This window comes from Dicentrarchus labrax, unplaced genomic scaffold, assembly GCF_905237075.1.
Source record: "Dicentrarchus labrax unplaced genomic scaffold, dlabrax2021, whole genome shotgun sequence".
NCBI lineage: Eukaryota > Metazoa > Chordata > Actinopteri > Moronidae > Dicentrarchus > Dicentrarchus labrax.
The window spans coordinates 14,779,701-14,851,789 of record NW_026136703.1 but is presented as its reverse complement, the minus strand read 5'-3'; the positions used below and the strand labels follow the sequence as shown (position 1 = coordinate 14,851,789).

The 72,089-nt window shown below is 38.8% G+C and overlaps 2 protein-coding genes and 2 long non-coding RNA genes across 6 annotated transcripts; 1 reads left to right on the top strand and 3 right to left on the bottom strand.

Moving 5' to 3' along the window:
• Nucleotides 1-28,862: 28,862 nt before the first annotated feature.
• LOC127357539 (uncharacterized) lies at nt 28,863-46,541 on the top strand. Of its 2 annotated transcripts, none has more exons than XR_007882276.1 (3): nt 28,863-29,262; nt 31,412-31,519; nt 45,604-46,541. It is a non-coding gene; the product is annotated as an uncharacterized LOC127357539 (long non-coding RNA). The 2 variants fall into 2 exon arrangements; XR_007882277.1 differs by lacking the exon at nt 45,604-46,541 and adding an exon at nt 35,254-35,419.
• On the bottom strand, nt 30,786-31,481 carry LOC127357545 (uncharacterized). Its single transcript, XR_007882278.1, has 3 exons — nt 31,368-31,481; nt 31,176-31,238; nt 30,786-31,084 (listed from the first exon to the last, which is right to left on the bottom strand). It is a non-coding gene; the product is annotated as an uncharacterized LOC127357545 (long non-coding RNA).
• On the bottom strand, nt 36,871-52,459 carry ppp2r5ca (protein phosphatase 2, regulatory subunit B', gamma a). 2 transcript variants are annotated; one of them, XM_051389761.1, is made up of 14 exons: nt 52,269-52,459; nt 46,539-46,738; nt 44,702-44,812; nt 44,362-44,454; nt 44,127-44,257; nt 43,942-44,001; nt 43,684-43,792; nt 43,351-43,404; nt 42,986-43,156; nt 42,753-42,880; nt 42,107-42,208; nt 41,859-41,931; nt 40,590-40,706; nt 36,871-39,574 (listed from the first exon to the last, which is right to left on the bottom strand). In XM_051389761.1, exons 1-14 carry the CDS (start codon nt 52,360-52,362, stop codon nt 39,440-39,442), a joined length of 1,578 nt encoding a protein of 525 aa, XP_051245721.1. In that variant the 5' UTR covers nt 52,363-52,459; the 3' UTR covers nt 36,871-39,439. The 2 variants fall into 2 exon arrangements, with proteins under 2 accessions (XP_051245721.1, XP_051245731.1); XM_051389771.1 differs by lacking the exon at nt 40,590-40,706.
• A 3,896-nt stretch (nt 52,460-56,355) lies between these two features.
• On the bottom strand, nt 56,356-58,957 carry LOC127357531 (serine/threonine-protein phosphatase 2A 56 kDa regulatory subunit delta isoform-like). Its single transcript, XM_051389784.1, has 4 exons — nt 58,820-58,957; nt 58,655-58,720; nt 57,311-57,461; nt 56,356-56,525 (listed from the first exon to the last, which is right to left on the bottom strand). Exons 1-4 carry the CDS (start codon nt 58,844-58,846, stop codon nt 56,488-56,490), a joined length of 282 nt encoding a protein of 93 aa, XP_051245744.1. The 5' UTR covers nt 58,847-58,957; the 3' UTR covers nt 56,356-56,487.
• Nucleotides 58,958-72,089: the final 13,132 nt, after the last annotated feature.

Genomic DNA, 72,089 nt, shown 5'->3' with positions numbered 1-72,089 from the left:
CTGTTTCACCAGTGCCATAAATTATTTTATGGTGCCCCCTTCATACATGTCTCCCATTACCAAAATACCTTTCTCCACCCACTGCTTGCAAAGGAATGTTTTTTGTCTATTTTTAACATGGAGCTTAACCAGATACCTGCTGCCAAATTTAAGTGGGGATTAAACTTCATCATGAGTGGGATTCTCTTCCAGTTCCACAGATCCATTGCATATTCAGTGGGAGTGGGTCTTAGCCTCTTTGGAGAGAACCACTACAACTTTCAGCTGGGGCCTCAGTGGGCAAGGTGCCTCATGCCAAAAACGTGGTGGTATAAAAACGTTGTGGTATAGTAATAGACTGGGGATGCCTAGCCCACCTTTGTCCACATGCCTCTTTGGTTTTTTGTAAGCCTGGGGAGATTGACCTTCCAGAAAAATCTGATCTGTTCTTTAACTGGAAGTGCCTGAAGAAGATGGTTGAACATGTAATTTACAAAACATTGGCTTTCCCTTATAGAAACAGAAGGAGAATGGAGCATCTTTCAGTATCCGCTTTAAATTGACTACAAACAGGTTCGAAGATGGCATTTAATACCATTATGAGGCCAGCAGAAGTTTCCTAATAATGTAATGTTGAATCTAGGCAAATAACTGTTTAAGGTTTATGGGCTAGCACAAAGAAATCCGGGGAGAGGCGGTCCCGTCCTTATTGTCTCTGCTGGGTTTAAAACAGGGCAGAAGAAATCCATGGGGATGGGTACATAAAGGCCATATCCAGCTAATGAATTTATCAATGAAACCAAATGATTGTGGGAAGCAAATAGTGCCACTCTCCCCTATCAAATGCCTTTCCTGCATCTAGGGAGGTGTCAGCTAAACTATAATTCTGAGTGGACCATATGATGGACAGGCAGAAATGTGACTACCAAAATCTGAGCGTAGCAGAGGAAAAAGTTAGCAGTAAGTTGTCAATCTGGCAGTACAGTGTACAGTATACACCAATCAACCATAACACCTGGGCTTCCCTGGTGGTAATAATGTTCTACAGCCCCACACACAACAAACTGTGATGCACTGTGTGCTCTTGACACTTTTCTATCAGAACCAGCCTGAACTTTTTCAGCAATTGTTCAAAATGTTCACTTGCTGCCTAACATATCCCACCCACTGACAGGTACCATGATAATGAAATAATAAGTGTTATTCACTTCTCCTGTCAGTGGTCATAATGTTATGGCTGATCGGTGTAGATCAGCAGCTCACTTTGAATGAAACACAGTATAGAGAGGCTCCATCTTCATCTGCACTGAAGGATATCATAAAACTTAAAACATGAATACAACAGTATTCTCACTAAGCAAGTCAGCACTTTGCTTGTGAAAGCGAAGCATAAACAGTTTGAATTGGGAGAGGGACCTGGCCCCCTGCTTGCACAACAGCTGAGAGGTGCACAAGCCAGCAGAGCTATTCATAAGATCAAACCTCCTTCCAGCTCTATAGTTACAGACCATGTTACAATAAATGACTGCTTCAGGACATTTTTCCAAAGAATTATACACCTCCCAAAGCCCTACAAACAAAGCAGATATCTTTCAATTTGTGCACTCTCTTCCACTCCCTAAATTAGACCTAAATGCACAAAATGAGCTTAATGCAGCAATATCACTCTAGGAAGACCTTACAGCAATAAAAGATTTCCCAAATGACAAGGCAGTTGGCCCTGATGGCATCGGTATAGAGTTATACAAGGCATTTGCTGATGATGTGGCCCCTTTACTGTTGAGAATGTTAAAAGAGTCAACCAATAACCAAAAAGTACTACAGTCATTTTACACTGCAAATATTTCCTTAATTCTGAAAAAAAAAGATAAAAAAGAAACTGACCTGTCATCATTTTGACCTATAGCCCTTCTTGGCAGCGTCTTAAAGGCCTTAACTAAAATCTTAGTCAATAGATCAATTAAACCATATATCAGCCATAATACACCCAGATCAGGTGGGTTTTTATTATCAGAAGATTCTCCTTTTTTGTAGACTATTGAATATTGTATACAGTAAGCATAGAACCACTGGCTATCTGCTTTAAAAAAGAAATAAGAAATAAATTACGCCTTAGGAAAAAAGGACCATGAAATAGCTCTGTATGCCGATGACATTGTTTTGTTCTTTTCACAGCCGGAGAAATCTGTTCCACCACTACTGGACCTAAAAGTTATGAGGGAATACCATAAACTGGCAGAATTGTGAATTCATGCCTTTAAGTGATGATCTAGACCCTAAGTTTCTCATCAATCTCCCAGTTAAAGTCACTGATCACATAAAGTGCCTGGGAGTTGCTGTCCCAAAACAGTCAGACCTGCTTTACAAATTATGATTAATAAACTAAAGACAAAAACAGTAGCATTGAATATTTGTATATAATCATTTCCTTTTTGATATTTATGTCTACAGATACATATCAAGTGCTGTAAATTAAATCAATTAAGATACAAAAGGCAAACATGAATAATCTAAAATGATTCTCAGGCAATTTTAACGGGGTTTTTCCTATCATTATAAGCCTTAGGCATAGGACCTAAGCCAAATGAATGCAAACTCAATGTGGAGAGCAGTAAAATGAACTAAACTACCTTTCCCAGATCTATTAGTTGTCCCCAGTGGGCTTCTCTAGAATGTTTGGTCTTTAAGCTTTTTGGGTGTTATTTATTTGTTATTTGCGCTAGCTTTTCCAACTTTTTTTCACAGATATGGTAATAATAATTGTCCAAAATGATGTGAAATTGCATATTTTGTATTGACAAATGTAAAATGTTCTTGCTTTCTTTCATCCCACCAACTATGTGCACCTAATTTTTTTTCAAACCTAGGGAAAATGTGGTAATTTTAGTCTATTGCAACATGTGTGAATACGGGCCAGCACCACTGCTGAAAACAATTCTAGGGGAAACAATATACAGAACAATATGAGCATATTCCAATTCTGGAAACGACAAAAGTGCAATGAGGTGGGGAATAGTATGTGTAGTCCCTAGAGGATGGATTACGGAGACACTGCCAGACACTTTTGAAAACACTTTAGAAAGTGCTGCACTCACCAGGGAGCCAGAGGACAACATACAAAACACTGGTGAGAATCCACCCACAGAAATAAACAACTTCACAAGCTACATGTGTAACAAGGCCACTAACTAATTTCCACAGGAAAAGCTAAGAAGGGGGATAAAAGCTTCTTCTCACAGCAAGATGTAAGGACATCTTTCACACATTCAGTTTCCTGTACACTTCAGCACAAAAAGCATATCAGAAAGCAGTCATACTGGGTTAGTATATAAGCTGTCCTATACCAAGTAAGACACTAGATAAAGATAAGACATAAACGATAACAGAAAACAAGCACTTAACATGGATACAATGAAGATACAATATTCTGAAAGTTTAAAAATGAGAAGTGAATAACAGGAGATTAAGATGAATCTGTTGGAACCGCCTGACTAAAGATAACAGATGTATTGCTCATGTTACCTCTCTTGCTCAGGTCCTGTCGAGTCCAATCCAAATCTTGCACGGATGAAAGACTCGTAATTCAAATCAGGACAAATCCCAAACTGAGGTGGACTAGAAAGTTTATTTGAGTCAAACATTTTTCAGGAGTTTAAGTTTGAATAAGAAGAAGATATACTTTATATATAAATGTAGCTTTTGTAGACACGGTCGGCTGCTCCTCCTTAAATGTTACACTGGTGGTAATGTTGATTCAAGTCAGTCAGGTGTCCTCTGCCTTAGTGATGACGTCTCAGTCTATAAGCAATTTCATCTCTCATGTTTTTTGCTGCTGCTTTTTGCTCCATAAAACATTCCAACATGTGTTCTGGTAAACTCTGTTTTTTTGTCACTTTACTTCTTCTGCAATGCAAAATTGTGCAAAGCAATCTAGGAATGAAACTCACTGACGCTTATATCATGAAGGCTGGACTTTTTGTCAGTAACTACCATCTATCATGCAAAATGTATGTACTGTATGTATTGTGACCAGTCTCCCTTAAAATTCTTCTATTCATCAAAATATTTCTTCAAGGTTTCCTGAGGCCAGTTGGGTGTGCAACAACGCAGGCACTGGGTAGGTGTGTGTGTGTGTGTGTGTGTGTGTGTGTGTGTGAGAGGTTCATCGTATTGTGTATTTTCAAGTATCTCTAATTACATGGATATGTCACACTTTTGACTATGTTAACTTCATAAAGCTGAAAATTATGCTATCAATACTTCTATTACTGCTGCCACTGTGAGTAATATTCATATTACAGCTACTAATGCTGACATTACTACTAATACTAATACAACTACTGCTGAGACTGAAATGTGTGGTCAGCACTGATCAGGCCAACATTATTAAACCGTTTTTTTAATGTGTGAAATTATTTAATCTGTGGGTTTTTATTATTTTCAGTATAGATGACATCCAGTGGAATTTCATTATTATACAATAGAAACAATAGAAACATTATCTGTGGTCTCTCACAAAGTTTAAAAATGATTCTGATGTGTACTTTTCACCTTAGAGAGAATAACGATAAAATTAAACAACCGAATCTAGAAAAAATAAGTTGAGTTGCTTTTTTAACCCCTCTGATACTGCAATGATAACACAGCTATATATTATATGAGAATGTCAATACATATGGAGCACATATATCCTATTCACATACCTGTCCACCCAGAGATTAATGTTAATGAGTCAGTAACTATGTTAACATAATATTCCAATTACAATCGGTTTAAAACCCCAAAGAAAAAATCTCCATATAAACACCAATCAGAATAAACAGGCCCAAACCAATTGAAATTTCTTTCGTCTGCAGTTTTCAGAGCCAGACATCGCAGTTGCTCTCCACCAACTGCAAGACTCAGGGCATGAAAATGAACGCCTGGCGGTTGCCCGATCAAAGAGCCGAAACACCATCTTTTGTGCGATATTTAACGCTAGATTGCCGGCTATTATTGTTCAATTAAGTTAAATGTGTTCATCTCGAACAAGCCTAATGCATGGGGAAGTATGTTTCTCCACTTCCAAACAATTGTCAGTTTCCAAGCTGAACTGAAGCTCTGTGGAGAGTTTGTTTTTGGTACAAGCCCTTAAAGTACGGAACATTATTAGATGTCTAAAAATAATGCTCTATGATCTAAAAAATGAACGCAGCTAGGATAAAGTGTTAGATTGAAATCACATGTCACACAGCTGTTCTGATTAAATTCCCCAGCACATGTAAACAACAGGGCATATTAGGTCACATCCCATGTAAACAGTTGAACAAAAATTTAACTACAGCTAGGGTCTTATGAGGGTGTTCTGTTCAGCGTCTGTCTATGCTCCACAGGGATTCAACATCTGGACACACACATTAGCCATTACTGGCCAACTGCCATTCACCGGTCTGGTGTGCTTATTCAACAAAAGCATTCCAGGTCTAGCGAGCACATGGTATATTGGTTAAGCCCTAATCTCCTGTTACAGTAAATCCATGTCATATTTGACTGCAGGGTGGCCATAAACCAGATATGAGGAGAGATGTCATTTGTCTGAGGCCCACAGTCGTGGTGAGGACTCAGACAACAGCTGACGGGGAGCTGAATAGTAAATTGATATCGAAGTTTGTCTCGGCTTATCAACTAATCTATTTCCTATAACACCATATATGGTAGTGATCATATAATCTGAAAGAAGCATATATGATTTTGTCAACAATGCTCAAACTATCATCAGTTTTTCTATTGTGCTGTATTGCTCTGACCTTCCTCTTTGTTTTTTTATGTGCATCTTTTGTAACGCTGCATTTCTTTTCTTTGAGATTAATCTAAATAAAGCCTTTTAAGTACGTCATCTTGTGGTGCCTCCAGTTGTTTTCACGATTAACCTCCTAAAACTCCTAAGGTTTGGTTGTGCATTGATTTGCATTTTCAGGATTCCTTTCTGTATCATAAGCTTTATTAAGAATTATTGCTGAAACCCTTAGCCAAATTATCAAGAAAAGTTTTTGACATCTATATTGAAACAGCCACTTGGTAAATCTTTTAATTAATTTATCAAGCAAAATGCAAAACATTTGAGATTGCTGTATTTCTCTGTTTTATATCATTGTTAGTTAAATACCTTTGGGTTTTAAAATTGTAGGTCAGACAAAAGCAATTTCAAGATGTCAACTTATGTTCTGGGAAATTGTTTCGAACTTTTTATGGACCAAACAATTAACTGATAAATCCCCATTAACATTATCATCAGTGGTAATTGTGTTATTGCCATTAATTAGGAACTTACAAATCAAATATTGTTCACGCGTATGCACACAGCAGTCTCTGACCAGCCTCAATATCAACATAATGTTTGACACAAGATAAATGGGGACCCTTGCTAATGCGTCTGGTGTGCTACACTATTGCTACATATGACAGACTGCTTCTTTATGAGGGCAGCTCATTTAGAGAGCAGAGGGATGACTGTTGTAGCTGTAATGAGTTCAACAGCTGACTCATCATTCCTCATTCTGCCGTTCTCTTTGTTGGTCGACATTTTAACGAATCTGTCGTCTTTTTGTCCTTCAGCTCTTTCACTTTGAGGCAGTTATTTCCCCCTCCATCCTCCCCCCTCCTTTTTTTTGCCCGCATTGAAACTGTATTAACACTCTATTATCTGAACCCTCTTTACTTTCTCACAGCAAGAAAACAGAAGTGTTTTCATGAAAAAAAGGCTCTCCTGCTGTGCCTAAATTTGCTTTGAGGAATTACTCTTTTGTTGTTGCGCCTGAAAACCAGAGATGTATTCTAACCTGCTTACTTTTACCTCCAATAAACTTTGCTGGATTTTTGGCAGCGACTCCAGGTTCATCTGAGGACAATGCAGATCTGGGAAAACAGCCCTTTTTCTGCTGCTTACTTATTGAGATGGCAGAGTTCCAGAAACCACAACTGATGGAATATCATAAAGACTAACCCACTAAACAGATTTATGATAAGTTTCAATGCTGGCTCCTTCTCTTTCAAGTCACTGATATCTCTCTCCTTGCACTGAATAGAATAGAGGATAAAAATCTACCTCTTCCCCATCCTCCGCTTCACCTTCCACGACCCCGTCTAAATCAAAGAACGCTAGTGTTCACGCTCAACTTGAATGAACTGCCGTTGCCTGCCCTGTGGGCTGTTTGTATCTCAGCAACTGGCGAGCCAATGAGGAGTGGACTAACATGTTATAATAATCTGTTTCATCTTGCTAGTCACATCGCTCACGTGACGATTCAAAGTAGCATCGTAATTTGGACATTTCTTTCACTGACAATCCAACAAGCACATCCTATTAAGTATGTGAGGCAGTTCAACCGACCAAATCACCATTTCTACAGAATTTATAAAGAATTGTTTGTAAAAAGAGTATTTTGAAAGAGAGTGAAGGATTTAAAAAAATATATATAAACATTGTCATAAAACCACCTTTGCAGTCTTAAGGAACAAGAAAAGCTCTATGTTTATGAAACTGTCATCTTCCGTATGTCACAGATACTGTAACATTATACCATTTGTGACTTTGATGGCATGGTGATGTTTCTGCAGTGTAGCTTTACGGTCCATGGTAGTGTTACAAATATAAAACCTTGGGAAGTTTAGATGACCAGGTATTAACAAAACAACAACTATCTGAGCCAAATCTCAAGAAAACACTGACACCTAATCTGTTGCAGGTACGACAGAGGTCAGTATTTTGTCTTGTAAACAATTTCTTGAAAAACAGTTTTTCAAGTAGCAAATGATATTAAATATGTAATTGTTTTTGCAGATTTACAATGTAAAAATGTTTTAGACGTGGCATGTTCGCAGAGTCAAGGGAAAGACACTAACAAATACAAAATTGCTCTACAGTAGGTGGTGTGTAAATTAGACACATTCCTGTGATTTGAAATTTTCTTGCAGCTTTGTGCTCATCTCTGGGCTTTAGAAACCTTTCTCATAAACGTACAGAGACAAAGCAAAAAGGAGAGAGACTGGAGGAAAATAACAGAAAGTAGAGTTCCTTGTGAGTTCAGAGACCTGCCAGAGTCTGGGGTGTACACAAACACACGTTTGTTTGTTTGTTAGCTACAGCTAGTTCTGTACAGCCAGTAAATTGGCTGTTTGCGGCGAATAAACACAAAATTCACAAAACACCCAGCTTCAAGTTGAGCACACATCCATAACCCCCTCCCCCACACCTCCTCAACACTCATGGCTTGCAGGTGGCACAAGTGTTAAAACTGCAGGATCTATTAATTTCCTTACCTGTAGGTGACACACATCTGCAACTTTTTCTTGCCAATAGGTATTCAATAGGTTTTCAAGTAGAAGGCACTTTGATTTGTCAATGATGATAATGTTGTGCATGCTGAGTCACTGTCGCACTGTCATGGATTACAGGGAACACCTGTGCTTTTTCTGTTACGACGAATCAAAATGTAAATAAATACATAAATACATAATAAAAAAGTAAAAACTGCCAGTGTGAAACTACCGATGCTTAAGGCTGAAGACAGATATTTTAGATCGGCCTAGATTAAGTGTCTCATTATTTATTTGTGGTCCCTTTATCTTACACTGTTGTTCAAGGCGTTCATACGTTTTTGTTCTCATCTTTTAAACAATATCCAACAGCATGTTTCCTTAGATGTATTACAGTCGTGTTCAGTTCTACTGGATGAAAAAAAAAACTTTTTGAGAGCAAAAGAGAAAGAAAGAGAGAAATGGACCTTTCGATTAACCAACATGCCATTTATCTGTGACTACGCCTCACTTTTAACCCGTTGTGCAATTATTTTTTTTCAACTTCATAAAAACCTTGTCCAATTCTCAGAGATATTCTCTACGGAGTTTGGGGGTTCCTGGCAAGTCTTCACACGAGTTAGCGTCTCCAGTTGTCTCTGCCCTTATTTGCACTCCCCGAGTAATGATGATGGTGTGCATGTCGGCGGATGTCCTCATGTGGCTTCTTTCACTGCTGCCTGTTTGAGCTTATTAGTGAGTGCCCGTCTGTACACTCATTGATGCCAGTCCTCAGGACAGATGGTGGCAAGACACGGCGAGTGAGAAAACCTCTGACACACACACACACACACACACCTCTCTTTCTTTCCCTGACACTATGTCTCTCGCCCTCTGAAGCATCCACAGCTACAGAGAACAATTGTTTTTATTGATCTTACTGTACGATTTTTGTCTATTTGTGAGTAGTGACTTTGTTGGACGGATGTTTACGGTTTTGTTAAATTTAACTGCAGATATTATAGAGCCTTAACTATGTGATAATTCTGATATTCTGCTTGCTTTTTTTTTCTGTGTGTACATGTTTGAAGAGGAGAAAAGGTTAATGTGAGGTTTATGTGTTTACCAAAAACCAAATCCCCAGGAGGAGAATCAAAGCACTGCTGTCCTCATAAGGTCATTGTGCACTCAACAGTGTTTAATAGGATGTGTTTTCTGCCCTGAGTTGTCTCTGCGGGATACCGCTAAAGCAGTGGGACAAACATCAACTGGCAGCATTTGTGATGCTGGACAGGAAGGTGAAGCACAACACTGATGGCTGAGATCTTCAGGCGAGACGAGGTCAGAGTAGGTTAATAAACTGAGGGACAACATTAACTAAGATGATGACGTGATTAGTTGGTGTAGGTTTTTTTTTTAAATCAGCAGGTTAAAAGACTATTGCTAATTTTGCAATATTTTGGAAATAATCAATGCTGAAAATTGCTGATTAAATTAAGTACAGTCGAAGATTTGTGTTTTTAAATGTCTTTGATTGTGGTTAGTAGGGCTGACACTATTTTCATTTTCAGTTAAACGGATGATTATTGAATTGATTAATAGAATGTAGAATTTCAGAAAATAGTGACACATTTCCATTAACTTGTAGTACACTCACACATTCTTCAAATGTCTTGTTTTGACCGAGAGATATTGAATTTACAATGACAGCTAATCCTCACATCTGAGAAGCTGCAATCAGTGAAAGTGTAGGGACATACGTGTGTATATGTATACAAGAGATCAGTGTTTTAAGGTAGGCAGACCGATCCTTTCATATATTCCCTATAGTTGGTTTTGTATAATTCATATAGCAGGCTATTTTTTTTCTAGCTTACTGTGGAATCAGCCTGAAAAAATTAAGGTTTTAACTGTCCAAAAGTCTAATTTTAATGTAAGCAAGCAGGAGATAGTAACGTTTCAAGTCAACCAGAAATAAGACTTGCTACACCATGACTGTGTGTGGGCAAAGGGATTAAAAAAGGTATGTCATAAATGTTTAAAAGGTGAGTCAGTTGCTAACATTTAGATACCTTTCCATAGATTTTCTGATGTTCAGTACATCAAAATAGGTGTGTTTTACAACCCAGCACAAATTGAGCTGATTCACAGTGAGCTGTTTAATTAAAATTTACTTACAAAGTGGAGTGAGAGAAGTCATTTCCTTCACAGTTATTTCAGAAATTTTCATAATATTTTCTCTGTAATATAAAGCCAGGCATAAAAGGATTTTCACATTAGACCATTGCGCATTACATTGTTTACCGTCATCCACAGTTGCAAGTGGTGGCTTTTATTTTTTCGCCCTCTCCCTCCTATCCGTCTCGTTTTCCTTATTTTCCCCTCTCTCTCACCAATATGCAACTACACACCTCCTCCCTCCCCCATAACCCTCCTCTCCTCTTCATTATTGCCTTGGCTTTGTAAGACCCCCTGGTGAATCCTGGCATCACACTCCTATTTCAAAGGAATGAAAATGCAGCACTAGTCTGTGCCATCAGTTTACTCTCCCCCTTTCATCTGCCTGGGCATATTAAGACAAGAAATGCGAAGCTCTGCAGCAGCTCCCACATGAATCAGTCTAAGCCCCCCAGTGGGAACGTGTGCTGGTCATTTCAGGTCCCGTTTCTGACGAGAGAGCGCGAGCGAGGGGGAGAGAGAGAGAGATTAAGTTAGAGCAAGTACGAGAGGCAAAAAATAGTGACAGAGAGACAACTTTAAGAGAGGCGGAAAGAGAGAGAGGGCATGTGGCCCACTCTGTGAGGACACGGCATGTGTTGCTTCGGTGTCCTTGTTTTCTAAGGACACTGTGTGCCATAATTAGGAGTCTGTGATCTACTGACCACTCAAGTGAAGGCAGGGGGCATCCAAGCATAAGGCAATAGTAACACAGAGAACGGCATTATAGATGTATTGCAAATTTGTGACCTAGAATAAATGTGTAAAGTATTAATGTGTTTTCCTAATTATGCTGTGGTGACAAATATAATGTCTGCCTGGGTTATGCTCACAGAGAATGTTATTTCTGTATGAAGCACAACATTCATATACCCCATACAAGTCATAGGGAGGAGGTTGGGATTGATGGTGCGTGCAGAACTTTGTCACCAGGGTATGTATTCTGAGTCCGCCCTGTGGTTAGGTTTAGGCGACACATACATCATGGTCAAGGTTAGGGAAAGATTGTAGCTTGGGTTAAATGTTAATAAACACGTTGAGACTCGTGCTTCAGGTCACTGCAGATATTTTTTCTGACTTAAAAAATGATTCATGATCACTCCCTTAACCAAGTGCTGCGAGTGCCTAAAGGTAACAATAAGTTGGTTTATGATGTAAAAGTTTAATAATGCGTCAGTTGCTTCAAGCACGTATTATTTTACAAAATCAAATATTATACTCCGTCAACAACATTTCCTTACGTTAAGAGAAAATATTATTTGGGTGGCATTTTGTTCCCATCAAACCTTATTTGCTGTTGCAAACTAGTTGCATTTAAACATAACTTCTATGAGGCAGGGTTGTATAATAAGATGCATGGCGGAAAACAGAAGTTTAAAAGAATATCTATCCATCCTTGACAGATGAAACATTTTACATGTGTTATCTATGTTGTCAATTAGCAACCAGTAAAGGTAATATCAAAGGCTATAAAATACCATACATGTAACTAACTAAGCTAATATAAAACTACTGGGTTATTGAGCCCTAGTCCTCTAACATGTATGAGCATGGGGCCCTAAGCCAGTTAATAAGCTTATAGCCCCCTTCGAGGTGAACGTCCAGAATGAACGGGACCGAGTCCTGATTAATTCAAAAGAAAAAAACAATTAGAGCAATATGGTTTAAGATCCTTGGAAACAGTGGGGCACATTTTTGTATTGTAAATGCCAGTAAAGGGGCGAGGTGTTTTGGATAAGGGCCATGGAGCAATAAAAAGGAGGTTAAGAGGACCCGTGTTTAACTGAGGCTTTGAATGCAGAGATAACTGGGAAAGAAACAAGCAAAGAGTCTACAAATAGATGCTTGTAAGGGCAAAGGGAAAGGAAGCCAACAGTGCTCACAAAAGCCAGAAAAATTAGCACAGGACTCTTAAGGACTAAACGTATAAAGTATCACTATATACGTTTAATCAGGGCTATGCCTTGTTTAGAATTACTGTACACACACAGGAAAAGAAATAGCTATTAAACATGAGCTCATATGGAACGTTAACAAGGTGAGACACTATGTCTTCATAGCAGGTTGTGAAGAAAGATGGGCTTTTTTTTTAATACGATAAATGTTCACGTTAATATATTTTTTTTGGGATGGAGGTCCATTTTAATTGAGATTTTGCATGAATAATGGCATCAACCAATCACATTCTGCAAACAGACGTCATGTCACAACTCATGGTGGGCATGCTGTTTGTTTGTGTTTATTATATGACAAAGGATACAAAACTTATCAAGACAATGTCATAACAGTGAGTTGGAATGTCGATTTTTCCCAGACTGACAGACTGCTATGTGGGATTTACCGAGAGGGAAGTTAAGCCGTTATATCCGTCTTTGCTCTCTTTAAAGCCCAAGAAAACTAATTTGGAGTCGCTGCCTCGATTAGTTTGCTTGTGTGACTATGGTGTTTTAACATATTAATACATATTTATGGACCAGACTGGAGCCCCGGGACAGGAAGCTGGGATGAATCCATGAGCTGTTCCGTGCTGCAGTTTGACCCCCAAGACCCCCGGGAGCTCTGCAAGCTGCTGTGACTGTACAAACGATGAGGCAAAACAGGTGATTGACTCTAAGGCCTACAGTTTTTTTTATGTGCAGTTTAGACCAAAGAATATGTAGTATTTCTCCAAAAGACTTAATTCCACAGTATGTCTTACAAGAGAGAGAGAGAAAAAAAACTCCAAACATGAGTTTCAGTCTGGCAAAAGCTGTTGTCGATGCCCTCTGCCTCCTACACAGTACCAAGAAACTTTTTGTTCAAAATCATCACATCCTGACAGTCTGGTTACATAAGGAGTCAACACAAGTCCACTTTCAATTTGTGATTCCATATTTAATGTGTTTGTGGGGGAGGTGAGAGGTTTTTTCAGGAGTAAACACCTACCTACGTACCAGCCAATGTGTTAGAGCTGTCTGAAAGGAAAAAAAGAGAGAGCCATAAGGAAAGATGCAAACTCAGAAATTTGAGCTGCAGACTACTGAACAATTTTGTCTTAGTGAGAGCATATTGAGAGACACTCAGTTCTCTTTTGTTCTCTCTTTCTGTCAAAAACTCATTAAGGCTACTTTGTTCAGATGTGAGAAAATTAAGATTTTCCTTTTTGTGGCAGTTTTAAGTTTTAAGCAACCTCAAAAATCCCAAATCCCTGAAGAAAAAGTAGTTTTGTGGTAATAAGTGGTGATATTCACCGTTAGGGAAATTCTCAAAAAATTGCAATTAACAGGATCATTCTAAATATTTACATTAACCATATAGATCATTTGAAGTTGCCTATGTGATCACTATCTTAAGAGGATATGTGTGGGCAGGTGTTGTATTGAATGTGTCGGGAAGTTATTAGTTCAGTGGTGGGAAGAGGGTTAAGTTCGTTTGAGTGCAATTGTGGATCGAGTTTACCTTTAATTTTGAGTAGTCAGTATGCTGAAAATTATTTAAATGAATGTATTCTGCATACATATATTGTAAATTTCTACAGTTGACTGGGAGTTGTTTATGTGTTCCTTTTTATTACTTTTCACCATTTAAAAACACAGCCATTATACGTGTTTTGCCCCAAGCGCACTGACTATTTATGTCTCACAAGAAACATAACCGTAAAACAAAACAGACAGGCTGAGTTAAAGCCGCAGATGAGAAGAAGAAAATAGGAAAACCTGGCTTGACCACATTTACACCTGGTATTTATGTGCTTTTTAAATCAAAATCTAAAGAGTGATCAGAATGTGATAAGGCCTGCCAGACTTCCAGAGGTGGTCTGGCTCACACTGTGATCACATCTCGGCCAGAGTCTGCCAGGTGTAACTTAATGCGGTCCATACAATGTGTTTCTTACATCTGTAACAAAGTAAGTAGATGTGTCATAAATTATACGTTTCTAAATCCACTCAAACCTTACATTTCTGTGGCAACAAATTACTTTTCATGGTTTCTGTTGCTTTCTGCAAAAGAGTCATAAAAATTTAGCCTGTCTGTCTCACAGGCTCTACAGTATCATGTTTAATCACTCCCCAAGTTTCCCAGGTAGACAGCAGAATCAGGTTGACTGTGGCTGAGTATCGGCATACCCTTCTGTATGCTGGCACCCAAATGTTCTCTGGCCATATTTCAAGTTTTCTAAAAACGTGGATGCTTCACACACATCTTCAACCTGGCAGCATGTAAGATATATAAAAACACCACAGTTTTAGATTGGGCACCCAAGATTAGTATCACCAATTCAGTATCTGGCCAAATGTGAAATATGGCCACAATCGTCCCTTGTTATGTTGCTGAATAATGCCCAGAAAGGGGTTTTTGCAGAACATTATGACGTTGCAGTCAAATTACGAAGGTATTTGTGAGAAATTGGCAGTTTCTCAGAGTTACGGCCGAAAAAGTGTTTTTGAGGTCACAGTGACTTTTCAAATCAGTTCATCCTTGAGTTCAAGTGGACGTTTATGCCAGATGTAATGAAATTCCTTCCAGGCGTTACTTAGATATCGTGTTAACAAGAATGGGACATACAATTGTAATTCAGTGTCTTACAATGACACAACACAGTCGTTTACGTAGAAATCTAATTACAAATGAGTATTCAAAAAAATCAGATTAGTAAAACAGCACTGACTGTCTCCTGACTATTGGCCAACATGATGCTTGTCATAAGGCGGTAATAAATGAGCGGTTATAAATTAGAGAGATACTCAAGTATGTAGCAGACAACTATCCTGTAGATACACAGCAATAATAATAAAACAAAACACCACAAATCAAGATCAATTTACAACATAACAGTGCCAGTTACCTCACATGACTATACACAGATAGACATAGATATAATATAATACAGGCAGTTATTACCCTGACTTTTATTGATATATGTAGCACCTCTTTGATCAAACTCTGCTTAATGGACAGATGGTGCGAAAACACCCTCCTCGTCGCACATAAAGAACATCTGGAACTCAAAATCAGTTTGTTCCTCAAGATTTGCACAGCGAAGGCTACAAATCGCTGATGAGAACCATCAACATACTGTGCTTTAATGTGTGACTGTGGCCTTTTGCACTAGTGGGTGGGGGGTTGATCAGAATATTTTAATGTTGCTGGTGGCTTATGAAGCTGCAGGCGGAATCACTTTTTTGGCTCGTCAGTGTAGTCATCATCGTTTTGGACTTCATTCAAGGAATAGTGTGAAGACATAACGTAGCTGTGGTCATGCAAACACAAGTGACTGGGATTTATCGCTATGACGCAATGCAGTATTTTTGGTTTTCCTGCCCCTTCCGTTGCACTGGTTGCCACGGAAATAAAGCCCCTTTTTTACATCCATGTCATCAGTGCACTTTTCATTAGGAGTGAGATGACCGGATAACTTTGCCTACTGTTTATACAACGTTGATGTGCGTCAGTGTGTGTGTGTGTGTGTGTGTGTGTGTGTGTGTGCGTGTGCATCTGTATGCATGTGTGTCTCTTGATTGACTGCATCCCTCTGTGACTCCGTCTGCAGCACTGCCTCTCCTACCTCTGCTGTGAATTCCAAATGATATTTCTCTCACATATTTAGACCTGATATGAGTCCAACTTGACACAGTCGTATCTCAGATCTTATTTGTTGACACGCTGTGAGCAGGCAGGAGGCAATGGAGCAAAGCAAGCTAATACTGAGCAGAGAGAGACAGAGAGAGGGAGAGGGAGAGAGGCTACGCAGCGGCAGCGGACTCAGCTGTGTATTTGCATCCATCCAAAGTTCAGACGAGGACAGACTTGCACACTCGCTGCCTTGAGATTAGCCACAGTCTTTTGGAAGGCAGCAGACAGGAGAGAAGTGAAAATCAGCCATACAAAATGCATCCCATCTTTAATATGAAACCAATTTTGCTGTTTTTACGCGACAATACACAAGTCAAAAATCCAATCTTGATATTTTCTGACAAATTCCTTTCTGTAACATATTTAAGGTTTACAATGAATATGCAGGAACCATAGGGGGACCTTTAAGGCTCATCTAGCCTTAGAGAAGGACCACATATGGAGAAACACATCAGAGCAGAACAAAAGTCTAAAGAAGGAGAAAACGTCCATCCGTGGCAATGCGGTTGACACATAAATGGCTAAAAGGCTATAGGCCTGGGGGAAGGATGTGCTGAACATAATGAAAAGCATGTAAGTAAGCATAATGAGAAGCAGAACGTATGTGGAGGGCTCCTACGTGCTCTGCATGTGTGAGGACCATAACATTTGTTAACTGGCTTATGTTAGACCTTGCTCTCTTCCTAAAGATTAATGTCTCTGGCCACATTTTAATCAATGTCCTTTCATACGTTGATGTTTAATGCAGATTGACAGAAAAGATTGCCCTTCTGCGCTCCAGCCTACGCTCTCTGTTATGTCTCTTGCATTCACTGTGAACTGTTCCCTGAAGTTTCCATAAACTATGCAGTGAGGCCCTCTTTCTATAGTCTACAGTATGGACCTCTCCAAGAATCTGGGGGGCTAATCTAAAACAGCTTTCCCTTGCCAAAAAAAGAACTTTTGAATGTCAGCTCAACAGTTTGCCCTTGAAATAACCAGTAACACACACATACACACACACACACAAACACACACATTGGTCTTTCAGCCAAAAATGTTCAGGTTTTCATTTGTGAGGTGAGTTTTGAAAGCAACAACATTGCCAAATGTATACTGCTGCTATTACTTCACAATCATGGTTTGAAACTTTTCTATTAGGAGTTAGATGCTGTCAAATGAGAGGAACAACAAATAAAGAAGTATGCAAATTCATTTGCAACAGCCAGTGTAAGCCAAGAATACGCTGGCCTACTTGATAGAAAAGTTTACAGAGACATTAGCAATCATTTGTTTCTAAAAAAGAAAAAAAAGAAGCTGAATGGGCGTCTTTCTTTCATATTTAAAGTTCACTTGGGTGACACCGATCTCCCTAAGCTATACTTTATGAATTACTTACAAACAATTTCACATAAAAAACAAAGTCATGACTAATCTTTTTTACTGTCTGTGGAAAGTAGTCAGGATTTCTCAGAACACGGGGAGGTTTGCTTGAAAAGGGACATGCTTTTGTGATTTGTTGTTGCATCAGCCATGTCTCAACTTACATTGTAGAAGAAGTGATGAATTTCCAGTTGAGGCTTTGGACTAGTCAATATACTTACTGGAAGAATCAAAGAATGGTGACTCACTAAAGTTCAGCTGAAATAACACTGGTCCTGGTATAATGCACTAGTTGTTTCACAGCCAAGTCTGCACAACAATAAAGGGGCAAGTAAAAATGCCACTTCAGGCAAATAGCAACTCACTTGCCTGATCGGGCAAGTGAGTTAAAAAGTAAAAAGGAATGAAACACATAGTTTTGTCCAGTTTTTGACTCCCAAAAATACAACAAAAAAACATTAATGTGCACAATGAAATGTATTGTTTATTTATTTTGCCAGGAGTAGCTTTTTATTCCAGAAGACAGGTAGAAAAGGTTGAGAGAACTAATGTGTATCTAACAATGTACCAGACTTCAAGTGCTTACCTACTTGTGAATGAGTGAAAAGCAGTCTACCGATATTGATGTCTGGACCATGTTTAATATTTTGGATGGGATTAATGTTAAGAAGGGTCATGTCTGGGTAGGGGTCAGGGTTAAGATTACATAATTAACAAAAGTGTGGTGAATATCTGACAGTCAGCTAAGAGACGTGCCCACATCACCCCTGTTTCAGCCCCATTATGTTTTAAGATTGAATATAAGATCTTACTGATTATATTTAAGGCTCTTTGTGACCTCTGTCCTAGCTATAGCTCCTGGCTATATTTACAACCTGTTAGTCCCATACGAGCCTGTACGTAACTTGAGATCCTCAGCAGTGGTATGACCTGCCTGAGAAAATAAGGCGGGAATAGTTATAATTTTACCTATGTTTTTTTTACTTTATTTTACTTGAATTGTCTCTTTATTTATTGTATCTTACATAACTAGATAACTTTGTTGTTTTTGTTAAGTTTTATGATTTTTCTACTGTTGTTTTTTCTCTAACCTGGGTTTTGAAAAGTAGACTATAAATAAAGGTCATTTTACCTGTACAAATCAGCAGCACTGTTCATAGAACAGCAGGTGATTATGGATAATTATGGTGGCATCTGTTACCTTTCCTCTAATAGCCACTAGGTAACAGCAGAGCTATCCCACTGTGTGTGATTGAATGAATGACATGTCGCAATACATAAGAAAAATTATCTGAATGGACAGTAGATTGTCAGATTTTTTTAAGTTCAAGAACCTAGTTAAAATTTCTTGAAATCAAACCTGCTCCTTCCGCCTCACTTAAATCTCCAAGTATGAAAATATGTCTTTACATTTAAACTCAGACTTAAAGTGACCCCAAGGAAATGTTTTGCCTTCATGAACAGCATTCTAGCTTCAGACTCTTAACATATGTTTTCCTACAGAGTGAAGGTCAAACATTAAAATTAAGCAAAATAACTGGATTTTAAGTATGCAAGTTCATCCCAGGATCCACGGGGCGCTTTAAATGGGAAATTGTTGTTCCAACATTGGCCTGTTGGTGTCCTGTCTTCCCTTTTGACTTACCGGACACATTTTTTTAAATATTTATTGCAGATAAAAATTTATATTGTGTAAAATTTGGTGGAGGCTAAGTCAATTTATAACTTGGTGACAAAAAGCCCCTTCAGTTCAGACCAGTCACATGACACCATGGTTTTTCCCAGTTGCCACCACTCAAACTCAAGCCTATTGCTGACCTGTCAAGGAGGTGTACAGTGACCTAGAGCAGTAAGCAATGTCTTTGTCCCGTTTGTTCCTCAACACTGATTTGAACTCTTGTGAAATCTGTAATTCATGGGACAATTTACAAAGAGATATGTTGTGTATCTGTAAAACTGAATGCCAGTTTGGACTAAACTGTGAGTAAAATGAAATGAAATGTTTCATGAAATAATTTTGAGTTCAGGAATCGGAGAAAAACAAAAGACTCTGTTTGAGACAGTTTGAAATGCATTTACTGTCGTGGTGCTTGTTGTAGCACCATCTTGCCAATCATTAGGTGATGGGAGAAAATTGACACAAAATGAGCTCCAGATCAACTTATGAGGCACGCAAAAGAAAATAAACTCCAAATAAAACACGTCCAGCACCTGCAGCACAGGTTCCACTTTGTTTCACTCACAACTGAATGAGGTAAGACCAAGATGTTTATAGTTTACAGACTTCATGAAATTGAGGTTCATGTTTAGGTTGTATGCAAGTCATACGAGAGAAATGCAGACTTAAAAATTAAGAAGACAGACAATGAAGCAACTAGACACAACCACTGATTATTATTACGCAAAAATTATTTAACTAATTTAGCTAGCACGGCACAAAATAAGCAACATTTACCAGCCAAATGCTTGTAAAATATGCTTGTGGTTGGTAGACTTGCTTTACTCACTAGCCAAAATTTGACCATTCACTAGCCATTTGGCCGTTGGACAGAAAAGTTCATTTTGCACCTTCTTTTGTTCTCTTAGCATTTCAGTGATTGTAGACCTGAAAACTTTTAAACTTCATCAAAACTTGAAAAAAACATTTCAAAGGCCCATTTCCACCAATTAAAACTGCTCCAATCCCAGCAGCACAATTAGGGTATGGTCTAGTAACGTCAAAACACAAGGCTCATAGCCAAGGTGGAGAGCTGAAAAATCTACCGTAAACACTCCAGTCCATGTGCTCACTGCGACCTGGGTTCAAAGCAAGGGCTTAACGTAAATCTCTAGCACAACAGGATTTGTATTAGTCCCAAAAGGGTCGGTGAGGTTAAGAGCCGTTAAGTAGTAGTGTTTAAATCCTTACCAATCTAGCCACCACAATGCAAGGGCCCCCCACACTCCTCTGGACTCAGTTCACCTCAGGGTGGTTTAGACAACTGGAAAGGCAAAGATGACAGCAAATGGACGTGCAAGCCAAGATTTTGTTGAATGTTGTATTACATGATTCTCACAACCGATGAGAGTGGTTGTTTTGGTGTCGGTGCTTTGGTTTTGACTTAATTGTTTTAGCCAAGATTGTTTACTACAAGGGTCATCTTGGGTTACACAGACTCAGAGGGCTTAACTACTGTAACATTGGCTAATGTGACTTTTCTTCTTTTTGCCATTCTGCCATTTGCCTGATCTTTTTTGTTTTAAAAAAAGGGTGACAACTACTTCAACTACGTTTGTGGAAAGCTTGTCTTAGTTTAAGTGTACTGGTACACATTAGACAACATTAAAACAAACACACAAAAATCTAAGAATCGCAATAAGTGGCAGCAATGCACAGTAGCACATATAAATGAATTAGGAAATGTTTTAAGGCTATTAAAAAGAAGAACCTGGTACCACATTGCACGGCTGAGGTTTGTCGTAATTAAGCACAGATTTACACGACATGCAGATTACATCAGACATTGGCATCAGCCATGACAGGCACGATCACTGAGGTAACTGGGATGGTGACCTGGTTACGGATCAGCACCTATGGGTCAGAGGAATTAGTAGGAATCACTGCAGGGCGTGACATAGTGCCCTATTAATACCATCACAACTGCAGGAGATGAAATTAAAATATAATAAAGTAAAGCTCCGTAAGTACATACTAGAAAATATTGGAACTCTTAACTTTAATATGGACTAACATTCAGACCAGCAGGGATTATTCTTCTCTGCCTCCAATACGTTTGGTCCCATTACATTTTAGTACTACATGGACTGGCATCAAGCAGTTTAGATTTACATACAGTCAGCTGTAGTTTTACTTTAAAATGTATATTTAGTAAATAAATTATAAAGTGTCCATCTTTAGACAGGAGAACACTTGTTTGTTCCTAAGAACTTTTCAGAGTGCTTGTCTAAATTGTATCCCCTATGGTGGTGATTGTTTACCCAGTGCAGATTTACCTTGGATGAACCAAAGTATTTGGCTGCGGGTAGACGTGGGCGAGAGAGAAAGAGAGATAGAGCAAGAGGGGGAGAGAGAGAGAGAGAGAGAGAGAGAGAGAGAGAGAGAGAGAGAGAGACCAATGTGAGCAATCTGAGCAGGCTGAGCTGCAAGAGGTTGATTTATAATTAGAGTGAATGTCTGTTCAATACCCCTGCTGTTCTGGTGATGGCTCCATTGCATAGAGAGGCAGCTTTGCTGCTGTGAACTTAATTTGAATTCTGAAGCACCACACATCTTCCAGCATTTACAGATAGCCTTGCATGTCTGGGATAATGAAGACTTAGAACAAGATTTTCATTTTTGGATGTACTATGCCATATCTTGGTTGTGGCAGTTGTGTGAAGCCTTATCAAATATCAGTAACAACTTGTCTGTAAGGATTTACACACATACGTTTATAAGCACAGACCAAAGTGCAAAAAAGCTAATGCTAAAAGGTTTTGCACTGCAACACTTGATACTCCATCGTCTGAGTCGTAAGTTACAAATTTGTGTTGATCCTGTATTTCACTAACACATCCTTTATTCCAGGACGTAAAGTATCGGAAACACATGAAACATCCTTGTGTCACCAAAATCAAAAAAACCACAAATGAAACGATGAGAATGTGGAACTGATTAACTGTTTACACACTGTGGCACTATATTATGCCTGTTTGGTTACTCATGGCCTATTAAAAGAAAGTAATGACAAATACTAAAAGTACTGAAAAGCTTTAATAATTTAGATACAAAGTATAAAAGCATACACTAACATATAGGTTACAGTGATTGCTACCAAGATGAGAATGTTATCTGGCAGTTTTAAAGTGAGATTTTAATTAGGTGTTAAAACACAATTAGGTGAGCTTGTTGTCTCATCAATAAGCCCTGCTTAAAGAGAAAAACTTAAAATTAAAATGTGTATGTCTACAAAGGATATATTAGAACCAATATAGTATACAAAATCAGGAACTAGGTAAACATCAACTACAGTTAGTCCTTGCCTAATTTTAAATCAAGATACAAACTGCTAGATATTAATGGGAAATGTAGAGTTTTCAATTGACCTGCATATCTTTGGCACAAGCAGCCAGAGGACCCAGAATATACCCACAGACTGCGAGACAAGCACAGGAAGGCACCAGTTTTACACCCTGAAATGTTCTTGTTGTGACAGGGCTAACAACTGAGCCACCATACAACCTATAAATAATAGTATTCCATGTTCAGCAAAAACAGCCATTAGAAGACATATCAAATGTGTCATATCAACAGTGCAACACACACCGGTGGCATATGGCGTGTGCGAAAACCCCCGCACCAAATGTTTTTCAATCGCAAGTTCATGCGCATCAACTCGTCAGGATAAGCCACTGTCCTATTTCCCAGCTTTGACACGTGTCAACTCACCAGGAAAGCAGCAATTTTATTACATTCACTACCCTGGTCTGCAATCATGCTAGTCACCAAAGTCAGTAGAAAGACAGGCAATCCATCTGACTGCTGCTGACATATTTCAGTCTGGACCAAAGTGGTGGATCGAGCAAACAACCAACCTAGATATCCATCTATACAGCACATACACTGCTAGGGTATCTAAAACATACTTATCACCCAGAGTTTTGATCAATAGACTCCTAACACATCTTAGACATTCAGTATGATGTGTGACTTTTGGTACAAAATACCAATGATACCAATGCATCATAGAGGCTGTTTATATAACTAAGGCAATTTTCACATTTTATACATAAGGTATCAATGTCATCATCAACGCATCATTAAATGAGCACATCTGGACACACAGTGAGTATCTAGGCTTTTGTTTGCAGTGTCATATTCAACAGCTGTCTAAGAACACGCTGGATTTTATTAGGAGTTTACTGCCAGTTGTGCTCATTACTTTGACATCAACATACAAAACCCAAATGTTACTTACAATGTTAACTACATGGTATGCTGTAGAGGGCATGCTGTCATGAATTCCCCCAGTCTCTATACCATGTGGAAGGCTTGACTGTGTGTTACATGCAGTCTTTTTCTGGACAATTTCCAAATGTAGACTCACACTTAGTAGTAGTCATAATCGCTTTCTGTATGTTCTTGTTAACGTTGGGGTTAAATTTCAACATGAGATATACATTCTCTGTTATTATGGATATGGGCGTTTACTGCAGTTCCAGCAATTTTAGTAAAGAATGTGTGCATCGGCGCAGTTCAAAGTCTTCAAAGAGATATATAAACATTTAATAACTATGCACAACACTTAAATGGTGGTGAATGAACTTACCATGCTTCCCATCATTAACTGTCTGAAATCTGATTAAATTCTCCAGTATATTTGGCTCATAAAAGAAAATGGTACCCTTTAGCACCTAATTAAAAAATACTCAAATTTACCCACATCCTCATATTTTGGGAGTCACTGCAGATTATGGAAGGGCATATAAATAGTTCAATGACTCTGGATTTCAGTTCAAATTTCACACGTACATTTTCAGTATGTCACACCATATAGGATGTGCATGTATATAATTCAGCAAGCATGGTCATTACTGAGGTGTCAGTGTGAACATCTTGCCTTCTCATTAACATGATAATTAAAGCTCAACCTATTAACCTCCCACATTCAAGCAATATTTATAAAGCAGTATACATCACCATTGCATGCCTTCAGATGATTGTCACATAGTAGATGCCTTGTGAAGTGTGCAGGCTTCCATATGATTACAGATTTCAACATTTTTGATCAGTGGTCGTCATTAACTTTGAAATATGCTCTCCTTTAACATTCTCTTTCATCTCAGATAGGGAAGTGATGGAGGAGATGTGTGAGATATGCGAGCGCCCGAATACAGAACACGTGCAGTAACTCAAACATATAAACCATATGGAGAGATCAGCAGGAGACATGAATGCTATAACAGGAAATGTCAGAAAAACAGCTTGCATGTAGGAGGAGTGCACGCCAGATAATCATTAGTCAGTATTTTGAACATTTTCTCCATCAATGCTTAAATCATCTGTAGAAATTGTTAACAGATATATGTCTAATTTCTACTTGACAAAAACAACTGAGTTTTTGTCATTCAGTTAATTAAATGAATGAAGAACGCTTCAACAGCAATACAACACAATTCCCATAATGTAGCTTAGAATTAGCGGATAAGACGGAAGCCACTGACGTCAATGGCTGCAACTGACACACAAGCTATTTTCTTATAATAGAAATTTAATATTCTTTCTAGTGGATAATGCACTACTCGATGTTCTGTAACATTAATCTCAAACTAGGGATACAACAATCCAACTTTTTCTCCCCAGATACTAAGAGTCAGAGTATCTGCTGACACCGGTGCTTTCTTTTTCTCAAATTTAAACTGAATGAAACTCATTGGAAGCATGTTTACAGTGGTACTAAAAACTCAGCAAGCTGGCTGCCCCTTGTGACTGCATAAATAGTACTTTACTTTACTTTATTAGTACCTTTATTGCAATATGCGTGTTATTATTCTGATATAATGAGTCCTGACAATGTTTTAAAGAGTTCGGTCTAGACCTGCTCTATTTGAAAAGTGTCCTGAGATAACTTCTGTTATGAATTGGCGCTATACAAATAAAATTGAATTGAATTGAATTGAATTGACATGACTGAATGGAGTGTGGTCTGCAATCTACAAAATATTCCATATCTTTTAAGTTCTTTTTTTGTCAAATTTGATGGTAAAAATGAAAACTTATATAGGACAGTAAAACTAATCTAGAACTGTCAACAATGGGCAGAGATAAGAAAAATAATTTTTGAGGGATTTAATCAGAGATGCACTGATCGATTGGCCAGTGACTGGATCAGTCTCATATATTTATACATTGACAGGTGACAAATAAAAAAACCCCCAAAAAAACACAATAAATGAGTGGAGAAAAATAATGAATACAGATGCTTCCACACAGGTGCATTGCATGGTAGAATTAAACAATTAACATCCAATCATGCTCTGTGGCGTATAAAAATGTTGGGCATGCCCAGTTGATTCTGATTTTGTCAGAGGGATATTATAGTAGGGTTGCAGTGGATAAACCCTGCATTACAAAGATGAATGCACATTTGAGAGCTCAGTGGTGCAAAAACCATATGCTCTGGTCTACAGAGATGTGGGAAGAAAAGTGATACGGTCAGATGAGTCATCCTTCACCATATTCCCGACAAGTGGACAAGTGCATGTGTGCCGTACACCAAGAGAACGGTGAGGGGACCTGGTGGCTCTGGTACGCTGTGGGGGGAATTTTGGTAGCATGGTTTGGGTCTACTTAACGGGAAGGGTCACCACAAATCAATATAATGTTGTTCTGATTGATCACCTTTATCCTACGATGAAACATTCGAAGGATCAGAACTGTGATGTCAGTTAGATTTGTCTTACCATCAAGGGTGTAAAAACTACAGCTTATGAACTTAGTTTTAAAATAGAAAAATTTGAAATTATCGGTACATTATCTGTATTGGTCATGAGAAGCAGGTAATATCGGTTATTGTATTGGCTGAAAAAAAGATCCATATTGTGCATCCCTAGAGGGAATATCTTTCGGAAGAATGGAGTTAATCCATCCAGTAAAGTTCCAGAGATTTCTAAAGTCAATGCCAAGGTGCACTGAGGCTTGTCTGGCAGCACACTGTTGCTCAACACCTTACTGAGACAATTTTTGTGGGTTTTTCCTTTTGATTTGTCTCTTATTTGTACATCCGATTTAGTGCCAGTCAAATTTACATGCATGCTGCACTGCACAATGGTTCATGTCATGTGAACAGAGACACAGACAGTAACTTATTTGTATCACACCCACACCCACACACACACACACCCACACACACACACTAAACTTTATAAAAGAACCTGAGAAGAAACATATCAATAGAAAAACTTGCTGACCTTGTGCAAGAATTACCAAAACAGGTGCTACTTGAGAGGTTAATTAATTAACAAGTAATAATTTGCTTTTCAATTTGTGCGAAGAATATTTCAGTTTTGTTATTTCAGTTTTCCATGAAATGAAAGAGATTCATGTAACTCTGTACAAGCCTGTTAAAAATTTTCAAAAATACAGACAATTATTTGTTATGTTGGATAGTTGCGGTAATGAGTTTAGGTTGGGTGAAATGTGAATAAAAATGTGATGGATTGTCAATGTATGTTTTGAGATTAACAGTCCTGATTACTTAAGACGTTGTTTTTTATGTGTCAAAAGAAAATTACCTTATTTATGTCTTGTTATTTTTCATGTTTGAAATCTCTGAAACCAGAATATCGTGGTAAAACCCAAACAGCCACCCACTTTATTTTTGTTGAGGTTTAGTGTGTCAAACACTACACAGTGCCTCTTAAGCACAAAATGACATAAAAATTACATTCAAGTTAGTTGTAAACAATACACAAAGGCATGTGGAAATGTGTTTCTAATTTGTTGTAATTCATTCGGCTCTGATTTGAACGCTTAAAGTCCTCCTGGGTGCTGCTAGTGCATGAACCCACTGAGCAAAATGCAAAACAAAAGCTCATTGAGGAATGAGCAAGGCTAAGCCTTGTTTATTTCAGGTTTGAAGAGGTCATCACACAGTACATTTTGTGCAGGTCTGCTCAGGATTAGTTAATTAAGAAACTTTAATACAACCAAAGAAAACTGTTAAACTGATAACTAAAACACATCTCAGTGTCTTTAAACTTAACCATGTTTCTATTTTATACTGTATCTCAAATTAATTATCTCAAGGCTCATACCAATTTATAACACCATTTCTACGCTAAACACTACCTCCTAGTTTAGAAGGCATTTCATAGCAATTTTACCTTAAACACTGGTTGAATACATAAACGTACATTGCTGGGCCTCTACTGAGAGATGGAAGCATTCTTGAAACATGACAGTTCAGGTATCTTTCAGCAAGAAAAAGAAAAAAAATGCTGAAAATTTTCAAAACTCTCCATTTACAGAAAAACCTGTCCATATACAGCCCCAAGGAAAAAGTATGTTTTTATATTGTTAGCATATTATGGATTAATAATGTGAATACAAAGTTTGTACTTGGGCTGCAATTACTGATTACTTTCTCGATTAATCGATTAGTTGGTTGGTCCATAAAATGTCAGAAAATAGTGAAAAATATTGATCATTGTTTCCCAAAGCTCAAGGTGACGTCCTTAAAGGTCTTGTTTTGTCTACAACTTTAAGATATTCAGTTAACTGTCATAAAAGGGCCAAATAAACCAGAAAATATTCACATTTGAGTAGCTGCAATCAAGGAATTAGGACAATTTTCTTTTTTCTAACAGATGAATTAATTATTAAAATAGCAGCCGATTAATAGTGGACAATTAATGGATTAATCGACTAATTGTTGCAGCTCTAGTTTGTGCAGAGTTGATATTTGGTATGTAGGCTCCCGTCCACAAGCAAATATTTGGTAGTGATGATTATAATGGATTTCAATCTGTGGTGTAGTGAAGGATATACGCAGGTATACGAAGTATACCCACTTATTTTTCAGTTGGCATTGGGTATATTGACTTCCCCTCTTATGTGCATCCTTCAGTAGTGTTCTGCAAGCCGACTTTTTTGGCATGACAGTTTTCCAGGTTTTCAAGAATGGATGGAGTAAGGAATAAAGAATACTTTACTCAAAATGCATAATTTTATGTAGTTGTCTCACAAGTAGTTGTTCTGTAGGCCAGCATTTATGGCAAAATCTGCCCCCCCTTCTGCGGCTAATGTTAATTTCATACTGATCCTGAACTCCCTGAAGACAAGGAGCAGAAGTGACAATGTGCAAATACTACTGGCCCATTTTTTGGTAAGCTAAATATGCAAGAGCAGGGAGTTTATCCTTTGCTGGACGAGCCGATTAAAATAAAACAAACTGGGGCATAAATTAAGAGTATACTCACTTCTTCAGGCACCACTACACCACTGGAGTTCAGCCAAAAGTGGCAGCAGAATAAACCGCAGTAGCTTACTTTTCTAGAGCACTTTTTAAAAACATTTTTCCGTGGAGACAATATTACAGGAAATGACCAAGATAACAGATATATTTACATAATGTTAGCCAATGTTATAGTACCCTCTTCTGCAGACCCAATAGGAGTCCCCCAGGGGGAAATGTGCCCAATTCATACCAATTACCAATTCAGGACACAACAGATAATGCTATTCAAATGTCACCACTAATCAGCAGCATGGAAGCATCATAATGTGTGCCAAACAACAACCAACAGCCAAAAGCTCAGCAACTACAACAAATTAGCCAATTCACAATTACACCAAAGCATAGCACAGAAACTCTGACCCGAACCAAGATCAACAACTCACAACACACACACACACACACACACACACACACACACATGCACATGCACACGCAGGCACGCACACACACACACGTTAACATGAGCAGCAAATATTTACCTTTTTGAAGTGGGGCAGTTATACTTGGGGTGAGCAAAAGTCCAACAGCAGGACAGGAAATCTCAAATCTCAGCTGGAAGTGGCGTTTGAGTTTGTTAACTGGTACGTGGAAACACCGATAAACCGAGTTAGTTAAACAACGTGAGCACCGAATATTTTTCACGACCTGAAGCGACGTGCTCCCACCGTTGGCAGGTGATCTTGAATGTGGCATCCTACATCAGCAGGGCAGCCGTAGCCTAGCAACGCAAAAGAGTGAGCAGAGGCAAAGCCGCCGCAGTTTAAATGACCCGCCATATTGAAAAGTGTGTTTGATATACACCGAGGTGCCAGTTTATCAGGTAAGCATAGCTAAAACTAACCCAGTCTGACACACAGCAGTCTTGTGATAGACCATACCTTCATGAAGGTAAATAATGTTTAAAGAAAATAAAAGTTTTGTTTTAGAGAGGTGTTAATTCAACTTTATGATCATTTCGTGTGTGTGGTGCTGTTAAATGTCATTATTAACGTTAGTAACAGTTAACGTTGAGGTGTTTCTTTTTGTCAGCCTTTTAATACCCTCACTGATGGGTGGTCTAAAAAAATGGCATACAGTTGAATCCAAACCTCTTTAAAAAAGTTAAGAACTGAACATTACTACATTCATGAAGGTTATAGGCCTCTGTAATGCTACAGTGTGACATTATTGGGTGTAGCAGGCCATCAGTTGTAGGCTATGTGAACCATTTATTGGTTATTGTAATAACTTGTGAAAATGAACAGAGCCATCATTAATACTATTAGTTGCACCAGTGCATTTTGTACTGTGACAAAAAGGCTGACGTCTTACATTTGCACCTCAGAGTGCTACACTGACAGTAGTTCAACAAAAAAATCTTAAAGCTATGTCCGTTTTGGCTTTTCGGGAGCTTTGAACTCTCAAAGCTTGACCAATTTTTGATGCTGATACCAAAATTATATAACATAAACCTTTTTCTTAAAGATCTCATATGTGCGCTGAGCAGGGTTTTACAGCTGAAACATAAACTTGTCGGTGCTCTCTGGTGGACAGACTGTGTCATTGGGTCACTGTTTCTGACTGACCTTAAACAGGCTACATCTGTCACATTTCTGTCCCTAACACTGGGCCTTCATTGACTTGATAGCAGGCGTTCTGGTGGTGGAGGCATCCTCGTCTCAGTTCAAAGATTGCCTCTTTGGCCCCCTTGATCTTACCACAGCTCCATCAACTGACTCCTGGTATATGACCTTTGACCCTTTCCCACTCCACACAGTCTCTTGGTCAGGGTCTCTGCATTTCACCAATGCACTGTTCCCCACCGTTGTTACTGTGTTTCATGGGTCCTGTCTTCAGGGTGCCAGCAGAGATCTGAAGGTGTTAAATAGTTTGTGGTAAGTCTCTCTGTGACTTGAGAAAATGTAGAAATTTCCATTCTGGTCATAAGGTTGGTTGAACCATCTCTAACCAGTGTTTGTGGATATTTTTTTTTTTTTTTGCAAGTTGTTTGCCCAACACAAACACAATTTGATCCAGTCTGATCATGGGATTTCCACTCTCATTAAAGGATATTTTTGGTTCCAGCTGACTTTCTCTGTTGGAAATACTGTCATTCTTCCTGCTTCATGACCCAACAACAGATGTTTTGTGTCCACGCAGCTCGGTCAGCAAACATGTCCCTAAAATTAGCTGGGCTATAACTATATATGTGTTAAAACGTCTGAGAATGAGTCATTGAATTGCTTTTTCCTGTTGACACTGTTGATTGCACCAATGTTTATTTATATTGAATGTCCAGTAGCTGTAATATTGTTTTGCTTTGGTTTATTTTTTTAACCTCTTTCAATTTTTTTATGAGGCCATTATGTTAACAGCAAGTGCTAGCTGTGCAATTGAAATATTATATGTACTGTATCTTTAACCTTACTGTGCATTGTGATTGAAAGATTATATACTGTATGAGAGAAGGCTACCAGTTATCAACTATACATCAAGATTAAAGCTTTGTATAGATGTGGGTCTTGAGAAATGCCACTTGAAATTGAATACAGTACGGTAATAGCAATTACTTTACACTAAAGTGGTTTAAAAGCAAGGGGAAACAGCAGTATAATAACACCATCAGATGTAGGTACAATCCCTCATATGAAGGGCAATTTCACCTACAAGACAAGCAGAGATTAAAATCACTAAAGCATGTCTGACTGCTGGGAAAAGCTGGCCGTGTTTATCAGTTTTCAAACCTCTACATACCTGACTGACGATAATGAGATGAGGCGCATCACTTGAAAATGAGGAATGAGCTCTTCTCATTACCTGGACGAGAGAGACAGAGAGAGAGAGAGAGAGAGAGAGAGATGCAGAGGCCAAGAAAGTCTCTGAAACAGCTGATTAGATTACCCTGCTGGGGCTGTGTTGAGACTTTAGGCTGTGGCTGCCACTCACCTCAGCTGCCCTTTCCTGCAACTCTGGTCTTCTCTTCATTACAGGCTCGGGGTCCAGTCCCTGCAGAGTAACACCTCCCCCTGTAGGATCAAGGCAGGACTTCAACCTGGAAGCCTCAAACGCCTGGCTGCATCTCACGAAAGGCTTCTGAGGTGAGCAAACCTCCACGGCACATGTTTTGAGTGGATTATTTTCTTTCATATCACGAGGAAAGAAATCATCATGATTCCTGCAGTAGGTACAAGACTGCTCAGGAGACAGATGGTGCCTGTTTTATACCTCTCATGTTACAATTTTTCCTCGTAAAAGCTCATTTGAAAAACGTCACCGTGCATCCCATAGACACCACTGATGCATGATTAGTGTGGAGAGCAGTAAGGGCGACTAGAGAAAGAGCAAGATTCCTTTACAATTTATAATTTTTTTATTTGACTAAAGCAACTTTGTACCTTTGGGGCAGCTCAATAAACTCAATTTCAGTGGCTGCTTTCATGCAATTTAAAATACCACATTTTTCATGACAAGAAGGAAATTACATTTTGAGAAATTAAAGTCTCCTGCAACACACTGCATAATACTCCTCAGCAATGATCGGTGGGTAGTGTGTGTTGTGGCCGCCTAACACCAGAGGGTACACAAAAGTCAGGTGCACAGAAACTTGTCAGGTTTTATCACAGTCACTGCCAATTAATGTCAACATCTCAAAAGGTCTTCCAGACTGACTCATGTTCTACTTAAAAATGTCATTCACGTTCAGGAAATGACAGTGAAGCAGAGTCCAGAGATGAACTGTACACTAGTTTATTCATTACTCAACAATAAAGAGCTTATGAATGAGTCTTCATGACAACATTACTTTTTTCTTTCAGTCCCCAGTTAGGTAATAGCTCAGGCAGGTTGGATTGTGAAATGAAACTCTGCAATTTGTTTGCAGTTCAAATGTCCTGTCAAGTGAAAACCATCCTCCATCATGAGATTAGTAATTGTTCCAAAGCTTGTTTTACAGCTTCACTAGCCCTGTCATGCATGTAGTTGATTGCACAGACATTTAAATTAAAGAGCACATAAGAGGAAACAATAAATCTTCTTGTTCCGTTGACATTTATAATCTTATAATGGTAATCTAAGTATATATTGTTATAATGAGAACCCGTGCTTTTCTGCTGTCACCTTTTAGAAATAAAGGCAAAATGCCTTTTAATAATCCAAAAATACAGATTGTAGTATGCAGTTTGATGAATAGGGAAGTACCTTACCCTATCAGGAGAGAAGCAGAAGGAGATGAATGAAGATGAATCAAACTGAAATGCAGTTTATTCATTACTTTGATCTTTTATTTAAGGTTTTGGTGGTCAACTAATTGGAGTCAACAAAGATTAAAACCTTGAAAATCCTTATGGATTGATCTCTACTCTTAAAATCATGAACAGTTTTGTGAACAAACTAAATTAATTGAGAGAACAACCACAAACATCTCCAACCGTGTTCTGCAGTCGTATAGCAAAACTCACCTTGCAAATTGTATGTATCTTTATAGTAAATCCAGTTTTTGCCTGTTATTTGCACAATCCTCTCTGTCCTCTGAAATGTATATGCAGCAATTAAGAAAAGTGAACAAGCAAAAATAACACACACAACCCAGGTATGCAGGGGATTTAACGTTTTGTCTATGAGCTGGGTGATGGCGGCAGGTTTCCCTTCCAGCAGTCTGTCAGTCTTGGCTCTGAGCCACCTGTGAGTCAGGTAGTGCAAGTGAGGACAGCTTGGCAACAATACACTGAGATACACAAGCCCAGGAGATGCAGTGGGATTTGAGAGAGCATGTCGGTCTCTGACCTGAATCTGTAAGAATGAATTTCAGTATCACATTTTTTTCTCAGACACATTACAGGTCCAACAAAACCAGCTAATGTAATGTTAAATTCCTTGAAGATGGAAGCTAGCATTTTCAGGGGGTTTTGCCTTTTCATGGTGATATTGTTTCTTTCATTGGCACCTAGTAGGTAGGTGTTATAGAAGTGGCAAACATTTTGCCGTCTTATTTTCTGCTCCATCATTGCAGAACCTTATTCGTTGGAAAAATGAACACCAGAGCCCCGATAGTCACTCTGGCACATAGCCAAATACAGCACATATCTGATAATAGGCCCGCCAGTATGCTCATGGTACGCTATGTTAGCAAAACAACTGTTAAAAGAAACATCACAAGAACCACAAAGAAGGCCTGAAGACATGCAATGATACAGTCTCTCTCTTTTTAATCCATCTCTCTGTGATAGAAAACAAGTCCCAAACAGAGACACTTGGATAAGTTAAGCAAACAGAGTGACACCCTGGCTGCAGGTTCACTTTGGGTCACGATTAATATGTGGGAAGATAGAGAGGGAGAAATTGCTTTGATAATCTTTCATTATCACTGGGGTCACAGCATATTAAAGCGTTCTGCTTAGAGCAGATTGGCAGCTGCACACACTGCGTCTCATCCCCACCAAGCTGCAGTACAGACTGCTGTAAAGCACATCCGGCGTCACATAAGTTTTTATAACGTTGGTATTATGTTTATGTATGTCACAACAATTTAAATCCCCACATTCAGGCTCTCCACTCCATATTATATGGATTTGTATTGTTTTAGTACAATGCCTCAGCTACAGTTTCACTCACTTCCAGCCTTACTTTAGTAATATTCTGTTTTCAGTTTTGTAATGTAATCATGTGTATTTATGTTTGAGTGAGTAGACCAACTTCAGTTAGAATTTTCAGTCCTTTGGTTGTGTTATTGTGCATCAGCTTTTATTCATTCATCATTTAAATATATTTATGTATCGGGAATATTCATGTGATTACAGACTGACAATGCACAGTCAGTAGTTTAAACTCACTGAGAAGTTCTCCTCCGGCCTGCAGCTGTGCTGGAATGAATAGAAGAGCTAAAAAAAGAAACTTTCTAGTGCGGAGATACATGTGATCGTATTAACTCTTCACACATCAGGACTCAATACAGAATGATGGTAAGCAACTGTTTAAGGGGATGCACATAATTAACAACTGTCAAATGATGAAATTGTCTTTACCAGAGACAAGAGAAAAGTAAATAAATATGTGGTTTTCATGGGTGAGCACTAGTTCATCATCCGGTAAATGCTGAGAGTAACCTATTCCTTTTACTGGTTGGACAACAGTGTGTCTTAACCATGAGGAGCTGTGGGTTTGTAACGTTTTAGTTTTCGCATGCATAGTAGGTGCAATGGCTGACATAAATCTGAGATGGTAGGAAACAAACTTCAGATAAGTGCACTACTCATTTTCATACATATTTTAAAAGTTGTGTTTTCTTCATATATTTGCATTAATAATTAGACAGAGAAAAGTTGAGAATGACACTTGGATGTGTTCTTCACTTCTGAACAATTCTGAACAACTAACAGAACTATGTTCAAATACCATCAAATCCCTGTTTCTCGCTTACCTTCTTTTTATGCAGTAAAGGAGAAAGTAGGTTTACAACATTTGTACTTGAGGCCAACTGTGTATTCCAGGTTTATTTCCATCAGCAGTGTCAGCTCGGGACAAGGCAACAAATCTTGCGGAAATGTCTTAGGGGAAACAACAAATGTCTGGTTTCCCTGAAATCATCCCCTTGTTTACAATTGGCCTTCCGCTCACCAATCCTTTGTGACTCACGGCTTCACCTTCACCTCGTGTAACATCCAAGATTTAATACTCTATCCGCATTGGGAGATAAGCTACTACAGCCAACTGTTGCAGAAGTACAAGGCCAACAACATCAAAACAAAAACACTCTCATTACTGAAACAGGAAGTAATCCATAAAGCACGTGTTGTAATAGAAAAAGGGTTGATCCTTTTTTTTCTCCTCTTCCTAGAAAAACCTGATCCTTCATCTCTTCCTACGAAGGAGCTTTGCTCACTCACATCCCTTCCTTAAATGTAATCTGCTCTGATTTTATCTGTAAGAATGATAGTGTCTGTATTAATTATTTAGAACTCCATTAAATTGATTAATGACATTGAACAGGTCTCTCCTTGTGTCTGCAAATGTTTACAGTATGTATGCAGTAGTTCACTAGTACTAGTAGTGCACTCATTTAAATACTTATTGGGAATATGCTTGAACTCAATGCTGAATTCATTACTGATTAAGTTAAGGTATACGTTATCCATTATTGATTTTTCTGCATTTCCTAAGAACTAGAAGCAGTGGGCCGCTACTGTGCAGCGCCTGGGGACCAACTTCAGATCTGAGCCAGTGCCTTGGTCTCGGGCACTGACTGATAGATCTGCTGATTATTTCCTTGATTAACTGAATAACCGTTTTGTTTATGAAATGGTGAAAAATGGCTATTTGCCCAGAGCCCAAGGTGGCATTTTCAAATTGCTTGTTTTGTTCGACAAGTCCAAAAGCCCAAAGAGATTCAGTTTACTGTCGTATAAGATAAAGAAAAGAAGCAAACTGTGGTATTTATCAAGCTGAAATCAATGAAGTTGTTTCATTTCATACCAGCTCTACTTCAATGTTGAATGAATCTTAGAAAATATATAAAAAATATGTTTTTTTAAAATTAAACAACCCCACTGAATGTGAGTGTCCAACATTATGTTGTAGTTTTTCTTTTTTTTTACAGTTAAAACTTTATGAGCACTTTATACCACAGTATAATTCATTCATTCAAAATGTCACATTTTGTTCACTTATGTAGCATTTGGTACTTTTGCACTGCACAAATACAATATGAATCAACTGAAAATATTATAATAATAACATAACATGTTAAACTGGTTATTTCAGTTACGAAGGTCCATTTGGTTATGAAACTCTTCCAGATGACAAAGCTCGTTCACATATTGGGGTTTTGTTCCTGTAGTTTCAGGATTGTTCACTGGTTGGTGGCAAACATCTGTCCCAAACCACAGAAAAGCCACTCTGTACTGGACCTCTTAAAATGATTTCATAGTAAGCCTTAGGTTGCTGTCACATAAGAATTATTTGTCATAGTGCTGCTGGAAGTCAGTGAGACAGACATTTGCATTGCAGCGTATGTGAGGGACTCATTAATGTGTACATTTTAGCTTTGGTTGAGATGTAGATGATACGTGTGTTGATATTTGAGACCTGCAGGATGAACGCTACATCACAATCTGCATTAACAAGTAGTGTTGCAGATGTTAATTCTCTGAATGTACATTTTCTGGTATCTGGCTCCCCCTTGTGTTCAAAGCAGCCCACTGCAAAAGTGGTTACTTGTTAGTGGCATTACTGATGCATTAAACCAAATCAAGAACATACAATAATTTATAATATATAATGTTGCATGATTTTGATAGTTCTTCTGTCATGAAACACCCTCATTGCAAATACTTGTCTTATTCTCTTTGTTACAGCAACTGGACTCGAGTTTAGTATACTAGTATGTTTCAAAATGGTCATTTAAGTTGTGTCCTTCCAGTAAAGTAAAGCCAAAATGGATGCATGGTTGAAAATATATATTCAAATAATCTCTTTATTCATTCTATATAGTTGTACACCACTAAAGACAGTGATAGGAGCACACAACGGGCATGAACATTTGTCAGTTATATAGAGGAGGGAGGAAACTTTGCAGATTTTTAATAAAAATAAGAACATTTTTCTAAATCCTTGTCGCTGAAAGTACATCCAGAACAGAAGAAATAAGACGGTATGTGCCAGATTGACTTCTTTCACTTGCTATTGATGTTTTATTCTGTACAGAGGGACAATTTGTACAAAATTAATCTAGATATATAACACTACATGAAACAAGGTAAATCATATATACAATATTAAATGAATCATATAGTACAGGTCACATACAAAAGGACACTTTAAGTTATCATGTTTTGGAAATAATATGTTAAAATTAAAAGATCTGCAAAGATCCTGCAGAAACAAAACAAGCCACCAAATCATTTTTAAATCATCTCTTGTTATCACAGGTGACTTGTTTTTCAGCACTAAAATAAACCTCAAAAATCTCTTGACTCGAACTCATAAAATCCATTAAACATCTCTCCCAGCAAGCAGGACTGTTTCATAAATGCAATGACCTCAACAACAGAAATCAATCAGTTTGGTGAATGGCATTCCTCCAGGGTAAAAGGTACATGTTTAACATGGTAGTTTTAATTTACATCTTTTTGCATTCAAGCAAATACAGTATTAATACAGTTAACAAGCCAAGTCACAATGTCAGTTTATTTTCAGCATCTGGCATTTCTGTGGCCATTTGATACCAGTGTGTTTCAGCGTTGGGCATCCTGAATGGCCAGAAAAAAAAAAAGTATCCTAAACCTGACATCCACGCTACTAACCTCCAGAGACAAGACAAAGAAATACAACACATCAAATATGAAGAACTCTAGCAGACCTCTTAAGTTTAAACAATGGTACTGACTGGAAGATATTTTCCAACAACTCCCTCACTAGGAGGATACATTATACATAACCCGCAAACCCAACACCTGAAATTAGGAATGGTAGCAACACAAACATGCCATGCCTTTAAATTTGAAGGAAGTCAATGGTTTGGTAGCTCTCATCAAGTAATTTGCGTGTTAATCATTTGATGTCAGTATGTTAATAGCTACTGAGGTTACCGGCTCTTATGTTTGATAATAAATACATTTCTGTTTTCTTTAATTATAGAGGAAATTAAAATCTTTAAAGCATACAGTACCAATACACCTTCATGCTCTTTAAAAAGAAACATAATGAGCAAAGGTCCTAATGTAGTAACGGCTGCTAAAAACCGTTAGTGAGTGGAGTTTTTAGGTGAGACGGTGCAGATCTGTGCCTCCTCTCATTCAACAAAAACTAATCTCTGATTATATTTCCTTTTTACAAAGATAATAATCCCTATTCATTTTACAGTATATATAAACCCAACACTCCACCATGAACATCCCACAGTCGCCCTCCTCTTTTTATTCAATATGCAGCCGCTATATGCAACAGAGGGCTCTGCTTGCTACATCCAAACCCTGGATATTGCCACTGCAACAAAGGTAGCAAATAAATACAGCTTTCATTCAGGTTCATCCTCGTCTACTACAACTCAAAAACAGTTAGTACCATTGTTTGAACGGTCTAGGCATCACTATGGTCTGGTTTTCAAATATTGCCAATGAACATAAGGAAGCAAGCATATAAAAGAGCGGCATATGGCACAAAACAATAAAATGGAAAGTGTCAGATGTCCACAGGACAACTTCTCCTTTCCTCGCCATCTTTCCTGGACATTGCAAGGCTAAGGACAGGCCTCAGTTTGGTCTGGTGTGCTAAACTAAAACAAAATAATCTTTCAAACACCAGTGAAAAACAAAAAGGCAGGTGTCCCTGTTAAAAGTCACAGATACAAACATGAAACAAACAAACAAAGAACACAACGGTCTTGGCACTGACAAGATGTCCGTTTGAGCAAAAAAATAAAGAAAACATACAACAGACGACAGGAAAGTCTTGTCTTTCATCCAACAAACAGGTTCTGTTTTTGTTCCCTTTGAGAGAAAAGAAAACCAAGCAGAGACCAAGAGACGATCCTTAGACAGTGTGTCAGTCAGTTCCTATGTTTCCATGTCCTATCCATTGTGAACACGTTTGCACGAAGGAATGAAGGAACCAGCGCTGTGGCGTCCGTACTCCCAGGTTCCACATTTACAGTGAGCGCACAGGGGGACGGGGTGGGTGGAAGGTGAAAGAAGGCAAGAGGAACGGATTGGGGAAATTATCGGGAGAACACACTGAATGTGACGAGGGCTAAAAAGACACACAAACACACTCCCGCTCCTCTCCAAATAAAGAAAAAAAAAAACCTGAGAAAGAAGAAATCTGAGGGAGGCGGACAAAGGGCGCTTGCACTGGGGCAGCAGGAATGAAGGAGAAGTGAGGATTTCTGGGTAACTCATGATAGCAGGAGGGATGGAGGGAGCCCAACATGGGTCGCCAGTGTAATTCTGGCACCTGGGCTAAGAGGATGTCCATGGCTGTCGAGGGTAGAAGGGGCAGTTGAACCAAGAGCCGGCAGGTGGCGGGACCTAGAGTCCATCGTGGGTGGTCAACATGTCTTCAGCTCTGCGGTGGGACTCCAAGGCTTTTGTGGTGTAGATATCCTGAGGCAACTCAGATTTGCGTCGCACCATGGGCCGCTCTTTCCGCTGGTCCTGCTGCAACTAAGGGGAGACAAGACGAGTTCAATTATAACATCATGGTCATCATCTTCTGTCAACATGTCCCTGTTCTGATCATATCTTTTGAGATGAAGCACAGCAGCTCGAGCACAATTCAGTTACATACATCAAAATCTAATTTACGGAGGGAAACCAAGACTGAGTTAAAATATGATGTACTGAGCCAGTCAAACGTGGACAAAAATCACTTTACAACTTTAAATAAAACACACAACATAAGACATCCTGCGCTACATTTATGGAGCTCCAAAGTGATCAAAATTGAAATAAATAATACATTATATGGTAATTAAATAAATAAATTGTGTCAAATATATATATATATATATATATATATATATATATATATATATATATATATATAATATATATGACCCAATAAACTTAAAATTATTATATCAGTTGACTTAGAATAATTTCTTAAATAAAATTATTTATCACTGAGTTTTTTTAAAAGTTTATTCTCATTATATTATAGTTTGTATTTCAAAATGCCATTTTAAATTTCATGTTTTTTCCCTAATGATACTTTAATTTCATTTAACATTTCATTTCTTACCACTTTTCCTAATGTCACTTTTTATTTATTTCAATTTATCATATTATTGTGAATTACTGGTTTATTATTATATATTTTACACAATTTATTATTCAATAATTACATATTTTTTTATTATTTATTATATAATATTGAACACTTTGGGGCACCACACTACTTAAACATGCATGTGGAAGCAGGCACAAAAAATTAAAGTTCTTGATTCCAGAGTTTAGTCCATGGCCAGATTTGTGTTGTTTTTAATTAGTAGTTTGAGATTTTTTATTTTTTTTTATTTTTTTTAAACAAAAACAAAAGAACATACTATAATTTACACAGAAAGTATGCAATAATTACTGTAGTGCAAGTAGATTTACACGCTTTGATAACACACAATCTATTAATATATAGGGTGATTATAGGAAAGATGAATAAAGACAGAGAGAAAGTCAGGTTTACCTGAGTCGCGCCCTCCTCAACTGTCTTTTTTAACCTCTGAACATCTTCTATCAAAGGGATATCCGTCTCCATTGCTACAGGACTATTGAGGTCAGAGGAATCAACATACATAGAGAACTATGTTGAAAACAAAGGGAAACAAAAAAAACAAAAAACACAAAAGGATGGAGAAAAGACTTTCAGTCGCATGCAAAGAAGAATGAATCTAAACTAATTAAAAGAGGAAACTCTGATCTATTGCAGTTTAATATGCTTTAGTTGAGGTGTAGGAATCAAAATGATGCATGATTTATTGGGATTTACAGTTAATATTGACCATAAAAGAGCAACTGTGTCAAATGATAGTCAATCAGTTGCTGGGGACAGTAGCAACAAGTCCAAACTAAATCTTTTATGGCACATACATGTTGCACTGATGTCTTTTTAAAATGTTTATTCTGTTGTATATTTTAAAGCAATTGTTTGCCATTTTGGGAAAGAGATACCATTCTCATTTCTGTACTGCAACTACTGTAACATGCCTAGAGCAAGACCGGTAACAAGGGGAAACAGCTAGCCTCTGTCCAACAATAGCAAAACATGTTTGCCAACCCCTCTACAGCTCACTAATAAAAACAATAAAACATTGTAGAAGTATAAAGGTGCTGTTTTAAAAAGGGAGGTTATGTGTCAGATATTACTTAGCTGGGCGCAGTGACATCCTAGAGTCTCCACTAGTTGCTGGTGAACCTCACAGTGACAGCCTCGCTGCAGGAAGTTACTGCATCCCGCCAAGAATTACACTTTATTAGATTTTTATTCCCTTTGGCCAGGCTAGTCTTTTCTCCCCTCGTTCCCAGTCTTTGTGCTAAGCTAAGCCAACTGGCTGCCGGCTGTAGCTTCAAATACTTCAAATCAAATACTTCTTCAGAGGGACTTTCAGAGATGTCTGATTCAACCACTCACCACAACTAAGCACATTATTAGAGCAGGACCACTCATCAAGATCTACCAGCAGTGCAATTTGGAAAACATTAAGTAACAAGTCTATGAACAGTATGAACAAATAAGAGTCTAAGCAAACTCAAATGGGATATGATGGAAAAAGGAACTACAATTCTTACAGAAAACAAAAGACACTTATTTCTTTTAGTTAGTTCTACACACCCACACACACACACACACACACACACACACACACACACACACACACACACACACACACACACACACACACACACACACACTAAAGGAAAAAACAGCCATATTTGAATGATTGCACACACTCACCTGTGGATTTGACTTGGCGAGGTTCTCAATCTTGATCCAAGCCTCTTCACGTTCTTTTGACTTTGCCTTCTCTCTGTTGAACAAAACACCAAACCTCAGGTCATCAAATCTGTTCCACTCCAACGATAAATGTGAAACCCCGGCGCTGCTGTAGCTGCAGTGTTGAGGTTGATTGTAATTATGTGTCACTCAAGACAGATTTTTTTAAAAATGATTTATTGAACGGGAGTAGAGTCTGTGGTGCCTACTTGTTTTTCTCAGCCCTGAACTGCTGTGTGCAATCATCAAAGAGCTTCTGATTCATCTCCATGAAAAGCTTCAGAGCATTGTAGATGAGGCCATGGATGGTCCTGTGAACACAAACACACAAATCATTACAAACACAAGCAACATTGCTGTAAAGACCAATTTCGTCCCCCAGCAACAAACCTAAATTAATATCATGGATTAACAATAAAGTAAAATATATGAAAAATGTCCTTTTTAAAATATTTTTAGATTAATATACATCATACAGAAAGTTGCTGATGACGTTTCTGTTAATTAACTAAATGTTTCAACTTTATAATTAAAAACTGAGATATTAACGTAACTATAATAAGTGACTGAATGACTAATGAATCATGTATAAAATGGTTACCTGTAGCAATAGGTACAATCAAAATGCTTTATAGGTCATAATAAACAGCCTCTTTTATGCTAAGTACATCTAGTGCAGTCTGTAACTGATGTGCAGGAGAGTACATTCTGTGACCATGCTCAAATATCTACACACACACTTGAGAGATATCACTATGTGAGCTATTGTGTCAGGCAGGTGTTACATCCAGTGTGAAGTACAGAGCTTTTACGTACATCAGCACAGTGTGGACAAACTACAGTTGAGTCTCTTACTTGTTCCAGTGGGTCTTAGAGTTGCGGTACAGAGCAGGGAACATAATCGGCAGAATCTTCGCTGCGTTGTCGCTGATCAGACTCATGATGTACTCGTTGTTCCAGTAGTACAGAGCTCTCTCGGCCACCTACAGAAAACAAAACACCTCAGTCAGGAATGTACTGACACCCACCTCCACTGCACCTGAATAACCTGAGTTATGAAGGTACGGTTGTAATTGCCCATCGGGTACCTGGAAGTGTGGGCTGGACACACACTTGGCCAGCTGTCTGAAGAGAGGCTCTTGCACTTTAACAAACTCGGAGGGCTCGATGACGTCCAGGATCTCTTCCAGCTCGTTGAGGAACATCACTTCCTTGGGACTGTGAGTCTTTGGCCAGTACTTTAGTAGAGCCATTACCACCTGGTGGGATGATGAAGAAAGATAATGATCACCAACCAGAGAGGAAAACAGAGAGCAACTTTGGGGGTAAAAAGAAGTAGAAAAAGCAAAAAAAAAAAACTGCAGCAACTTCAAATTTTAGCAGCAGGAGCTTCAGTAAGCAGTATTATGGAAAGAGATGGAAATGATTGAATATGACATTTTGTTTGACATACCGGCTCAGTTAGAGTGCTGTCCTTTTCTAAGAACTGCACCACGCAGTAGGCCAGCTGCAAAACACATAAACAAATACAATCATTAAACTGTCAGAGCGTTTTAATTTACGCACAAGCAAACTAAAGGTAACACGGTAGGGTACATGTGATGCCTGAGGGACAGACTGGCTGCAACATGTAACACCAGTTTTTCACTAAACCTGAACATAAAGCAGGTTTGGACATGAATATCTAAATACATCTTTAACAATATTTGACCTGTAAATTATATATGTGCTATATCTCACTTTCCATACAGATTCTCACACTTCATTTTGTGTTAAACAGACGCACCTGTGGATGGTAGACACTGAGTGATTTGACTTTGTGCAGAGGCAATAAAACCTTCAACAGGAAAATCTTGTGCTCTTCTTTTAGTGGTAAGGCAAATCCATTGATTATGCTAAGAAATGAACACAAAAGCACAACCATCAGAACGCATGAAAAGAAGGAGTATTAGTGTGGGACTGAACAGCTAATAATTAGGAAACTTTTACATTTAAGACAAACATTACATTCACCAAAGCTTGTAACTTTAGCAAAGGGCCATACCTTCCAAGTATTTCCAGTAGTTCAGCTATACCGTTATGGTGCTCTGTCTCATAGATAAACCTGCAAGAACAAACTTTTTCAGTAGCAATACACAGACTCTGTATGAACTATCCAAACAAATGAGTCAGAAGTTGACCATCTATCCTGGTATACACGTTTAAGAGCAGTGGGAGAACAGCACTGACCTATAGAAAATGTTATTGATCTGTTTTCTTATGTACGCTCTGAGTCCCAGGAACTTTCCATAGATCCTGTGGAGGGTAGTTTTGAGGAAGTCTCTCTCTCTGGGATCCTCACTGTCAAATAGTTCTAGGAGCTACAATGCGAGAGAGGTCAAATGTTACCGTAATGACAGCAAACTGTATCTTGTAATTTATTTTTTACAGTCTAGAAAGTTTGCCAAGAATTTTCCTTTCTTACCTGCATAACAAATTTCTGGTCGATGTATTTCTTCGCTATGTTAGGCTGAAAGTCGGGCGATTCTAAAAACCTAAGGAAAAATTCATAGACGAGCTGCAACAGAAACAAGAAAAACACGAAAAGGAATGAATGTTTGGGAGGAATTTAAGAGTTCATAATGTTCACAAATGCTCCAACACCAAATACACCAATTTAAATCGGATACAGACGTGAACATAAAAGGAATCACACAGCAAACTACAGAAGTGCATGCTTCCATCGTGCTGGGAGGCTCCTCTAGGTGGAGAATAACCAGTTATAAACCTCTCTGTGCAGATGATTAAATGATTTAAATGTCAACCTGGAGGTGCGGCCATGCAGCTTCAAGTGTCGGCTCATCTTCCTCTGGGTCAAACTCGGCTCCAGTAGGGTTGGACGACGGAGGCAACGTCCTGAACATATTCACTGCGAACTGGAAGAGAAGAAAAATACAAAATGATACCATGTTTATTCCACTGGAGAGTACGCTGTTTAACTTGACTTCCTTTTCTTGTTTTAATAACCCGAAGTCAGAGTTTGTAGTGCAACCTCGCCAATGCTAGTTCTAGTCTAAATAGGTTATAAAAGTAAAAAAAAAAAAAAAAAAAAAAACACACCCAGCTAGACCTCGACTTCCTGTCAGAAGTTTCCCCACACTTGAATAAATGTTTACTGTCATGACACATGGTTAAACCAACAGTGAAACCACATCAGTAGACTGCACCTTGAATTTGGAGAACATCTCCAACGCAACAGATTTTTTAATTTGCCTATACTTTGCTTGAACAATGCACCGTTTTAGAACAATCCATGCAATTAAAGTACTGGCAGCATTGTGGTTACCAGTGTCTCCTTTGGGACAAGTCTGCACACAGGCAGTTAAGTTTGCTTAAAGCTTGATTGTAAATGCCGGTATCATATAGGAATGCAGCTCATTTATTCAGTTCCTACCTAGTTCCTTGTGTGAAATGATTAGGAACTTTCTGCCAATTCGTGATCAAAATCAGTGAAGGAAATACAAAAAGTATGTGTAGTAGATGCTTGAGTCTGTAATACATTTAACTAAAATTTTGCCATGTTTGCAAGTGTCTATGAAATGCCCTATCTTAGGTATTCTAAAATAATTTTTCTTTTTAGGTTAATGTTAACTTTGTCCTTGTAACTGGCCTCCAAGGGTTTGAGCCCACAATAATCCAAGTGTGTTGTGTTTCTGGTCTCTCACAGTGTCAACTGACTCCCCTGTGGGCTGCTGTTCCCTGCCAGGCAGATCATGGGACAGTGCAGGTGGCCTACTAAAACACTAGGAGCCTTGTTTGAAAAGACAGGCTACAAGGTAGATAGACTGTCTGTGCTGTGCTGTGCTTCAACCCAGAACAAGGCTGTGAAGATGACTGTGCATTAACTCCACAACAGAGACTCTAAATGGAAATGTCATAACTGTGATTATAGCAATAATGCTGTTGGCTTTGATGATGAAGAGTTTGGCATTAGTGGTGAAGAAAGAGTATCTCACTAGACTACAGTGTTTTCATCATATTTATAGCTCAATTTCTGTATCTCTACACAGTAAAGATTGTGAATAAACACACTGAAGATTTGTAAGAAGATACATCTATCATAATAATTTCCTCTTCTCTGCTGGTGAAGTTCAGTTGCAAATCAAATATTAAGCAAATTTTCCTTTAGATTTCAAAATTCACACAAATTACTATTGCTTCTAGTGGAAAATTAATCATTAACCACATCCTGTCTACCAGTGGAGAGACTTTCAGCAGCATTACTCAAAATTAGTAAAAGGTATTTAAAAAAAAATAGTTCTATAAAAATGGTGTACACATCCCTGGACAAAAATGTGTTTGTTTTATTTGAGGTGAAACGCAGGTGAATCATCATTTTCCATTTTACCTATTTAGAGTTACAGTCATGCCAGCGGCTCTGTCAGGCTGTACTTTGAGCTAAGTGCTAACACCAATATGCTAACATGCTCTCAATGAGTGTGCTACCATGCAAACCCTGGTGACATGAACCCACTGTATAATCTGTGCTCAACTCCTACCGCCTCTGTCCTGCAGCCACAACCTGGCCTTAATTCTCAACCCAAATTTCACCCTCGTCTTCGGCTTTAACCGCAAAACTTAACCGCCTCCGCCTCTACTGACCATGTGCACCACCTCCGGGTAGATGGGCTCTGTGATGACATTCCTGTTGTGGGTGATGTACTCCACCATTTCGCTCAGCGCCGCCCGCTTCACTTCCTTCCATTTTAGGTCGCTCAGCGGGTCGGACAGGAAGTCAAAAAGAACGCAGCACTGTCGTAGCTTCTGGATGAAGAGCTTCTCCTGCTCTGCGGGGGCCACATCTGAGGAGACAAAGAGGGAAAAAGTGAGGTGATGTGGGCGAAGGAGGGGAAAAGAGTCCAGGGACGACTGAATGAACGACCACAAGGGGAGTACAATGTGCAAGGCGGCCACGCAGCGGTGATGAAATAAAGCAGTTGAGAGTATTGGAGAAGGGAGCCATGTTCAAAGAGTGAGGGGTCACAAGAGAAAAGAGGGGGCGGTGTAACTGTCGAAGATGTCAGTTAAAACAGCAATATGATAGAAAAAGAAGTACAAGGCAGCAAGAGAGTGATGAAGACTGGCAAATGAGTCATGAGGACTAAAGTGCATTGAGAGAAAGGCTGAGATGGTTAGAGCCCAGGGGGAGGATAACGACAGAGCTGAGTGGAGGAGCAATGACAGGATGGAGAGGGAGAGGAGGATGAAGGATTTGGGAACTAGGTGAATGGTCACAGTCTAGCCATTGACACACACAAACACACACACACACAGAAAAAAAGGAAGATATTTTTATAAAAAGAAACCAAGCTATTTAAGTCTGTCATTATATCTGTCCATGGTGGTTTGAGGACTTCCTGATTCGCTTCATTTCCACCCGAGCACTCAAGAGCACAGGCTTGTAAACAAACAATCTCTGCCAGAGTCAACACTTCACACATGACAACACAAAGAGGAAACATCCATTTTGGTAACTCTTAATTCCTACCTGCTCGTGTGGTATAGTAATAACACACAGTGACACCATTATTATCTAGTTATGAGACACAACTTTGATGTTTGGTTTTATCTTTGATAGTCACATTTGAGGAAAATCTAGACATGTTCGCCAGCGACCCAAACAACCACTAGTATGGTGCAATTCATTAAATTAAAAAGTAAATGAGGATCTGAACATCCAAAATGCACAAGGTTGATTTTTTTGGAGTTGCTTTATATGATGCTATAAACTGTTTTAAAGGGGAGAGTTGAGCATTTTGTCTGATGTACTTTTTCACTTTCATGCTGAGAGTTAAATAAAATTCACTTTCATGCTGAGAGTTAAATAAGATCTCTGCAAGAAAGGAAATAGGAGTATTTATCAAGAGTTTAAATTACTGCTAAAAGACCAGTACAAATAATTGCTAAAAGGGATTTACACCTGCTCAACTTTAGTTTTCTAAAGAAGAGTCACAGTGCAAACTCTGGAGCCAGTGCCACCTTTGTCAGTGTAGCTCTTTCTGCAGACACAATCAAGTTTGTGGTGTTACATAGTAGTACAGTAAAATGCAAATAAGGCATTAAAATTACATTTCACATTAACATCTGCTTCCCCTTTATAGATTATCAAGTTCCCAATAAAACAGACATGTTTTTAAAAGATCGTTATCTCAAGTTTCTTCCCTGGACGACCTGATCTAAATCCAATTCTGTACAAGCCCAGCTGCAGCTGTAATAAAATAGGCAAATTCATAACGTCAACGTACACCTGCGCTAAACTCATGTGTGGGTTAATTTAACTGACAGAAGCAGCTGCATGCGACACAGATAAGAGGTCTGTCAGATCAAGACGGTCTCATTTGGTTGATAGTGATTTACAAAGCACCAACAAAACATAAGACATAAATGTGGTTAGTCTTCTAGACTCATATTTATGATTTCATTAGTGTCTCTGCTGGTAACCTTTTGTGCAGCTGACAGAAGATGAGGTTAGGAAGATACACGCACACAGCACATGACACCTACAGCAGCTTTACATCATGGTTTTTCTGCAACCAGAGTGGCCTCTGAAGAAGAAATTCTCTGAAATCAAATACTAATCTACCACTATAGTACCAATATATCCACAGTTACAATGCAACTGAAGGGTGTAAGGTAGGGCAGTGAGTTCATTCCATTCATATAATCTTTATGTAACGAAATATATGAATCCATTGTCTGTGGTCTTAAACTTCAACAAGTCAGAACAGTAGCCAAATGCCATGTTTCCTATATGCCATAATTATTTATCAGTAAAGGGCGTGGTGTTAACAATGAGTTGGCACTGAGGCTCTGGGGCTGTCTGCACATGATGAGGTCGTTAGACTTTATCAGATATATATATATATATGGCATATACGTCAAAGGGAAACAAACTAGATGAATCTTATTCCTCCTCCATCACCGTACTGTAACCTGTGGGTAGGATACTTAGCAAATACAGAGATAAGCAAATCAAGCTGTGAGACAAATCATGAGTTATACATTTGGCACAGGGTTAAATAAGGAAAAAAATAAATAACCAACTGATGACGGCAATCAGAGCACTGCAAACATGCTATGTGAATGCAGAATATGTATATTTAAAAAACACATTACTCTCAGATAAACTAATTTGGTTTCTAGTTATGTTGCTGCCTTCCATCGTGTTTTAATTATACTGACCAAGTAATGACCAATTACACAAACTGGCATACAATATATACCCCAATTCAGCCATGTAGGTGGTCAATAAGAAAGAAAACTTTAATACAGACACTTACAGGAAAATAATAGGCAGCTAAACCTATTCACTCCTGCCCTAATTTCAACTAAAGTACACAAAGAGTAACAAAGGCCATGGTGAAGAATAGAGAAGGACACACACACACACACACACACACACACACACACACACACACACACACACACACACACACACACACACACACACACACACACACACACACACACACACACACACACACACACACACGCTTGACATTCTTGCAAATAGGCAGATTCTAGGTAAGAAGAGAGATATCCTATTCAGACATAATGGAGACTTGGCTCGGACACACACACGCACACACACTTCTGCAGTGTCAGTTTCAAGTCGGCCAATTTATCTTGATGACAGTGAGAGGTTGGGAATTCCAGGGGAGAGAGGGTAAGTGTGTGAGCGGCCATTATCGGCCATTCCCTTAAAGATTTGACAGCCAAAAGCACTGTCACTGTCACAACAGGAAAACACTGCGAGAGCCAGCACTCCTGATTAAAAACACATAAGAGGCAGAGGTTCATCCAAGATATTTATCATCTAAACTTTATCATTTTTATTATGCAGTCAAATCTACTAGGGATTGTTTCCAAAGTGTGAGGCCTGTTAGGTCAACTGAGGTGCACTAGACGACTGGCACAGCACCAGTGAGGAGAAGGATCACATTACCAGTTATTCATTAGTGTTTATTTCTATTTTCAACACTAAACTCCGCAAATTGAATCACCTCCCTCCTTGGCACAAAGTTTGCGTTTTAACACATTTTGGAATTTGTACTGGTTGTACTGGGACATGAAGCCGGACTGGAATGTGTTGCCATGCCTTGCACCCCTGACCGTGTCAGACTTACGTTGCTCCCATTACATAAGTCTGTCTGCCTGCGTTATAAAGTTTCTGTACACTCCTAAAATACCCCAGCGGGTTGTTGTGTAACAGATAAAGGCCCAGTGTTGTGATCCCAAAATTGATGTTAACCACAATGTGACCTCTATTAATGTAACTAACAGAAGCCCTAAGAGGGGAACAAGCATGCGCATGCAAACACACGAGTATCAAGTCTTGTGGAGAACAGAGGAAGATTTATCTTAATGCCCCCTATTCAAAACAAAGATAATAAATAACTGGAGTCACATTGGAACCACAGTCTCTACTTTTTGTCTGTAAATGGGTCAAATGAACAGATGCTAGTCTGGAGTTAGAACTGGTTTGGCAATCTGCTTTATCGACAGTATGTTATGATCAATGTAAACATCGACTGATTACTATTTATAGCTGGGTAGAGGGGCAGCGTGTTGCACTTTTGAAGGCTTATGAGCGACTAGGTTGGACACATTTATTCATTGATATGGTTTTGGTAAGCAACAGCTAAGAATGCATCCAGGATATATACAGTAGAGCAAAGTTCATGCATTATTGACCAGGTGCTGTTTGTGAATAGTTAAAGATATGCATCATTGCCACACTTGCAATTGCACTGCAATTTAGAGGCTCCCTTGTGACTAATAATGCAGTGTCTGTTATTAAGATGATGTCTTACGTCTCAAAAGAAACGGACAGAGAAAAGGAGATTCAGAGACCCTGTTCACACAGTCTGAAAGGTCTGATGATCATGGCTCTAAATAAAAGCATGAATTGGGATGTGAAGCCTGATTGTGTGTAGTGTGAATGCAAATGCTTCAACCACAACGCTGAAAGAGCCACCTACACATTTGCGTGTGTGAAGTTTAGAAAAATATCACAAACAAAGCGCATTTGTCTAAACTTAATGAACATAGATGCCTGGTTTTTAAGTCTAGTACATATCTGTGTATGGTATATCCATGTACAAATAGACATATATCCATTTATGTTGGTTTAGTATTAGTTTAAGTTTCCCATGTACAAAATCTAATGTGAAAAGGGAAGGGACTCTTACATTTAATTGATACACATTCAGATGGCGGGTATAATCTGTTTCAACTGAATCCAGACACAAAGTGGAAAGGATACAGCACATCTGGTCTGAACAGGGAGAGAATGATAGAGACAAACAAAGAGAGGAACGAGAAAGAGGCAGAGAGAGTCTGATTGTTCCCCAACACTGAGTTGTCATTCAAGGCAGTCGCCTCTGTGGCTCAATAGAGTGTAATCAATAATTGCCCGAGGCTTCATCTAACGCTGGGCTGCACCCGAGTACAGTGGTAACAGGCTGGGCCTTTCAAACATGACTGGGTACATTGTACACACATTAAGAGGCCGAGCCGATGCTGTAATCCTAAAACATTACTGCTATGCTCTGACAGAAAAAAATTAAAAAGACTAGGCCTTATTGACAGCAGTGCTTTGTTGACATAGATATGCAATTAAGATACACGTTCAGATTTAGTCTCCTTGCCTAAGCATGTCGCTGACAGGAGGGTAACATGGGAAAAGGGTGGGGAGAGGGAGAAGGAGAAGGGGGCTGCTGCTTCTTGCTGCAGAGCAGTGGCTGTCTACAGCCTACACACTGTGACCAATTTGTGCCCAGATGAACTGGACTGTGACAGAAAGAGCTGGGTCGGGATGGAGAACTAAGAGGAGGTGAAGAGGGGAGACGATATTTAATTCCTCTGTAGCCTCTGCTCAAATGTTTCATAAACAATTACACGCATAAATACGGAAACACCATTGCACTCAAACACATGAAAAACTAAAAGGAGAAGACCCTTCCCTAGGCTATGACCTCACTTCCTTTGACATCACTAGCTTGGCGGGGGGATGGGCAGAGAGAGCAGCTAGCTAGTAAAACCAGATTTTTGTAATGTAGCTCCCGTGTCTCACAGCAATGCACACAAGCCTTAAAAACAACAACAACAACAACAACAACAACAACCCCCTCGGTTCGCTTTCAAACGCGAAAGAGCTGCTTTCTATAAACCACAGACACAAATGTCTTATCTCAGTCGGCTGAATGCTGACTAACCAGGCAGTAACCAGTGGAGGGGAACAGGAGCACAGCAACACACAGCTCTCTCTCTCTCTCTCTCTCTCCTTAATTCCCTAGGACAATACAGGAAGAATAATTCGTCCGTACGTACCTCTGAAGTGCATAAGAGCCACCGGCTGAAAGGGCCCATTGGAATTAGGTGCATCCACAACCATCCTGTCTCCAGATTTATTGCATGTCAACATCTAAACCTCAACCAGGAAGGCGATCCACTCAGGGCGAGAGGCCAGCCTCCATTTTAGCACAAAAGCAGATCAGAAAATGAAGCTCTGCTGCTGCTGGAGGGAACTGGCTAGTTAGTGATGTAAGCAGCGAGGGAGCCAGCTGATTGGCCGAGGTCGGGCGGCTCTGGAGCAATCAAGGCAACGGCTGCCGGGAGAGAGGGAACGTGATTGGCTGAGAGGAGGCTCAGGGGGCGGGACATGCATTGGAATCTTTTTTTTTTGGTCCGGCTCCTCCTCCCCACTCACTGGTCTCTGGTGACGCTCTGCAAGCCAGGCCCTGCTACAGATCTTAGATCAGATTGACTTAAATCTTCTCCACAGTTTAACCATTAGCAGGGTTTCGAACATAATCTGATTTAGGATAAGCAGCTGGAAAATAACTTAATCTAAGTGTGTTTAGAGAGAGAGAGAGAGAGAGAGAGAGAGAGAGAGAGAGAGAGGCCCTGGCTGAATTTTCAAAGTCTTTCATTGTTTCCTCCTGTCATCTCTGCTTGGTTCTTTATCAAAGGGAGGTGTTGGAGAGGGTCAGAAGGGGCCCCTCAAATCTTTGGATTCAAGAACGAAAAAAAACCACATGGGTGGCTGAAGACAGGGCTGTAGGGGACTTAAAGTTCGGAGCTCTCAGCAAAAAACAAAAACAAATAAATTCTGTAAAAAAAAAAAAAAAAGCTGCGGTGTTCCTTACACAAGATGAAAGAACATGTAAATGTGTGGTGTAGTGTCATGAATCAAAAAAATATATAATAAGAAATCGACATAAATTGGATGTACTGTACACACTTGGTACTCCAATGAAAAAAAAAGGATGAAGGTGGCTTTACATAATCTATATGACTCACACATTATTCGGGTCAATGGCAGAATTTGCTGCATTATACTCTGAGTGGCGTACATGTGCGTACAAAATTAGCTGTAAACAGGAAACGAAAGCAAGAGGACAGAAAATTAAACGATGCAGCGCAGGAAACTGCTGCAGCTCCAAGCAGTATTTAGCTGCCTGTCTGAAAGTTTATCTCATGACTTTACCATCAATATCATACACTTTGTCATATATGACACGTTCAATGATATAGAGGTTGCAGACTAACCCCTTGGTGAATGATTATTTCAAGAATCTGTAGACCAAAATAAGTCCAGCTCCAAGGCGGCAAACGCATAATCTGCATTTCATCTTTGCATAATGAAGTAGCATTCCCTCGTCTCATGTGATTTATCAGAAGACACGAAGTGAAACCACATTTGCACCCACAAGGCCAACCAGGGTTTTTCATAACAGTGGGGCTCCACACCACCTTCACAGTCATATCACAGCCATTTAATAACAATGGGACTGTGCTGTCTTCCAACAACAATGACAATGTCAGACGATTATCTAACTTATTACTAATTAGCCCACCAATGAGGGTCCTGCCACTTACTAAGCACCAAATTCTAGTAAAAGTTTGAGGTCTGAACGCCTTTAAATGCATATCATAAGACATAAATGCATATGTATTAAAGACGCACGACCCAATGATATATCTGAAATATTCTGGGAAGTAAAAAAAATGTTTTTACAGGTACTTTCTGCCTCAGCAGGCGTAGTAATAACTTGGACTGTTGAGGTTATTTCCACAAAACACAGAGGTATATTTGGACAGTGCAACAAGGAGAAAGAAAAAGGAAGAGAGGAGAGGAAGGCCAAGTGTATCAGTAAGCAGTTCTCTCTCTTGGCATTCTCTCACTGAGGGGCCAAAGCCTCTCCAAGAGGTGCCATTACATTCCACAGCCATGACAACGGGCGGCGGTATTTTCTGAAAAGCTGCCACTTACTTCCTACTGGTTTGACAGGCTGGGGTAGGAGTGTGCACGGGTACAGGCATAGCCCAGAACTAGACAAAAGTAATATTCTGTATTTTTATTATTGTCAACAAACCCAATGAAAAAAGACCAAAACTGACATGATCCTACTAACGAGTATTGTTTGTGTGGCCTGATATGTCCTATTCCTCTGTGCAACATTGTTGTCCAAACACAATTATAAAGACTATTGCACTGGGTGATGCGTTCCTTCATTACCTCTTTGTAGTTTATTTTGAGTCCACATACACACCACCCTGATGCTGCAAATACTCATTTACACACAAATGTATATTAACCTGCGGTTGAAAATAATCCCTAAACAATGCACTATTTACTGCTCTTCGAGCAATGTTGCTGACCAGCCCTTTTTAAACATGAAACAATATGTATGCAACCTGTTGGGACATCTAATCTCGCAGCTGAGCGCCACAGGCCGGGGCAAGGAAGCCAGAAAGTGTTGAGAGGTAGACTAACACATTGGTCTTTTCACAGAGTAATTCAGGCAGCCTTATTGTTATGGCCACAGTTCAAATAAAAAGACCAGACATTATACCAAAATACATTTAAAATTCTCAACTTTTTACTCTAACAGCTGACTTTTACAGTATGACAACAGAATTCCCATTTTCAGCCAGAAGGTGGCAGCACAGGTTGGGGCCGTTTGTGCAACAGTTATCTGTAACACAAGCTCATCACTAAATGTTTCACTAACACTTGGAACAACGTACTGTTTACCCTTCTTCATCAAACATGCATTATTGCCCCGCTGACAAAATTTGGTTCACAGCAGCAAAAAAGGCTCTGTCAACTGCGGTCACCTGGTATAAAAAGGGAGATAAAATGTCTCATGTTTGTTCCATAATCAAGATATTTGTGCCATTTCATTTGATGCTGTAACGCAGACATTTATAGTCCTACATCCCCCCCCCCCCTCTCTCTCTCTCACACACACACACACACACACACACACACACACACACACACACACACATTCAGAGAGAAGCCTGTGGCAATGAATGACCATTTTGAGATGTCTGTGTAAAAATGGATAGCTCTTGTAGCTGCAAACAAAAATCCATTTACAAATATCTTTCTGACTTCTCTTGTACTCCATCTGTGTCCTGATTCTGGTCTCCAAGTGATATTTCTTATGCAGTTCTATTTTCATTAACTACAGTCGCACCAATTGTTTATTGGTGTCATGAACACACAAATATCGAGCACATATTGACATATAAGACAGCGTATATACCGCGGGGAAGAGAGGAAGCAACATTTGTTAGAAAACAATATAAAATATAAAAATTACATTGAAATGAAAGAAATTCCTTTCCTATAACAAACTCTACAAATAAAATCTGCAACAAATCAGGCTGTGTGTCATCAAGTAAGGAGAAATTAATCTTATTTCTTAATTTTTTTAAAACATAATGATCAGTTTGCTCTTAGTGTCACAAATGTTGAACTGACACCTGTTGAAATAAATCAAAACAAAATAAAGATTTCACTAGTAGATGTGCTAAATGTGATTTCAATATTTGTTGAGTTGTTATAATGATGATTTATATTAGTGATTAGTCTGATGTTTTGTTTGTAAGTGTCTTTGTAAATGCTCAAAGTTCAAATGTCTTGTTTTTCAGTCCAAATCCCCAAAGATATTAAATTTAGGATAGAGAAAGAGAGAAAAAAACAACATCTTGGGTAACATTTTAACCAATTAATCAATTATTAAAATAGTTCTAGTTCACATATGTTTACATGTCTGAAATCTGAGTGTCTACTCTTTCAATTAGAAGAATATATTAAACAGATACAAATACTACAGTGCATACTACAACTACAGTCACTAGTACAGTCACAAGTAGTTATCTTGACTGCAGAGCCTAAAATCACAGAGCAGTCCTTGATCTGTCAGGAGAGTAATTTGTGTTGATATTCAAGGCCCTGCCTGTTCATGCATGTTTCTTTAGGTCACTACCATCCACTGCAGGGTCAGGGAGATGATTTTCTCAGTCCTCCCATTCTTTTTTCCCCTCAAGTCTTCCTCTTAAAGCTCACAGAAATCCACTGCCAAGACACCAACTTATTATCCATCATTCTTTTTGATTCATCGTCACACACGTCGCCAACTGCGGCCGTGTCTCCCTCAAACTTGCAAATCCTCTGGACTGTGCACCTCTATTGTTCTTCCGCTGTGTCACCCGGCTCATCCAGGTATGAGAACAAAGCATAGCTCGGTATGGTTTACAGGAAACCACTTAGGCCAGATCCTGCCTGTAATGCTGTGTGTAAACAAAGAAGCCATGAAAGATTGATGTAAATGTTCAAACCTCAACCTTACTGTCTCGTCTCAGAATCGGCATCAGTGTGATACTAATACAGACTAATCAATGCAGTAAATTAAAACACTGACAGTTGGATCAGCTACCTTGCTATAAGTTGTGATGGTTAGTTTGATGATTCATGTTAACTAAAATAACTTTGGAACAAGTCCAAATTTCCCATCACAGTTATTCATGCCATCATATTCTTGGTCGGCCTTGTGCTAAAGTGCTCTATAGACTGAAGTTCTTAAAGGACTCTTAAGGTGGCTGATGATCTAACATATGTCCGAGTTTACAGTTTCTGTTTGGTTTGAGTTATTATAGGATTGCCCACAATCCACCACTGTCTCCTAGTCTCCGATCCATGCAGACTGAGTCAGAGTTACCTTACATGAGCGAGCCCTCCGGGGGTTATATCTGTTTCTTTCAGGTACAGCTGGAGATGCAGCTGATTGCACATCATTTGCATCACAGATAAAGCTGATGGGCAGTCTGCTTAGCTATAAATTATGTAGCGAGCAAAGACCTCAAGGTTAAAAAGGCGGTTATGAGGATCCACCAAGGCTATGAATTGTTAATATGATTTCCTTTATCCATATAGGCCAAACATGCAATCCTAGATAAAGGTCATCTAGCATTTTCCAGAAGAAGCATAAAATATTATCTGTGTATATGAGTACAGAGGAGCTGAAGAAAAGAGTGATCGCTCCTAATGGAGATACTGTATATCGAGGGAGGCATACCTGCCAGTGCAAGTAGTTTGTGTAGCTCTCTGTTAGCACTGAGGGGGAAAGAGGAAGTGCTGAACCTCTTCTCTCTCTTCATGGCCGAATGTGACCCTGGCTGCTTCACCCTCATCAGCTGAGTTGCGGGAGGCACTTTCTTATTGGAGCCCTGCAGAAACAAGAGTCGCAGAGGAAGGGCTCCCGTTACTGGAGCAAGGTAGTTCCTGCCCTGGAGTAAATGGCACAGGAATCACTTTAATCAAGTGTCACTGTGGAGTCCGAGGAGAGGAGAGGAGAGGAGAGGAGAGTGGAGGAGAGGGGAGGACAGGAGAGGAGAGGAGACGAAAGGAGAGGAGAAGAGGTGAGGGTGTTGTGGTTAAGGGTCAAGTTCCTTTCCGAATCAGATCAGGTGATTCTCTGCGAGGCAACCTGATCACAGAGAGCGGTGTACTGTACTGCATCTGTTGACAGAGTTTGGGATGGACCTCAGTGGACAGAATAATTGAGCACAGATGGAGCTGATAAAGCTGTCAATGGGAACAAACAGCAGGTCCAGCAGTCAATCAATCAGGTCTTTTCCAATCTCAATGTACTATACTCAGCATCACTGATGCACATCAGAAATGGTAAGGACAAAAATAGCTGCTACAATGCCTCGTATTATGCTCAGAGGCCAAACAAGTCAGGATGGGGGAGAACTAGGGATAGATAAATTCAGGGAAAATAAAGTCATAAGATCATGCTGGGATGTCACATGAGCAACTTTTCCTTCATTTTTATGAGGACAAAAGGTAATTTAACTTTAACACAAATAGAGGGAGTTTTTAGGGAACTTGTCCACAACTGGCCATGGGAAGCATGTGCAAAAGTAAACTCCAGGGAATGTAAAATATAATATATAATTACTTAATTAATTATTAATAATAATAATAATAATAATAATATTGAATTTGCAAGTGACATGTTTAACGTGTGTGTGTATAATATTATAATATTACAGTGAAGCCTTTGAGCAAAATCTAAACACTGGCTTCCAAAGGTTTCCACTGAACCCCTTCATTAGGCTGTTTGTTCATTATGACACCAATTAATATGAAAAACAAACAAAATAAATCACAAAATAAACTTAATTTAGGAGTTTGGGCTCCATTATGATTCTCTATAACATCCATATTAGAACAAATATGCATGTATGGTATTTGTTGTAGTATCCTAGGGGATCTTTACAATAATCATAACACTCACACTCTGTAGCACATCATATTTTCTACGTACTAGTAATGCATATTTATATGTGTTTTATTTTTATAAAGTTGTCAATTTAACTCCTCTCTACAAAGAGTTAAGTTAAAAAATACTTACATCTTGGTCGTCTGCAGGCCCATTTTTACCTCCAGATCTTTTAGATTTTCCAGATTTGGAGGACTCCTAAAAAGTGAAGAATCAGTAAAACAAAATTAAACATGAATTATATTATTCTAACATTTAATATAAAATGTAAAAAAAAAACAAACAAAACAATTTTACCTTTTCTTTTTTGCTCTTGTGAGGCATACTGAGATGGGAATCCCCTGTGTCAGCAGGTCGGCGGTGATGTGTGGTCACACACTGACAGCCTGGTTAACACGTCTGTACACACTGATGTGGCTTTCACGACTGACCATCCAACCACCATGTGACCGAGCCACAACAAGGTGTCATCCTACTTCCGCAGTGGCTGCATTGCACAACTCATGCCTTGTTAACAATATAAAGTTTATAACTGGGGAAAAACCCGATTATGTTCGCTGTCAACGTCCAACTTACTGCTACCGTGGCTGCACTTTCTGGTACCCGCTGTATCCTCCAGCCTGAGCAAGGGATATGTGTCCTTTACCGGTTGTAATAGTTGGTGAGCGCCACAGGAGGGCAGTGTTGTATCTCGAAAGGAGGAGGTCAGCGCTCTGGCTGCAGAGGTGAGGGGTCATGCTATGCCATCGGGGTCCTGGAGTGCTATGTTAGTACCCCAATCATTTCAGGCGTTCAGTATTCATTTAAAACAGTGTAATAACACATATTGTGATTATAAATCTACCAGAAGGAAGGTGGATTTCTCAGTAACATACCAGGGGAAAAATGTAAATGTTCAGCAAGTTTGAAGTAGCAAAATTGCAGTTTATTCCTAGTTACTTTACACTTCTGTAGTTGATGCTCTCAGTATCATGAGTGGCTTCTGGTACTTAGGTTTGCTAGCTATACAATACTCTACACAGAGTGCTATGGTCACAAATGTATCGTTCAACGGTTCCCACCTGGGGGTAGGGACTCCTGCTAGGGGTCACCGAAGCTTCATGAGGGGTTGTGAGACCTTCTTGATTGTAAAGGGTGCTGGAAAGCCTTAATAATATATGCAGTAGGCTGATATCTCAGTATTTTGTGAAGAAAAGTAAATTGTCTATTAGAACAATGGCCGAGTGTCATGGAGAATTTGTAATTTGTCAAAAAAGAAACCTGTTTACTCTGTAAGATTATCAAAAATTATATAAAATACACAATAGAGACAGAGAATTGTATAAAAAGTTCCCTAAACAGGAAATAATCTGTTCAAAATGAATCCAAATCAAGTTTAACACTAACTATACAGTTTTGAATACAGTATTAAATTTCCATAAAATATGTCACAGGAATCATAAGTTTACTAAATGATAGAAAAAGGGAAAAGAGTAGGGGACCATTTTCATAGTACATGTTGATATTAAAGGAAAGGTACTAATTTAGAAAATTTGAAGAATCATGAAGTTGGGTCTGAAACATCACATCAGCTGGTACGTAAGACTTAACCACGTAGCTAAGCTAAAGTTACTGTAAAGTCTAGCTAATGTGTCCCGGCCTGCTGGGCTTTGCAAATGACCAGCTAAATAACCAATTCACTCACTGCAGCTGTTGGTGGAGGTACCAAAAAGCTGGTGCTGTCATGAGGACATAAATAACAAGAAGTTTACTGAACATGAAGGAGGGCAATGTTAAGATTAAACTAATAGGAAGTGTCGTTCTCATCATTGACTTCTTTATCATTGCGTCAACTTAAAGTTAACATCCATCCTGACTAGTATGGTTTCACACTGATTTAAAACTTGTAAAGTTACGGCAGCATAATAATAACATTGTTACAAATAGCTTAAAAAGCTAAAGGGAAAGAATGAAAATGCAGAAACTATAAAATAAAATAAAGTCTACCCTGATGAAGTAAACTTTTTTATAGTTCAGTGCTATAATACTTGGACAACAAAGTCTTGAAAACAGACTCCATTTAGTCTGAAAAAAAAAAAAAACATATATGAATGTTTACATGTATAACTATCCAAATTATACAGTAACAAAATAACATTGTAAAGATAAAATCCCATATGTGGAACATTTAAATCCATATTTGATTTATTCAGCGTGATCACATTGATTTGACTCCCTTGTCTCTTTGTTATCTTGTTGTTATACATATTTCAGTCCATACGGTGGCAGTGTTGCATGCTTTTGAACTTGGTGTGACTTTTTAATCCTAGTTGTTTTCAGTTACCTATAGGCAGGTGTAATCGAGGAAATTGATAAATCTTACATTTCAGGCCAAGAAGTTTGTTGGAAATTCATGTGTTGGCATGCAATGATAATGTAACTTTGACAACCCCAAATCCGATTTTCTTAACAGTAAAGTGGGGCTGAAATGTAAACCCATGATCCTTTTATGCTCAGTGGCATTAAATCTAAGTTAATGAGATCTTCACTTCTGGCTGTAGGTTGAGAGATGAATCAACTTCTGCTTAATCCAGAGAGTTTAAACTGCAATTCACTTGTCCTTTTGACACGGGAAACTTGTTTTCACGTATAGAGCGAGCACACGTGTTTTATCTCTTATTAGAAAAGAGAGTAGAGAGATTGACATGAGCAGTGAATGCATGCGTGGGCTACAAACAGAGTAGGATTGTTTTCTATTCTGGTTGTCGATGCAGTACATTGGTGTGTATTGATCAGGTTGGGAGAATGTTCTGTTCTCTGAATCATTATGTTTCCATCTCTCCTTAAATCCATGGTCAGAGCTTCATCGTCAACATGGTGTTATTACTGGATGATACGGCTTCCTTCATTTCCTGTTGCAGCCGCAGCAGTGAATGCAACAACATGGGGAGGGGGGTGGTGGGTTGTGTGTGCTTTTTTTTTCGCATTCATGTGTGCGTACATGGTTTGGTGGCTGGATGACTGCGTGAGACAGCACAATATGTCCTTTCTTCACAAAGAATTGCAATAACTGAACTTGTATTTCATTGGCAGCTGGTGTAATGAAGAGTATGTGATGTGAGGGAAGATGTGTATTTCTACCAGCCTTCAATAAATGAATCAAATATTTTTTAACATAAATCAGCCCAATAGTTTATTCTTATTTATCGACTACAGCCTGACAACAAATAATATTTTTTTGCTTTCTTTTACCTGGTGTAAATTCTTTAACCTTTGCTACAACAATTCCCCTATTTTTACACCAGTGTTTTGCAGCACAGCCAGTGAAGTGTGAGTTGCCATAACACCAGCTTGTTTTATGAGAAAGCTGTCCAGCCAATGGGGCTAATGAGCGGGGCTGCTCAACAAGAGCTTGTTTGCTTTTCCAGGAGAGAGAAAGAAAGAGGGGTAATGGGAGAGAGAAATGGACAGCTTGTTGTGATGGAAGGAGATTGCTTGAGAGAACAAAGGGGAACCAGGGGGTAGTAGATGGCTTGGTTGACTATAATCACTGTGTAGTATTGCAGGTGCACAATCCCCCAATGATAACACATAAATGTGTATTGATTGTGACACAACCTGCCACGCACAAGCTCAAACTTGCATGCCCGTTTACCTGCTTCCATTGTGGAATAGGAACTATGTGGCATATTGATTTAGAGGTAAATTCTCTCAAGGGGATGAATTTAAACAGCTTTTATCCCCTGATTTCATCAAGTGCCCCCGAGAGGTTAAAATTTCCAATTTTTCAGGACATCATATAGATCTAAAACTAATGCATGTTGGGGGTGTAAAAACAAGTGAATGTGAGCAATGATATTGGAGGTGTCCTAGGCTTAAGCTTAGATCTGAAGCCATGAAAATGGAAAGAAATCCATATTATACAATTCCTATTCTTAGATCATGTTGTTCCCAACGACAGCTGTTTTCACCAATTGGAGAAACCACTCAGAGCTTAGTAGGAAGGATTAAATAGCAACCCTGTGAGGCTCTTATTATGCACGAACAAAACTGTTGGGTAGATGATTGAACAATTTTGCTAATTTTTTGACAATCTTTAGATTTATTGATTTTGAGATTCTCACACCAGCTTTCAATCATAGCACATGATTCATCAGAGTTTTTTCAGTTGTCATTGAATCGTAAATTCAGGCTTCAAGGACTTTTCATCCATAAAGGAAGACGTTGCCTATTTGCATCATTACAATGTGGGTAGTATATGTAAATTAATATTTGACTTCCCTCCATGTCGCCTGCACCCAGAGCTCTGTGGAGGCAGCCATACAAAAAACGCAGAAGTACAATCTGTAATTTGAACCCATTTTAACTACAGCCCTAGAGTTTTGCATCATCTGGCAGATTGTTGCCAGCAAATGAGCAGGGAGCTCTGGGTGCAACTTGTTCATTTGCATACACAATGACACAGAGCTGGTTAGAATGGACAAACTTTTCCCTTTAAAAGTTTTCATTTTTGCACTTGGAAACAGCAGTTGAAACACAATCTGACCTCAAGCACTATTTGGCAGCTGTTGTGGATATTTCCATCATATCACATAATCTTTATCAGCGGAAGAAATTATTATTTTAAATATTTAATAATTGTTTCCTAATTAATACTAAATGTTGAAAACAACAAGTGGATCAAAATGGAATTTGGCCTGAAGCTGGCGCAAAAGGAAAAGCCATTCATGTTACCAGCATACTATCTATCTATTAACATGCACATTAGCAACTATTGGATGTTGACATGCTTATGTTTAGCATGATGGAGCGCTCTCACTCTGTGTACAGAGATAGCATCCTGGTGACCTCACCTTGCCCCAGCAGATGGCTTGTTTGATGGGCTTGGAAGAACATCATGCACCGCCTGCTTCAGGAACATCCTCCTCTGGGATTCAACTTTCCAGTTTCTCCAAGGTAACCTTATAGTCTTTTCGCCTGTAGCTACTTTCTACAGTCACCTTGCTATTTCATGCCAACTCTACTGGATCTTACCTCGTGTTCTGCAGCCTACAGCTCACGCTGTACCAGCTTCAACCTCTTTTTCTTTCCCCGGGGTGTTGGAGTGCTCCCCAGATAGCTCTTCCCTGGGCTCTACCCTTTGCATTTGTGTTGCAGCCTGATTTCTCCCCTTGTACTTTCAGACACCTTTTATTATTCAACCTGAAAAGATTTAGGTTGATTGTACATCTAAGCACGTTTAGCTTTCAGGGGGAAAGAAATTTGCTTAATTTTGAAATGCGGACTTGATAACAAAATCTAAGGCAACACGTGTTTTCACTCTCAAATGAATATACAGATATTTTAACAGAATGTCCACATTTGTTTTATTTTTATGCCTTGGAATAAGACAGAACAATATTTTGAATTATGCACATTCAATATATAGATATAATTCTGTTTTATGTATGTTAATATAACTCAAATTTAAAAAATGGGCAATTAAGCAAAGGTGATATTGTGTATAAGACACTTTATTAGTGATTGTAGCATCCAACAGAATTGTGTTTGGTAACTCTCAGTAACAGGCAGCAGCAATAAAAAGATAATATATATAATGTAGGTTATTATTTATATATATGTATACACACACACACACACACACACACACACACACACACACAGAACAACACTGCCATGCCAGCCATTTCAACTATAATAATAGCATTTTAAATGACTCAAAATGTTTGTGTCACAGAAACATTTTACGATTGCGTTATTCATAATTGTTTTTATCTTTCTTCATTTTAGGTAAATCCCTGTACAGTGCAAGAGGTTAACAGAGATAATATGGAGGTAAAATGCTCAGAGTGTAAGTTTGTTTTTCTTTTTATCTTCCATTCATTACGTGTCATTATAGTTGATGCCAGACAAGTCACGTCTAATCCAGAACTTCATTAAGAACAATTATGCCAACCATTCAGCACGGAAACAGACATAATGGCTATTGATTGGCTGACTTGTTACACTTTGTTTCTGTAGACTCATCCTATCATACTCACATCTGTCTTGCGGCAGCAATTAAAGACCTTTTCAGAATCAGATCGTGCATTCCCTTTGGCATTGGTATCTGACCTCACTTACTGCAGCACCAAAAAAGTTAGAGATTCACAGTGAACCCAATTTGGTCTTGAAGGCATTTTAAAGGTCTGGTTTAAGTCTGTAACACTGTAACAACAGTTTGTTGATTTTAATTGTTGTAGAAATGTCCAGGTGTAGAGAACAAGAAACAAGAAACAGTTTATGAAAAGGTTTCTGTGTCTTCAGCTTTCAACTTCTCTCATCACCCCGAGAGCACAAACAGCATCTCTCACAGTGTTTGTCTGGATTGTGGCAAGTCAGAAGGGCCTGGCCTTTAAGAAAAGCCTTTGGATTTTTTCATCTGTTTCTCAGAGAGCATTTACACGCATACAAATATGAATACAGCTAGTACGTTTAACATGGATCTGCATATCTGAGGTCATGCAGTTTTGCAATTTCAAAACAAAGTTAAAAGTCAAACCATACTGAATCTGTGTTGAATTAAATATTGCACTTAAAAATAAATCACTGTTGCTCAGCAAGGTCTTTATAAGGACGTGAGAACTGAGAGCGATATGATTATATCACAGATATTTCTGCCTATTTCTGCCGGGCTCTATAAGAAAGCATGTCAGAGATTGCGGGAATGAAGAAGAGCCTGTAAGAGCTCTGTTATCTGTCAGGTGTTCATGAAACATTAAAAGGAACTGTCATCACACACACATATACCCCACCTGCTTACATACATATGCATGCACATAAAAATACACACATTTGATGAATGTCACATCATATTTATTCTATTTATATAATATATTATATATTGTTCTATTTGATAAATACAGACTTTGCCATTTAAAAGACCGTAAGACCACTTGTGCTCTACACCACTTTTTTAAATAATAATCGTTAAGCATTTTGGGAATGCCAATAAGCATGCTTCTCAAAATGTTAACGTATCTCCTTCAACCTTAAATGCAATATATCATCATTATAGAAACATTATAGATACATGCTCAAAGTTGTAAATATGTAAACAAGAACGACAACAAAATAACAATAATTTTGTAGAAATAATTGCAAGATAACTTAAGCCAAGTATTTCAAAAGCTTTTTTTTTAAAAAGATAGTTTTTAGCACTATTCAAATGTTAACCTCTGGATATCTAGACTTGAATATTACACACAACAAGATAGATAAAATATATTCTGCTTTTATAATAGCATCTGCACACCCACACATGCCTGCATGGACACACACAGAGCAGCACATGCACTCACCGACATCCTCTCAAACATAACATAATCCCTTTGACAAGCCCCAATTACTGTACAGAAAAATATGTACACGGTCAGGGTGAACTCTCAGCTCTGGAGGTTACCTCATACAATACCCGCTGTCATCTGTTTGTGACTGGCCCTGTCTGCTGGAAGGGATTGACAGTCTGCACCTACAGCTGACATCTCACTAGAACGTTTGTTCTAACAATGGTTTGTCAGTCTTGGGTCATAACAAAGGAGATGAGCTGAGGTTCCTCTCGTTCAGGAGTTTAGGTTCCTCTAGCGGAGAGGTAACTGTATTTCCCATGCTGCTGCAGCGAGAGGACGGATCACTCATATAAATTAAATCTGTAGACTCCTCTAACACTGTGGGGAGACCTGTCAGTAATGAACCCCCTCTATGTGGGAGACGGACCTTTCTTTTCCTTTTTTGTCCTAACCTCCCTTTATCCGCCATAAAAAAGGAGGAAAGGGTAATGAAAAGCCTGTCACAGCTGCATCTGTCAGTATATTAAATGAAAGAGTGGGGAGAGAGAAGGGGAGGAAAGACTGAAAGAGGGAATGGCTCAGAAATAAGACAAAATAATATCAATCGTGCTGTTACTTTCTTTTCTTCAACAGTTGCTGTGATTGATTGGTTGACACACTACAGACAGTTCTGTGTTTAATTCCTACGCATATTTGTTGTTGCTTGTTTACTGACTTTACTGGAATTTTGTTTTACATGAATGGGAACAGTCACTATTCAATGTGGGACATCTGGAACCTACTGTAACTCATGACAGAACAGTTTGCAAAGGGTGCAACAGAACCAAAAATATCCTCTCTTTTGGCCAGGATATGATCATCCCATGCCTATCCACAATGCAGCTTGACCACCAGGAGATTTGGTTGTGTTGTGTGTGAGACACCCCACAAGAGCTGCAGTTTTGGAGATACACTGACCAAGTTGTCTAGCCATCGCAATTTGGCCCTCGTCAAAGTTGCCCAAATCCTCACCCTGCCCATTTTTCCTGCTTCTAACACATCAGCTTTGAGGACAAAATGTCCACTTGCTGCCTAATATATCCCACCCACTGACTGCCATGTTAACAAGATAGTGAGGCGGCTGTGTGTGAATGGGTGAATGTAGTGTAGTGTTGAGCGCTTTGAGTGGTCCATTTACCATAATCAGTGTTATTCACTTCACCAGTCAGTGGTCATAATGTTAGGGCTGATGCGGGGGAGAGAGTTTCAGATGCTGTTCGACTGCCTGCGCTACAGTTGAAATGTACTGATAGTTCGTAAACTAGTTCAATGGTTCAACTCTTGAAGCATATACACATTTTAAAAGCAACACACAGGAATCCAAATGACAGGAGACATCTGCCCTAAGCAATATGTCTGCCAGTAACTTCCCTCAAGACACCCTGTGATGGTAGTCCACAGCAGCATTAATTATTACTTTATCTTGTTATGTTCTTACTTTATCAGTACTGGTGAGTGAGTAAACTAGTGGGTTATGGTGGTAGCTTTAAAAAATGTCTGTTTCCTTGCTTTCATATACCACATTTCATTAGAGATAAAGTGCTTCTGAAATGAAATATAGGTCTGTCCCTTTGTCAGTCAGTGGTCGCTCTGACCCCTCTCTTCTGTACCTCAGATGGTCTTTTCCCTCTCTCTGTCCTGTTCATATTTCTTCATCCTATCTCCTCCCCACTGTAGCTTCTGCATTCTCTCTCAGCCTTAGCTTAGTTCCTCTCTACTGGTGAGTTGCTCTGGTCAGAAAATGAGCCAGCTGCCCGGGCTAATCTGGCGAATACAGGCGGCTGGAGACCGAGACAGAGGTTGACAGAAAGGCCGGCTTTTCCGCATTGATAAAAGGATGTGCTCGTGTCTCAAATCAGATACCATCCAACTTGACCTATAAATGTACTCAGCAACCACAGAAAAAGAAATGCAGCTTCATGTCTGGAGCGGCTCCATTGCCAGAATGAAGTTCAAAATCTGCAGAAGTAGGAATTTAGATTTGACATTAGGATCTCAGAGTGAGGCAAAAGATGATGCTGTGGAGTGGCAGGTTTGAGGACAAAAAATATAAACCACCAACAGGGAAGGAATAATATTACATCAATCATCTGTCTGTAAACAAACAGCTTTTTGAATGGGTAATTCCATAATTGTATGTTACTGTGTGTGGGGGAGTTGTAGATTGCTAATAAGGGTCTTGTTAATTCATGCTTCAAAGCTTTTACCACTGCAATGGATTTTTGGATTCTGTGTTTCAGCTCAAGGCACAGATTCAGTAAAATGTGATTCTTGCCAGGTATGGATTCACATAATTAGCCTTAATGGGGCATTAAATGTGCAGAAAACCAGACTTTTCATTCTGCCATTCGACACCATTTAGTCCCTCTGTTACTTTGTAGGCAATATAGCAAGTATGGAAATGACTGTACCATTTTACCTCACCCCATGGTTGTGTGGCAGCACATTACAAAGATAGGAAATTGGGATGAAATTATTTTACTGGCAAAGTGAGGCAGAGAGAAAATCTTGGGAGGATTTCTGGTGCCCTTTAGGTACAGCAATGTTATGATGGCTGCCTGTGTGTGTTTTTGTGAGTGAGAGTGTGAGTTGGCTGGAAGCGAACACCAGATTTTCAGGACAGTAAAGAATATTTTTGCCCTAAAAGTTGACAGGAGGGTTTGTAGGAAGAAAACAAACCTTTTTAAGTAATTATGTATTTTTATATTTACTACAATCATTGTCTGTGTACTGTAACTTGTGTGTGTATGCCATTAAAGTAATTTTATGAAATGCTAGCGACGTAGCTCTACAGATGGAAATAACGGTTCATTGGTCGGAGCAGCTAAAAAACGGTTAATGCATTTGTTTGATTGTTACATACCCCCCAAAATGACTCTTTTTTTTATTAGAATTTGATCCACTTAGTCTAATAACTTTTGGAAAGTTCAGAAAAGCTGTATGATCACTCGGCATGGAGAAGGACTCTACTGAGCATGCTCTATAGACCTCAAAATATGGAAAAATAGGAAGCCCATGGAGGCTTTTTCAATGAGTGCATGGAGGGAGCAACTTTTTTAGGAATGAAGTACATGCTATAGCATGGATATGGACTCTAGTTGTGTTTTAAACATGTTTTATACAAAGAAAAATGTGTGAGTAATGCAGCAAAGTAGATTTGTTTTTAACATTTAGTTCCTCACCATGTTCTAGCTCAATTGTGCCAGACAGCCGACTTGTTAACTGTTAAAATATATATAGCATAACAAACAATACCCTCTTTAGGTGTTGTTGTGAATTTCGATTGACAAAACTGCTGCAGTGTAGGTCTGAAAAACAAGACGCAGGAGTTATGAAGTATTTATTGAAGCTGTCACTGAAAAGTGTAGGAGGATCATTGCAATTTGGTTATCCACTCAGCTTTGCAGATGCAGCCCACCGCTTATGGCATAAGTCCTGTTGTGACTGAATTTAAGAGAGAGTGCTCCACGGTAAAGACGGACATAAAACAGTACATTAATTTGCAGGAATGCAAAAAAATACATGTATTCCATAATCTCCAAATATAATAATTCTTCTTCTGTCAGTAAAGGGAAAACCAAGGTTAAACCAAAGCGAACCAATTGTACTATGTGTGTATTACAGTCACCCTCGTAGATAAATTTTAGTTTTAGTATATTTATATATTTTATATCAATATCCTATTGTATCAAGATAGTTTGTCATTGTACAGATATATTTTCATGTTGCTAGAATTAAATTGCCTCTGAATAGTTAATGACATTTTTATGAGGGATAAGGATTATAGGGCTGATGTCTCCTTTTCACAGTTTCTATTCATTAATTAGAGACTAACATTAAGGGAGCCATGTGCTTTGTTGCAGTCCCAGGTGTTCTGTCGGTGGTCTGTGAGCAGTAAGTTAATCCAATCCAGCAGTATAATAGTGTGGCTATTTATATAAGGCACTGGGTCTAACTTTTTTACCTTAAAATTAGAGGTCATTATTAAAATGATAGTTCTTCCAGGTCACGTAAGAGTAAAAATAGTAATAATAATAAATTAAAAATAATGTTTAAAGAATTAGAGGATTATTTAATTTATTTCTTTGCTGGATCCAGAAAATATCTTCTTAAAATAATTCCAACAGTGAATTCATCATTAAATAAAGATGATTGCCATGCCTCATTCCATTTGGGTTCAACTGTGGTTCACCTGCTCTAAACTAGACAGATCACTGGCTGGAACAGACAACCTCTGGGCTGTGTGCGTGTGTGTTTGTATATATGTGTGTCTTTCCTTCACCTTCCTCCTTGTTCTCTCTCTTCTCCCCTTACTTTGAAACCTTGCATTTTCTCTGCCAGGAGCTCCTCAGCATGATTAACATTGTTTTGAGCCGTACACACTGTCACTGCGGAGTTGTTATGGCAGCCATTTTCGTGTTTTTGTTTGTGCGTTAGTCTGTCTTTGTGTGTCTGTATCTGTGACCTGTGCATGCAGCTCGTCTTCTAGAGTCAGTGCATGTGAACGTGTGCATGTATGTAAAAGGTATATATTAAGTTTCACACTCTTTCTCCGTTGTTATGGTGGCGGACATTTCTCCTGAGCTTTTGTTTAAAAGGAAACCTTACTGAGTAAACAGGCGGGTATATTTACAAAAGGGGTCTATAAGGTTAATCTGTTCTTCATAGTGAATGCCCATTTCCTTTATGAAAGGTTTTACCTGCCATGTGTTGGCTAATTGCTGAAGCCTCAGTGACTAAAATGTTACCGGGACCTTTAGTCACCTTAAATATCCTGACCTTTTCCTGTCCAGCACCTCACCATCGCCCAAAGAAGAGAATATCAAAGGCTAATTGTGTCATGGCAACGTGAAACTGCAAGGCTGACATTATGCAGTACAACTTGAATGCAGCTTTAGTTTTGAGCAGCTCAGTTGTGTTGGAGTTATGAAAATCATGAACTGGATTGCTAGTTTTTGTGACTTGCAACTAAAAGCACAAAAAAGTAACATTTCGGTCTGTAAGATGATAAAACCTCAACATATTATCTGTTAGAAATAATTTAAACTTTCATCTCATTGGGGATTTTTTTCAATAAAAATTTTTTTCTAACCCATATGCTTATTTTATGTATCTGTTACTCACTCTCGTGCTCTTTCTACTCTCCTCTCACTTTAAAAATGTATGAACATCATCATGAGACTTCGCCCTGACAGTGGAAAGTACATGAGATGAGACTAAACTGCTGTATCACAGCTCCTTTTGAAGGAGGAGAAAGAGGAGAAGAAAGACAAAGAGCTCTCTGATGGAGTGCTTGCTGAATATTTACTCAAAGATTTGCTTTTATGGGATCCATTTCAAAGGATATTGATTGCGGATGTTGTTTGTTTTTTTAAGTGTTTAAAATATCAAGAGACAGAAAATGGATAGAAGAGATGAGAAGCCTCTTTGGAAAGTACATATTGCTTCTGTGTTGCAGTGCCCCGACACTACTGTATTCTCAAAAACGTTATGCTTATATTCAGGGGTTAACCCTGTAACACCCCTTGTTGTAAAATTACAACGTTACCTTTAGCCATTCTAAAAACAATCTGTTATATTTTATCTTATGTTTTACCACATTTACATAGTCATTGGGTCCTATTGTTCAGTCTCACAATGCTATTGGATGGTACATTTGTTTATAAGTCCCACCTTATGGCCATGAACTCACTCAACTTCTCAAGGTTTCTTTCGAACAACATCTCTTTGTTTCATTGGACTAAATTCATCAGATTCCAGTAAGTAAAATGTCTTTTACATTTTTTTGGTTGTTATTACAATGTCCAGAGCATGTACATATGTAGTTATTGTGGAATAGATTCATCAAATTTCATTTAGAGCTTGTTATATATTTGTTGCAATTCTACAACACTGGGTGAGTGTGGTAGTCAAAATAGCAGGCTTGTTGCAGTGGGCCCAAACAGGTTGCATTCCCTCCACTACACCACTGCCTCTAACAAAGTATTTTCTTTATACATGGACAGTATACATTATAACCTTGTGTTGTGTTCTGGTCAAATTTGACTGATTTAAACGTTTTATCTCTAAAAAATGAAGTTAATTTGACCAGACTGACCTAAAATTCCATGACTTTGTCCTCAAAGAGGATATCAACAGACAATTCAGTTCTGGGAAAGGTGAAAATGTTCCTGAATGTGGGGTGTGGATATAAGTGGGGGTATGCATGTTTTCCTTTTAGT

Bases quoted from the DNA above. Each gene is read 5' to 3' on its own strand.
- ppp2r5ca (XM_051389761.1), bottom strand. From the start codon at position 52,362: ATGTTGACATGCAATAAATCTGGAGACAGGATGGTTGTGGATGCACCT. The intron at 44,455-44,701 runs GTTGACATTTAA...TTTCTGTTGCAG, and splicing joins CTGCATGGCCGCACCTCCAG to CTCGTCTATGAATTTTTCCT. The intron at 42,209-42,752 runs GTAAGAGACTCA...TTGTGTTCACAG, and splicing joins TCTAAGACCCACTGGAACAA to GACCATCCATGGCCTCATCT.
- LOC127357531 (XM_051389784.1), bottom strand. From the start codon at position 58,846: ATGCCTCACAAGAGCAAAAAAGAAAAG. The intron at 58,721-58,819 runs GTAAAATTGTTT...TTCACTTTTTAG, and splicing joins ACAAGAGCAAAAAAGAAAAG to GAGTCCTCCAAATCTGGAAA. The intron at 57,462-58,654 runs GTAAGTATTTTT...TTGTTTCTGCAG, and splicing joins GGCCTGCAGACGACCAAGAT to GGCTCCAATAAGAAAGTGCC.